At 42.6% G+C, this 72089-nt stretch overlaps 1 protein-coding gene across 1 annotated transcript; it reads left to right on the forward strand.

Annotated features, from left to right (window-relative positions):
- Nucleotides 1-20194: 20194 nt before the first annotated feature.
- LOC124606123 (cysteine sulfinic acid decarboxylase) lies at nucleotides 20195-58422 on the forward strand. Its single transcript, XM_047138086.1, has 8 exons — nucleotides 20195-20265; nucleotides 41052-41411; nucleotides 53677-53911; nucleotides 54894-55113; nucleotides 55379-55526; nucleotides 56013-56241; nucleotides 56367-56561; nucleotides 57859-58422. Exons 1-8 carry the CDS (start codon nucleotides 20195-20197, stop codon nucleotides 58030-58032), a joined length of 1632 nt encoding a protein of 543 aa, XP_046994042.1. The 3' UTR covers nucleotides 58033-58422.
- The last annotated feature ends 13667 nt before the right edge of the window (nucleotides 58423-72089 follow it).

The following is a 72089-nucleotide window of genomic DNA, read 5'->3' on the forward strand; positions in this document are numbered from 1 at the left end:
GTGCTTCTCCTGAGGAGGTAATCGGATTCCTAACGCAAATGTACTGTATGCGCCTGGCTTCAAAGTAATACAGTTCAGGACATGTTGCAACTTAAGATGGCGGCTGATTTCCATGCTAATCTTCTCGATGTACCGAAACGAAGCGACCGCGGCTATGCATATTGCTTCAGAGTGGATTTCAGGGTGTGGTTCCTGAGCGTATGCCTCTCGGTTTCGTGACCTCGATGGTGACACTGGGAAGTTGCTACCGCGGAAAAAAGTAGTTCCATACTGCCAACTTGATCTGGTAGGCGGCAATGGCCGCTCCTCCTTCAGGCATCGACGTGGGTGAACCCCTGGCGCGTAAATTGGACATTGTGCGGTGGTGCCAGACCACCACCCCGGCGAAAAACAGCGTGTCCCTCCCCTGAAGCGTGTGTGCAAAGCGAGGTTCAACTCAACGGTTCATGTCTTCCTTCTCAACGGGCTCGCCATCTTTGAACTATTTTATTACATTGATTTCCAGAAATTTAAAAATTATGCGGATCTTCTTATCCCGTAATCTTTGTCTTTGGCAACCGGTCCAGAACCGCTGAGAAACTACTGTTAAGGATGAAATTTCCCTATCAAATTTATCAGCTCATCATTTATGCATGAAATCAACCTGTGATTTCAGTTGTTTGGATAGTCGTCTATTTATACTCCGACTCTGTACTTGGATTTTAAATTAATTAAACATTTCATTTCCCTTGCTACTCGTATATAAGGCTGTAATAAATGGCCGTTGGGGCCTCTAAACGTGAGTTTGTGTGCGTTCTAGAAAAGTCTACATTTGCATCTACCTCTACATGACTACTCTCCAATTCGCACTTAAGTGCCTGGCAGGGGGTTCACTGAACAACTTCCACGCTATATCTCTACCTTTCCATTCCCGAAGAGCAGGCGGCAGAAAAGAACTCTTAAATCTCTGTGAGCTCTAATCTCTCTTGTTTTGTTACGATGAAGATGTTTCCCTATGTAGGTGGGTGTCAGCAAAATACACTACTGGCAATTAAAATTGCTACATCACGAAGATGTGCTACAGACGCGAAATTTAACCGACAGGAAGAAGATGCTGTGATATGCAAATGATTAGCTTTTCACAGCATTAACACAAGGTTGGCGCCGGTGGCGAAACCTACAACGTGCTGACATGGGGAAAGTTTCCAACCGATTTCTCATACACAATCAGCAATTGACCGGCGTTGGCGACATCGCGGTGAACGCACATTGGAAGCGTGTATTCGTCATCACCATAATGGCGTATCACCCGGCGTGATGGTATGGGGTGCCATTGGTTACAAGCCTCGGTCACCGCTTGTTAGCATTGACGGCACTTTGAACAGTGGACGTTACATTTCACATGTGTTACGACCCGTGGCTCTACCCTTCATTCGATCCCTGCGAAACCCCACATTTCAGCAGTATAATGCACAACCGCATGTTGCGGGTCCTTTGCGGGCCTTTCTGGATACAGAAAATGTTCGACTGCTGCCCTGGCCAGCACATTCTCCAGATCTCTCACCAACTGAAAACGTCTGGTCAATGGTGGCCGAGCAACTGGCTCGTCACAATACGCCAGTCACTACTCTTGATGAACTGTGGTATCGTGTTGAAGCTGCATGGGCAGCTGTACCTGTACACTCCATCCAAGCTCTGTTTGACTCAATGCCCAGGCGTATCAAGGCCGTTATTACAGCCAGAGGTGGTTGTTCTGGGTATTGATTTCTCAGGATCTATGCACCGAAATTGCGTGAAAATGTAATCACATGTCAGTTCTAGTATAATATATTTGTCCAATGAATACCCGTTTATCATCTGCATTTCTACTTGGCGTAGCAATTTTAATGGTCAGTAGTGTATTTTAACATTCGGAGGAGAAATTTGAAGACTGAAAGTTCGTGAAAATATTTTGCCACAACGAAAAACGCCTTTATTTTAATGACTCGCGTATCATATCGTTAACGCTCTCCCATCTATTTTGCGACAGTCCCCTTGAACTTTTTCGAATTCCTCCGTGAAACCTATATGATAGGGGTCTCTCTCCACAGCAATACTCTAGCAGAGTAGCGTAGTGCAGGCAGTCTCTTTAGTCAATCCGCTGCATCGTGTAAGCGCCCTGCCAATAAAACATAGTCTTTGGTTCGGCTTCCCCGCATCATTATCTGTGTGATCTTCCAAATTTAAGCTGGCCGTAATTGTTATACCTAGTTCTTTACTTGAACTGACAGCCTTTAGATTTGTATGATATATCGTCTACTCGAAATTTAACAGATACCTTTCAATATTCAGAAAGTCTCCATTTACAACCATTTACACGCTCCCTGCCATCGATATTTCTAAACGCTCTCCATCCTTCACAGACAGTGTTCATGGGGCAGTGATCGACGGTTCGTACTGATCTAACCGCGTAAAGATATGGATATACCAAGCATATAGTGCAATAGTCGAAAGCCAGACGACGAAATTGAAGCTCAGCAAGGATATACAGATGTTGTACAGACAGGCGATTGTGCATGCATATCGTGACAGCGTCCAGCGATGGATGTAGCACATCACGAATGCTGCCGCTACGAAATCTCCAGACTACGCATCTCCCTCGATGGAAGCGAGACTATCACTCTGAAGTCACGGGGAGACACATGGCTCCGTCATGCTTCAAAGCCTGACGAACTATGGAATCTACGCACATGCCACAAAGCTATTTCGGATCAACGTAAAACAAGACTTTGTGAATGAGATTCCTTTACTTCCTCAGAATACTAATGTTGAATACTTGGCAGCATAAAAGGAACAATACTACAGCTTCAGTGTACCAGATAAATTTTATATGCCTTTCTAAGTAGGCCTACACACCGCAACCTCTTCGGCACCGAAGGTTCTAAGCAACGGACAGCAGGGTTGCTCAGAGGCTAGCCCTGATCACGTCTTCTAATTCCGTTTACCGAAAAAACTGTGTGTATTTGATATGAAGCATATGTGACCATGTGACCTTGATGGCAATGGATAGAAGAGACGCAGAAGTCCTCATCTGCTCTAATTTTCTGAGTGCAGTGCGAGGAAAATAGGAAAGGAGATCAGCGTTTCATTCCTCACTGATGGAGAGGTCATTAAACACGAACAAAAGGCTGGGATACGAAGTAAACGCGTTCTATCCAATTTAAAGGAAACCCATGTCAGCATGGCTGCACAGTGATTTAAATTCCAGTGGAATGTGAGTCCACTGCACTCGCCACTGCAGTGGGTCGCTCATTAACCAATTCAAGACATCCACGAAATGTCTCCTATAGAGAAACCTTCGCAGTCCATGTAGAACAGCCTACATCACTTACAACATCTACCTAAGTTCTATTTTGCTGGGTGCCAGGGAATGTAGTCATCGGGGGCACGCGGTGGCAATAAAAGAATTGAATGCAACGGCCAACGAGGCCTTACAATGTAATCGCAAATTGTAAAGCTTTCCTACCAACCCATCATGGTGCAGAGCCATGGATCAATGGCAGAAGATGTGGTTCCACATTGGACAATGCCCTATTTTGAATTGATTCCTCCTCCACTGATAGGAACCGCTAGTGTATGAACTGTGTGTCACATATTTGAAGAGCGCTCTCAGTTAACAATAAATGACAGCGCAGTCCATGATTTGTACAAATACAGTGACTTGACCTCTATTATAAGCGATGATGGTCAGAAAGTCATTCTCTAAATTATTTGGGACAGAATAATTAGACCCTCATGCTATGTTACAACAGCCAAGATACCAGGTAGTTATAATTAAAGTGCAGAAAAAAAAGAAATATAAAGGTGCTTTATTTATACGCTTTTCTTAGAGCTCGACCAGCTTCTGAACATGTAATTCCATTCTCAGGTGAACGCAAGCCAATGTTTACCGTAACCAAAAGAGCACGTCAAACGGCCAATCACAAATCAGCTTGAGTTTCCGATTTCTCTTTTGGCTGCAGAAACATACTATGGTGTACACTTGAAAAAGTAATTGTAGTTTTCGGAACTCGTTGTGCTCTAAGAAATTAAGAAATAAAGCAGTCTTCGAAAAGAAAGAAAATTCTAAATATTCAGAAACTTATTAACGAATTCTGTTACCTTACTGCGTGTTATGAATATTTTATTTTATTACGCTATTATTTACTAGGAAGATGAAAACTTTTGTGAGTGGACGCTAATGAGCATACTTTAGTGCCCCCTCTACCCAAAAAAAAAAAAAAAAAAAAAAAAAAAACAGATGTAAAATTCACACATACACAAGATAGTGCCACATCAGACGTCCTCACACTCTATCAACAACGGCTAGACTAATATCTGAAAACATTTTTAGATGTGAGGCTGTTCTCAAATGGGACAGCTGTATCCAAAAGGTCACATGTTTGAAAACTGTTGCGGCTCACAGATAATCCGCTTATAATACAAAGACTGGCAACCAAATCTCAGCGTAAACATATGCAACGATCCTAGATGCTACGTGCTCTTTGATCAGGCCCTGGAATCAGTTACAACAGTCTACAGTAGCAGAGAGTATGTACAAGCCGATTTAAGGTAGAATGAAAATGCGAATCTCGACGTGCCGAAGGGAGAGGACAGACAGAAGGTCAAACCGATGTAGTCCATTCACGAAGAACGTAACACAAAACGTTAGTTCGACCATTCTTAAGCATTCGTCTTCGCCTGTCTCGGACCCTTATCGAGATGGATCAGCAGAAGAGGTAGTGACTGAATGATTTGTCACCAGTTTGTTTATTGTAAAATTACTCTACAAACTCCAATGGGAGACGCCTGTACCAAGGCACCATACTTTGCGACTTACTCTCAAAATTTCAACACCTCTCTTTCCTATAAACGAAACATATTATTTAATTCCAACCCTCATCCCCGTAATGATTGCGACAGTAAAATTAGATAAATTGGATATGTACAGACGGATACCGAAATCATTAGTTCTGTAAAAATCAAAGTTGTATGGCATGAATGGCTGGGAGACTGCGAAGGACAGATTCAGTTGCCTAACTGGGAAGGTTCTCCCTATCCTTTGCGCCCGCTGGCACCTACAGGTATCCTTCGCAAAGTATTAGGGTCGTGTGGGTAAGTGTATTTGTTCAGTGCAGGTGACTTCATGTGCGTCTGTGTGTCGACAAGTGGACATCCCGTCATTTACAACGTATAAAAGCACAAACGTCCGTTACACACGGTATGATAGCTCACGGAGCGCAAATGCAGATGTTGAAACATAGTGTTTCTTTCTCCCGCGTCTTCTGTGTGAAAGGGTCGCTGTGATATACTGTTGATATACATAAACTAATGACTAGAGCGATAACGCTGTTCACGTCTCAATGCTTTTGTGATAGCAGAACGGGATCATCAGTGGGAGAAGAGGCACTGAATGTGTGATGTGACACGTGAAAACCGCATGTCCTGACACTGTTATCATCTGCTCCGCCTCGTTAACAGTGTTTCCAGGATTACGTGGCTCTCCCACCAAGTTAGGTCAGCCAGGTGCCGTTACAACCAAGTTTCGGGACTTACCCCATTGTAATGAGCTCTCGTCAGACACGGAAGACTCACCCGTTTGTTATTATACCGAGGACCATCTGTGGCTTTGCTTAAGAACTGTTCTGACATTCACCCAGAATTACTTCAGAGAGCTATTGAAAATTCATGTGTGGGTCGTCCTATGCTCACTCCCCGTACTAGTCTGCGTATATTCATTTTGCTGACGCGATCGACGCGTTTTGGACCACACTTCGTAAAAATATCATTTTTACCTTTCTGAATTTCATTCACAGTCAGTAAAATATGTTCAAAATGTTCAAATGTGCGTGAAATCTTATAGGACTTAACTGCTAAGGTCATCAGTCCCTAAGCTTAAACACTACTTAACCTAAATTATCCTAAGGACAAACAGACACATCCATGCCCGAGGGAGGACTCGAACCTCCGCCGGGACCAGCCGCACAGTCCATGACTGCAGCGCCCCAGACCGCTTCGCTAATCCCGTGCGGCTGACAGTAAAATAACTAGATAACAATACCTAGCAGTAGCTGCGATTGGACTGAGTGCTTTTTGTGTGGACGGGCAAGACAGGAATCAACAGATACACAACCAATCACAGGTGTTACTTATTGGAAGCGCCTGTTCGTGCTGTTTATAAACGGCATATTAACTGGAATTATCTATGGAAAAAATATACGAAGCAAACTGCGAAAAGTGTGTAGTTAGATCTTGACGCGCTTTCAGTTCAGAAAAATACTGAGGGAAGAATACTTCAGATTTGTCAAAATTAGATTTCAGTCACAAACTTATGAATACTGCCTAACCTACCACATACCGTTTCCGGCAGTAGCATTTCGCGAGAAGACTGCAATGTCTCTAGTCGTCTCTCACATACCATACCGGCTAAAATTTTTGATCACAAATACAGAATTTCGTCATTGAATGTATTCGATGTTTCCAGCCTGGGGGAACTTCTTCGGGATTAGGAACGGTGGAACAGCTTTTGTCAAAGAGTCACACTACTTTCGGATATTTTATTTCCTTCGAAGATTCCCTAGAGATTATCAGAACATGTCCTAGAAGGTGAATTTTCCCCTACTGATTATTTTAATAACTAAGCCTATTTCTATGACTTCTCACAGAATTACATCAGATTTGTTAATGTGGTTAAGTCCGGTGCCATATCCTAGATGATTTAGCCGAATGTTGTTACGTCCTTACTCCCTTTTGTGGCCTTCATCTAGTAAGGTGTGCCGTCACTTATTTCACTAATAGTCTGAGAAGTCTTAGGATTTTCGCCTGCGTTGCTTTACCGTAAATAATAACGTTTTCAACGAGCAATCTGAGAAGGCCGCTCGCCACGTTTGACAAATCTTTCACGAGGAAGGGGACTTGGTCCATTAGTCAGTGATTTGTTGAAGTTGCTTCGCTCCTGAAGAAGACAGGCCGTGAACAATAACATTACAACAAATCTTTAATTCTTTTACGTGTATATGAAGATGGTCCATATGCTCGTACTTTGCTTTGCAGAATCGAAAAATTTTGAAAATCTCGATACAGAACATTTGCCTTCTTGGTAAGGGGAGACTTCAGTTTGCCAGCTACAGCATGGGAGAGTCACGCGATTAAAACTGATATAAGATCGCTTTGAACGTTTTACCCGAAACTTACGTATTTGGTGCGTCGACAGAGTAATCTGAGTTTCTTTCTAGAGGCGCTTCTAAATTCTAGCTAATCTTTATGTTGAAGTCATTGTGTCCCAGAGAAATTTATTGGACTAAATGACTGTTACAAATCTAGCATCTTTCCGCAGCAAGGTAGCTGGATTATATTTGAAATCGGCTGCACTCTTATCTATGCCAGTATCCGACCTCGTGTAAACATTAGATCATGTGGTTGCTTACATTTGCTCAGACACTGCCAGAATCTCCGACTGGCTGCAGTTGCTCTACCAGAAGAGGGGAAGAAAGGTAACGTGAAATGTTTCAAAAAACTAATAACTGTATCCTATTACAATGCCACAAAATTTTAGTGCCTCGTCAAAAATATTAATCAACCCCACATTAGTTTTGATAGTGTTGATGATTTTCCTTATTCCATATAAGGATGAGCGAGAAATTGCATTCTCGTTACACAGGGTGAATTAAAAGCCATAAGGTAAACCAGAACTTCATCGACAAATTTTCAAAGTTGGTAGTACGGATCAAAACAAGAAACAGCTTAGATATAGTGAAATAAATATCTTCTACTACAAGTTCTTTTCTTTCCTTATTTTGAGAGGCGGTAGTATGGACCAAAAAAAGAAGACAATGTCTAATAAACATCGCTTCTAAAATGCATACCTTGCGATCCAAAAGCACTTGCTCATCTTCGCTGCTGTGAAACACATCTCATGTACTGAGCAAGTGCTCATAGCTCTTAAGCTATGCACTTTATAGCCTAAGTTTAATAAACGTTTTTTCTTTTTTGGCCCATACTACCACCTCTCAAAATACGGAACGCAACAAGTTTGTAGTAGAAGAGATCTGTTTTACGATACTGAAGTTGAAGTGTTCATAGCTCGTGAGATACGCATTTCAGAAGCCATGTTTACAGACATTTTTTTTCTTGTTTTGGTCCATACTGCCACCTCTGGAACTCTGTCGGTGGAGTTTTGGTTCATCCTATGTTGTCCTATCGAGCATGACTTTTGAATCACCCTGTCTCTATCGCTCCTGCAAAGTAGTGTTTTGATTTCTCCTCCGAACTATTTAACGCCGTTTATCTCACCTAAATTCAACTAGCAGTCATCATAAAAGTCTTACATGAACGGTCTTTTTTGATGTATTCGTTTTGATGCTGTGTCAGTTTTTGATATTAATTATGATACACCTTGCAGCACATCAAGAAGACTGGGACAGACCGAACCTCTGGTCTCATGCTTGCAGAAAACATCGAATTTGTATGCTCTGCCTTCTTGCAAAAAGATTACTTTTGTGTGTTTTTTTATTTTTTTATTTATTTTTTTTATTTTTAGACTGCCGGAGTGGCCGTGCGGTTCTAGGCGCTACAGTCTGGAACCGAGCGACCGCCGCGGTCGCAGGTTCGAATCCTGCCTCGGGCATGGATGTGTGTGATGTCCTTAGGTCAGTTAGGTTTAATTAGATCTAAGTTCTAGGCGACTGATGACCTCAGAAGTTAAGTCGCATAGTGCTCAGGGCCATTTGAACCATTTGTGTTTTTTTACGCATTAAAAAATGATATTCTTGCAAGAAGGTATTCCCTGTCAATTCATTAGTTTTATATCTGCCATAGTTATTCTACGTCACAAGAAAGGAGGGACAAAACACAAATAGACCTGTCAACCTGCTCTACACAATATATGAGACATTCACTACAATCACTAATCGCGTAGGTAATGTTGTAGCGCCTAGTCACACAAAGGAACTGGTTGGCGTTAGAAGTGCGTATAGAACATTTGGCCATTTTCAAGTCGTAATGGAGCCATGATCACGGATTATGATTTTGAGTGGGATCCATACATTCTGAAAAAGCACCGTCTCAGCGAAATCTGTACCAACTGCCCCACAGAAGCAAAGCGCTGACTAAAACTACGCGAGTATAATGAGGAATATACGTGTCACGCTGCAGCTAGCTCCCTTCACACTCCTCCGAGTTAGTTGTTGCAGTGGCGAGACACTGGGCCCCATCTCGGGATGACGGTGGTGTACCCCCGTGCAGCTATCCAGATTCAGGTTTTACGTGGTTCCCCCAAAGCGCTTAAGGCAAACGCGGGACTTGTTTCTTTACACGCCAGCGCCAGTTAGCTTACAGTCGTCATGAAGGCTACAGTCGCGAAGTATTCGGGCGCCAGGGCAGGCCAGCAGGTCGCCATCGCCCTATAAAGTAAGGAAACGGCTCAGCGTGTGTCCCAGCTGTACTCAAAATACACATTCGCACTGCCCCCAGTTTTATATTATTATTATATTAAAGGCGCTATTTTCTTAATATTGTTTCAACTATACCCTCCTCCCCCCACCTCCCTACCACCACCAGCATCTCCTCATGCCCTGCAATCTCCTACTAGGTCACATTTCGTTTGTTATAGTGAGAAACAAAATGGCGGTTGCAGGTGACTTTCAGCTGTGTGCACATCATATTTCCTAATAAGGTTAATAATAAGTGTCCGGCAATATTATTTGCTGCTAGTCGTACTGCTAATGTACCCCCGTCGACGTTCTCTGTTCATTAGGTCAATGAAAATACGATTGGTAAGTAACGAATAGGATGCGTATCTAATCCGAAACACAACATGTACACTACTGGCCATTAAAATTGCTACACTAAGAAGAAATACAGATGATAAACGGGTATTCATTGGACAAATATATTATACTAGAACTGACATGTGATTACATTTTCACGCAATTTCGGTGCATAGATCCTGAGTAATCAGTACCCAGAACAACCACCTCTGGCTGTAACAACGGCCTTAATACGCCTGGGCATTGAGTCAAACAGAGCTTGGATGGCGTGTACAGGTACAGCTGCCCATGCAGCTTCAACACGATACCACAGTTCATCAAGAGTAGTGACTAGCGTATTGTGACGAGCCAGTTGCTCGGCCACCATTGACCAGACGTTTTCAGTTGGTGAGAGATCTGGAGAACGAGCTGGCCAGGGCAGCAGTCGAACATTTCCTCTCTACAGAACGGCCCGTACAGGACCTGCAACATGCAGACGTGCATTATCCTGCTGGGATCGAATGAAGGGCAGAGCCACGGGTCGTAACACATCTGAAATTTAACGTCCGCTGTTCATAGTGCCGTCAATGCGAACAAGAGGTGACCGAGACGTGTAACCAATGGCACCCCATACCATCACGCCGGGTGATACACCAGTATGGCGCCAACAAATACACGCTTCCAATGTGCGTTCACCGCGATGTCACCAAACACGGATGCGACCATCATGATGTTGTAAACAGAACCTGGATTCATCCGAAAAAATGACGTTTTGCCATTCGTGCACCCAGGTTCGTCCTCGAGTATACCATCGCAGGCGCTCCTGTCTGTGATGCAGCGTCAAGGGTAACCGCAGCCATGGTCTCCGAGCTGATAATCCATGCTGCTGCAAACGTCGTCGAACTGTTCGTGCAGATGGTTGTTGTTTCGCAAACGTCCTCATCTGTTGACTCAGGGATCGAGACGTGGCTGCACGATCCGTTACAGCAATGCGGATAAGATGCCTGTCATCTCGACTGCTAGTGATACGAGGCCGTTGGGATCCAGCACGGCGTTCCGTATTACCCTCCTGGACCCACTGATTCCATATTTTGCTAACAGTCATTGGATCTCGACCAACGCGAGCAGCAATTTCGCGATACGATAAATCGCAATCGCGATAGGCTACAATCCGACCTTTATCAAAGTCGGAAACGTGATGGTACGCATTTCTCCTTCTTACACGAGGCATTACAACAACGTTTCACCAGGCAACGCTGGTCAACTGATATTTGTATATGAGAAATCGGTTGGAAACTTCCCTCATGTCAGCACGTTTTTGGTGTCGCCACCGGCGCCAACCTTGTGTGAATGCTCTGAAAAGCTAATCATTTGCATATCACCGCATCTTCTTCCTGTCGGTTAAATTGCGCGTCTGTAGCACGTCATCTTCGTGGTGTAGCAATTTTAATGGCCAGTAGTGTACAAACAATTAGAAGGCAGGTACATGCAAGTTAAGGGTATTGAGTAACTACACCAACAAGCCTTCGTCTTACATTTTAAGGATTCATTAGTATTCTTAAAAAATGTTAAGCATGCAATCCTGTATTGTTCGTGTGTTTTGTTCACATTTGACCCTTTAATGCGCTATTTTTTGTATTAAAGAATTTTATAAATGAGCTTATGAGTCATATATGTTAGGAAGAGTGGTCAGCGTGGGCAGAATGCTGTGCAAAGGGGCCCGGGTTCGATTCCCGGCTGGGTCGGAGATTTTCTCGGCTCAGGGACTGGGTGTTGTGTTGTCTTCATCATCATATCATTTGGTATTTATGATTAACAGAACAGAAGAGAACAGTTATACCAGTACACCAATTATGTTCGTAATATGATGCAAGGAAATACTTACTTGATGAGTGAAAATTTACGTAGGTTTCTGTTTGCTTTTTCTATGTATGTCCCGACTTTTGGGCTTTTGCCTCGCCGATTTTTTCAACCACTAGAGCCTGAGTCCCTACTTTCAATAAAATGGATCTGGAAACAATTTTCCTTCCTCAGTCCGAGCTTGCACTCTGTCTTTAATTAAATCTTTGCCGACGGAAATGTGAGCACTCACCTCCCTTTCTTCGTTAGACTTCATCAGTGTAGTTATATGCGTATGGCTGTAGTCAGTCACATAACAACATCATTAATTAAAATGCCCGACCGGCGGCTACGTGGTAGTCCGCACGATAGCTCAGCGTGTTCGGTGAGAGGGTTGACCGCCTTCTGTAATAAACAGCTGAGTTCATGGAACGACGATGAACTTGAACAAGCGTCTTGGGACGTCAGCTACGAACGGACATCACGAACAAAATGAGATAAAAAACAGTGGTTATCGTGGTAGAATACCGTGCAAAGGAACCCGGGCTCGATTCCCGGCTGGATCGGAGATTTTTCTCGGCTCGAGGACTGGGTATTGTGTTGTCTTCATCATCATATTATCACCATCGACACACAAGTCACCGAAGTGCCGTGCACTAAAAAGACTTGCACCAGACGACTGGTCTGCCCGACAAGAGGCCCTAGCCCCACGACACTTTTTTTATTGATTAAAATGATTTTACTGCTTACACTAGGTGTTCGAACGTCCGTCTATAAACTGGAGCCTTATTAGAATAAGTGTAACATAAAACACATCTACTGCATATGCTATACAAATAAAATAAAACATCTTCCAGCTTAACTCATTACAGCAGTCTGCTGTTTCTGATGCCTGACCGTGTTCAGCAGCAGCTAGCTAGATGCAGCTGATGCTGTGAATTGATTACAACGATACTGAAGCCACGTTTTATAGAAATACCTGTAAATGCCGCCAGAAAAGATTTAAACCACCACAGATGGTGAGGAACCAGCACCTGGAGTTGTGCGGTCGCGTTGTTCCTCTTCTTGCCATACGATGATGCAACACTACACCCACTTTTTGGAATTACTCTAGCTGTTTCCACACACTTAGATACTACGTCTCGCATTTAACACAAAAACTTCTCGTTTCCGCATGTTCACACTCTCGGGCGACGTTGTTTTCGACTTGGTCCAAAGATACGTGCAGATCTAAGCTATACTTTTCAAATATTTTGATTATAAATGTTAACGGTCCTTATCGCAATATAAAGTGATAACAAGTAGATGAGACTATTTTTCAGTTTATTAACAACCATCCTCAGATCTATGGAAACAAACAGAAAAAAATGCCCATCAGTTTATCTAAAACTCTTCTAACAATTTCTTAAAAAATGCGTAAATTTTAATAGAAACATTAAAACATTACAAATAGTGGTAAAACCACCTTAGTTACACTACAGTTGGTACCTAAATAGTGTGTTAGCAACCACAACCTTTTCACCAAGCATAACTTGTGAAGATGCAAAGGCTGGCCAAAGCGTGACTGCCAGCGTGTAAAACCAGTAGGAGGCTACCTTCCCCGCACGCCCGCTCGCAGTGTCCGTGGTTTGCCAATAACAATTAACAGGTGAAACACTGGCGGCACATTGAGACGTTTAACCCGCACGGTGTGGAGGTTATAGTTCAGGCCTAAAGTGCTTCTGTGACGTTTTGAGGGTGTTTTTAGTACCGTGACTTGGGCCCGCTCCCCAGATTCATGTGAACATGAACCAGGATGGTTATTTCAACATTCTCCAAGTGTTGCCCTTCTCCGTCTTGGTGAAGAGTATGCTTTGAAGATGAAAGCAGCCATGCTCACAGGACTGCACGAATATGTTTCCAATTGGACGAACACTTAGGCCCCTCTCATATTTCTAATAGCTCTCTAAATTAATTAATCTTAATGCCATAGAAAAGTCTGTGGCTGTCTGGAACAGAAGGTGAAACGTGGCAGTTAACATCCCCGCAGTTTGGTAGTTCTAGTTTACAGTAATAAGTTATGGTTACAAAATATTGACGCAAATTATTTCGAGGAGAACGAAAAAACTGGTACAGCTGGCTTCGGGGTTCTGCAGAAATTATGGAACAAGCGAAGCAGTACGGACCCTAAATCTTATTTTAGGAAATAGGTTAAGGAAACGGAAATTGTAAAATGTGAACTTTCACGGCCGCAAATGTCTCAATAAAATGTTCCGGGCTATTATGCCGTGGTCGAATGGATTTCATATTTAAATCTAACTTTTAGTCCCCATCTGTAGATCGTAGCTTCTTCGAGTGTCCGATTCACACCCTGCGCTCGGATATTCAAACATGTGACGTCACGCCACTGCGCGGAAACACGCGGTGACGGAATTTTGCCGCAGTCAGTAGCGAGCCAGTGCATGACTCGAAAACCCAAAGAAGCTACAATCCCTTGAAAACATCCTCGGCAGATACGGACGAAACGGTGGATTTATATGCGAAATACATTCGACCACAGCATAATAGCCCAAAAGGAAAGGCAAACCTAGGTTTATAGCATTTGTAGATTTATAGAAAGTTTTCCACAGTGTTGACTGGAACAGATTAATATTGTAAAAGTAGCAGACATTAAATACAGAGACCGAAGAGTTACTTATAACCTGTACAGAAACCAGGCTGCAGTTTTAAGAGCTGGAGGACTTGAAAGAGAAGCAGGGGTTAATAATGGTTTGAGACAGTGTTATAGCCTATCCGCCACGACATTCAGTCTGTACACCGAGCAAGCAGTAAAGGAAACCAAGAAAAAACTTGGGAAGGGAGAAGGAATAAAAACTTTGATATTTGCTGATAACACTGGAATTCTGAGACTTTGAAAGACCTGTAAGAGCAGCTGAATGCGGCAAATGTCTCGAAATGAGGTCATAACACGAACAGCTACAAAAGGAAAACACGGGTAATACAATGTAGTCGAGTGAAATCAGGTGATTGTGATAAATTAAGAAATGAGACACTTTGAAAGAATTAAGAAATTAATCAAGAAATGAGACCGTTTGAGCAGCAAAATAATCGACGGTGGCTGAAGTAGAGAGGATATAAAATACTGACTGGCAAAAGCAGGCAAACTGCTTCTGAAAAAGGGAAATATGTTAACATCACATATGCACTGAAGTAACAAAAAGTCATGGATACACATATACAGATGGCGGTAGTATAAAAGGGCAGTACACTGGCGGAGCTATGATTTGTACTCAGCTGCTTCAAGTGAAAAGGTTTCCGATGTGACTATGGCCGCACGACGGGAATTAACAGACTTTGAACGCGGAATGCTAGTTAGAGCTAGACGCATAGGATATTCCATTTCTGAAATCGTTAGGTAATTCAGTATTCCGAGATCCACGGCGTCAGGAGTGTGCTGAGAAACCAAATTTCAAGCATTACCTGTCACCACGGACAATGCAGTGGCCGACAGCCTTCACTTAATGACCGAAGGGAGCGGCGTTTACGTAGAGTTGTCAGCGCTAACAGACAAGCAAGACTGCGTGAAATAAAGACAGAAATCAATATGAGATGTATGACGAATGTATCCGTTAGAACATTACTGTGAAATTTGGAGTTAATGGGCTATGCCAGCAGAGGACTGACGGCAGTGCGTTTGCTAACAGCACAACATCGTCCACAGCGCCTCTCCTGGGATCGTGCCCGAATAGGTTGGACGCTAGACGACTGGGAAACCGTGGCCTGGTCAGATATGTCCCGATTTCATTTGGTAAGAATTGATGGTAGGGTTCGAGTGTGGTGCAGATCCCACAAAGCCATAGACCCATGTTGTGAAGGAGGCACTGTGAAAGCTAGTGATGGCTCCATTTTTGTGTAATGGACTGGGTCCTCTGGTCCAACTGAACCGATCATTGACAGGAAATGGTTATGTTCGACTACTTGGAGACCATTTGCAGCCATTCGTGGACTTCATGTTCCCAAACAACGATGTAACTTTTACGGATTAGTGTGCAATGTCAACCTGGCCATAATTATTCGCGATTGGTTTGAAGAAAATTCTGCACAGTTTGAGCGAATGATTTTGCCACCCAAATCGCCCAGCATGAAGCCCATCGAACATTTATGGAACATAATCGGGAGGTCAGTTCGTGCACAAAATCCTGCACCGGCGACACTTCCGCAATGATGGACGGCTTTAGAGGTACCGTGGCTCGGTATCTCTGCAGGGGACTTCCAACCATCTGTTGAGTCCATGCCACGTCGAGTTGCTGCACTACTCCGGGAAAAAGGAAGACCGACACGATATCAGGAGGTATCCCAAGTCTTTTGTGACCTCAGTGTGAATTTAAATGTTCGGAAGTCATTTCTGAAAGTATTTGTCTGTAGTGTAGCCTGGTACGGAAGTGAAACGTGGACGATAAACAGTTCAGCCAAGAAAAGAAAAGGAGCTATTGAAATTTGGTGCTACAGAAGACTGATGAAGATTAGATGTGTAGATCGCGTAACTAACTTGTTGGGGAAGAAAATGTATGCCACATGTTGACTGCAAGAAGAGAGCGATTGTTAGGACGCATTCTGGGACATCAAGGAATTGTTAATTTGGTAATGGGAGATAGTGTAGGGGATAAAACCTGTGGAGGGAGACTAACACTTTAGTACAGTAGGCAGGTTCAAATGGATGTTGGCTGCAGCAGTTATGTAGAGATGAAGAGGCTTGCACAGGGTAGAGTTGCGTGGAGATGCGTCAAACCAGTCTTCTGACTGAAGACCACAACAACTACGCGAGATCTACTCATCAGTAGATTCAGGTTGATATGGCATAACAAAGGTCGTAGCGAAGGGGTGGCGAGAGTACGTCCCCGCCATGGGAACAGACGTAGACGGGGCGCAAGAACTGACCGGAAAATGAAGGAAAGGCTTTAAAAATTAATCGGCAGAGGTACTGAGTTCTGTGTGTGTGTATGAATTCCTAAGGGACCAAACTGCTGAGGTCGTCGGTAGACTTACACACTACTTAAACTAACTTATGCTAAGAACAACACACACATCCATGCCCGAGGGAGGACTCGAACCTCCGGTGGGAGGGGCCGCGCAATCCGTGTCACGACGCCTCAAATCACGCGGCCACTCCGAGACGCTCGTGAGTTCTCTCACCTCTCGTGTTCCTATCTTCTGCAAGAAGAAGCTTTTCCCCGGAGTGCGACTGTAAACGCACGCTCTTCTGACATTGTAGTGTTTGAACTAGGGTGCTTCAAAGTATCTGATAGAATACTAAATGAATTGGAAAACATATTTCACACATATCACGCCATTTCATCTGACTTTTATTTTTGATCAGGGAAAGCCTTAAATGTATCCTACATTGAAAAAATCCACACCTCTTTTTTGGTGCGAAATATTGCAGAAATGTTTACACGGAGTCCCAAGTTAGCCGATTTCAAGTACCAGGTGAATGAGCTGAGGAATAGCACTGACAGGAGTACTCATCTGGAATATTTTGATTTTTTTTTTTCAAAGTAACGGCTAAGATGTGTTGACCCAAACGTCGAAATAGCCTTGATGATATTTATGGCCATGTAAATTACTGCAACATTTTGTGTGTCAGGTCGAGTTTGGGAGATAGCAATCTGTTAAATTCATCTCCATAGAATACTACACAGTTGGTAAACTTCAATTCAGTGGTATGATAAATGAGTTTACTTCACTCAAAGCAAGGATATGCGAAATAAAAGTATAACGAAACAAACCACAGACGTTGGAAAGGAATATTTTCTCAACTCTTCATTATAGCCTCTTTTCTTTTATTTCTAATTCACAATTTATGCACAATTAATAATTTGTGAGGAGCAAATAGAACATGTCCTTATCAAACATCACACTAATGTATAGCAGTTAATAAAAACACAGGATCATGTGGGAATAATTTTTTGTATTATTCGTTAGAATTTATTAATTGCTATTTTAGCAGATTAACGTGTTGGATTAGAATTCATTCAAGTAGATTTTTCCTGCACATAGTATTGATGCCTTAGAATTTGTTTGTATTCATTTTCGATTTTCTTCTATGTCAGAGCGATGGATTTAAACCTTTTAAGTTAAAAAGACATACACTTTGGTTTAATTTCAGTTCTTTTAGGAAATCTATACAATTTGTAATTTGTTGTGTGCGATATTTTTCACGAATGTAGTTCAACTAAGTAATATTTTTTAGTAATGCTTCATTACTATGAAACCTACTTACAGTATTATAAAATTTGCTAAATCTTCGTAGCAAAAACTGCAGAAAATTAGTTTTACGGGAAGGAGAGAGAGAGAACGTGGGCGTAGCTTTAACGTTTCCGCCAGAGTCAAAGATCACCTCGATACGGTTCTGGGATTGACCGAAAATCTTTTGGACTCTCTTCGTCGCCGAATTGTGACCATTATCAAGGTTGCTGCTGGTGCTACGGGGTATTAGCATGATGTCTCCGGGGGGGGGGGGGGGGGGGGGGGGTACCAATTTATCGACCGATCGACCAATTTCGTGGCAACCTACACACGTCGCGACTGCATTAAGCGATAACAGCACCGCCGAGTTGTGATTTGTTTATCTTAAGTTCATTGTCTGTATGTTCTACGAGGTCCCACTTAGTTTCACACAGAAACAAAAACGTGGTTTACCTTGGCTGTTTTGGAGGTAACAATGCCAAAGCAAGACGAGAGAAATCTGTGGGCATAGAAGTAGCTAATTCTAGAAATAAAATTGACCCACATTCTGTAACTTAAGGAAATGGAAGCCGATGATTTTCATAATTGTCGAAGAATGGTGGAATCATACATTTCGGAGCTGCTGAACATCATCAAACCATTCTTAACGAAAAAGAATATAGTCATGAGAGAGGCTGTGAGCTGCGAGGAGCGGCTGTTAGTTACATTACGGTTTGTAGCCAGTGGCAAAAGTTAAGAAGACCTTGAATTCAGTGTTGTGATTCCTGAAATCTGCAACGTGATTAACGGTTGACTGAAGAAATACATCATTGGAAAGCAAAATAAATAAAACAAAAAACGTTCTTCTAAAATTTATTGATTTATTAATGTGTGAAGCATAAAAGATGCCCCTGTAATTTTAAGCAACTCATTTCAGAGGAGAAGAAGAAAGACTGCAAATGGTGGTAGCTGACATCATCTAATAAATACAACAAGAGATATAAAAGAAGTGAAGCGATTAACAACTGTGAGAACTGTAAAAAGACTTTTTAAAAATTATAAGTACGAAGCAAGTAAATTTTAACATTAAACGTCCATTGGCTGTCTACATTTCGGTTTTTAACTTTTATAGAGCTTCCGATACATATCGGAAATGAAATCGAAGATCTAATCTGTCTGCATTTCGGTATTTAGATTTAATTTCCGATAAGTGTCGGAAATGAAACAAAAATACAGAATGTCAATAAACTTCTAGTCATTGTATATATATTTGTTTGAGTGGTGACTGTTCTGTCGGACAAGTCCGACAAAACAGACACCACACACACACACACACACACACACACACACACACACACACACACACATCTTTAAGAGCGCAACAGGTGCTTGACGTTTGTTTCAGTGCGGATGCGCTATTACCGTCCGAACTGCTACGGAAATCAATAATTCGCGAGTAATGGGTTAATGGACGAGGGACGTAGCATTGCAACGTGCGATACGTTGGAAATTTTAGTCGGTCAGACACCGTATCCGAATGACCGAAATGATTGAGGCAGCCGGTCGTGAGTTAGCGGTAAGTCCTGATTCGAGTATCAGTCCGGTACGAATTTTCAAGTTTCACCATTGCGTTACCACAATGCCCCGTGCGGCTGGAAGTCACGCTATCCCTCTCATCTGTTCCCTTGTTTCTCAATTCTCTATTTCATATAAAACTTTTACTCTCTTTATGTGGCAAATAAAGTGCTTCATTTCTTGCTTCTTTATTGCTATACTTTTCGCACGACGTGTCCCACAAACATCTCCAGTCTTCGAATTTCTTCAGAAACTCTGTCGAGGTTTGGTTCGCCTCGCACTCTGTAGTACAGCATTTAATCCAGCTCGCAGCGATAAAAGACGGACTTTTGGCGGGAGATTGGCACGACGGCGTTGCGCATGGCACAATTTATAGGGTGAAAGGGGTGGGACGGTGGGGACGGGAGTCGGCTGTCGTCTGGTCCTATCGGCCCGACGTCCCAACATAGTTCGTCGGTCGGTCGGTCGGTCGGTCAGAACCCCCACACACGTCTAAAATGTCGGTCTGTCGGTTGGTACGTGTGTAGGGTGATTTAGTTGAAGACGGTAGTGCGTGGTAAGTCCAGAAGAGGGCTTTATCCAGCAGCGGTTGTAAGATGGCTTCTTTGGTGACTTTCCCCGACAGCACTTGCCCCAAACGTGGCGGGTAGATCCCAGGGGAGATGTCAGTGCGTACGAATCGGTTTCCGCCTAGGGAAAGAGGCGGGCAGGTCGTTTGCGATGACGGCGCGGGTGACGCGCGCAGACTGCGTGACGGTGGGGGCCGTGGCGTTATAAGCGCGCGTCGGCCGACTCTCGCGTCAGTCGGCAGCGTCCAGCCTCCAGCAGCAGACATGCCGGGCAGCGCGGACCGCGACCTGCCCCTCTCCACGGTGCCAGCCGTCATACAGCCAGCCAGCGCCAAGTACGTCCGCCGCCTCGCACACCCGCTCTCCTTCGACGTGCATAGCGGGGGTCAGCCGCAACCGCCGAGCCTAATTCGTTTGCACTCAACGAAATGCGCATTCTCAATTTAAATTTCATGTCGAGCGACAAGTGTCTTGCCGAACGAGAAAAAAATTCCAATCGGGCCACGTCCGCGTCATCGCAGTAATGTTCAGTGTGACGGTTTTCCGGGTTAATTGCTATACTTCCGAAAGCGAAATCTTGGTTGTGCTGAAACACTGATCTCTAGCATAGTGTGTGGTATATGTTAAGCCGGAAGATGATTATTTGCTAGCGAATATTCGTTTTATAAATTCGATCCCCTTTTCCTTCCAACAGTGTATAATAAACGCTAAAGCTTCGTTGCACCTCTTTACACGAAAAGCATCTTCAGCGGAATTTTTTCTAGTATAATGTTTCTAGAAGTGATAGAGGGATTCGAACAGTTAATATGTAAAAGAACACGGTATTATTCGCTCTGAGCCCCCCCCCCCCCCACACACACACACACACACACTGTAGATGCGCCTGGAATGTAGATTATAAGAAAAAGCCGTCTGAATTATTTGTTTACTTGCTGCACTAAATAGCCGTACCAGCAAACTTAATTGGTCGTGAGTTGGCGCTGTCATCAACTATGAACGCACACAAAGTTTCTGCTAATGGTGATATGCAGTGTATAATTAGAGGTCCCTGTTCGTCGCTCCTAATGTTTGCCCCATATTTAATGCACTTAATTATGCCACGTGAACCTTGTTTTGATTGTTTCATCCGTTTCTGATTTTGGCAATGTCTTATCCAACGTTCGCTTCATATTTTACATTTATCTTTGTGAACAAAAAAACACTGAGGTCTAATCTGAGATGCTACGATAGATATCAGAAGTTCCGTCAATTATTTTGGTCCAAATACATCGCGCATAAACTACGAAAAATGCAGCGAGCGTCCACTACCTGTCTTAGGGGAGGTCATTAGCCTTCCTGCTGATTTGATATGGCTCTCCTGTGCCAGCTTTTTTTTTTTTTTTTTTTTTTTTTTTTTTTTTCATCTCAGCGTAGCAGTTGCAAACTAAGTCTTCTATTACTTGCTGGATGCAGTCCATTCTCAGGTGAGGTACGGTAGCTTATATAAAACAATGACCACCACTGCAGGGGTTAATTCGTACCTCATGTATCATCTCGGTATCGCTCATTGCAAGTGACGTAGTGCATGGCACTTTTTCCTTCGCGTAAATAACAAATCGTCAGTAGTTTCCTTACATACGTATAGAAGCATACTGTAAATACGTAGGAAACTTTCATTTTTTCCTTTGTGCTCATCTGGCTGTTCCAAAAATACAGCAGAAAGTACGCTTTGAGGTTTATCGTACTTATATATGCTTTGTGTCAAACTTGACTAGCAAACAATTACTTCCAGTGTTTTGTAATCTCTATTACAGTGAATACTATCACCATATTCTTTAGATTTTAAAGAAGTATAATATCGTCAGTGATCTCATTTTAGACTTTTCTGCTTACATTCGAAAATGCCTGCACCCTCACACATTTGTCAGGCATTCCTGCCTTTACCACTGATATTTTGGGGCAATTTATGCTTACACTAGCTAATTCCAAATGAAAGAAGCCACTATACATTTTACCAATATTGCACGTCAGTTTTCATTAACAGGAGCCTAGTACGCAGAGAAACAAATGAACTTAAAAAAATTTTCATTGTAAATCAACGTGCAGAATTTAGAGCAAAGAATTGACTGTATACTTTTAGACCGAAACTGATACGTGGTCGAACGAAGACTGTAACTGACGCGTGTACCTCCCTGGTCTAGTTTCACAGTACATGTCACACTACACACACGTGTATACGGCAAAAATAAGTATTTGTGGTTATCGCATCGTTCTAAAACATTTGTTTCCTCTCTGAAACAGATATTTTGTGCTAGCTGTTGCCTGAACCTTAGGGCTGTAGCCATATGAAAAGTTCGTTCTGTTATATGAACCGATAGGGTTGCTGATGTAATGTCGCATTTGTGTTGTTGCCAGACGTGAAAGCACGTAGAGGCGGGCGCCTATAATAAAACATCCCAACGATATGACGTAAGTTTTCAGTAAGTTATTCATGATAATTCTTAAAATAAAAGCTGTTTGTTCAAAAAAACTGGGTATTGATGAATGCACCTCATTAAATAGAAAATGTCGCACTGAAATAAAATTCAGTAAAACCGAATTCTCGTCTGTGCCAACAGCTTTGCTGTAGTTATAAAAGTAGTTATCATCCGCTGCATCCGTCAATTATTGCAAATTTTGAAAGCTATTAACAGAAAGTTGTCTCCTTTTTTTTTTTTTCAGAGAATGATTTTAGCTAGCAGTTTTTTCGTTACTTCTCTTTAGATGCCCGCTGCTATACGTAATCAATATGTCGAAACGTTTCAGGGGTTCCCATCCTAGCACTCATGCAACGGATTTCTCTCCAGTTAAACAATCACGTTTTATAGACTGTAGTCTAACTATGGTAAGACTAGAAAACAATTTTGCTGTAGATAAAGTAGGGGTAGTGTATTCTTTTAAGGGACACTAAGTTCATGTCGTTCGCATAAATATATCGCAATGATGGAGAAAAGAGTCAGTTCCTTTTTTTCTTCATGACAGTGAAATGACTTCAGGCAACGCGAGAACAGACCTCATTCGGAAATATTCACATTACGCACGTTGTGGCTAGTATGTACTGTACCTTCATAAGTGTACATAACGTCAGACATTTAAGACATACGATACTAACGTTCTCATTTCTAGTTGTCTGCAGATATGTGAAATTAAAATTGTAAGTTCTTGTTTTAGTGATATTTGTTAATAAAATGCCATTTATGTCGATCTAGTCATATTTCTAATGGAACAAGGCATATACAATGCAAAAGATTATTGTAACTGCGATTTTCGTCATTAACGGGTTTTAAGGTGTTTACTCTGTGCTATGACACTATGTTGCCAATAGATTTTGCAATAGCCTTAAAATTTCAGACCCTCCTTAAATTAGTTACTAGTTTACACCTAGTTTCACGACCTTGGATTCTGTATGAAATTTAGTTGGAGTGATTAATAAAAAAATTCATTTTCTAAAACCTTAAATTACGTTCTCTTGTCAGATTGAAAACTAATTCCCTAGTCTGAACGTTCAAGAAGACTAGTGCAGTGTCCTGTACTCACTGAGCACACTAATGAAGTAGGAGCACAGTTAGATACGTTCTGCCGCGACCCTGAAGGGACTGCCGTTCGTTTTGGAAGAAGCAATGCGGATTGCTGAAATATTTGAACTTGGCTGTTTCCTAACGTCTGTCTTGTTCATTGATCCACCGGAAAGTTACCCGGGTTTCTAAGCACTATCTGAACATACGCGCGTATAGTTCTTAGCGTCGCCGCATTTCGCACCAAGTGAAGGATACGCTGTGAGCTAACGTCCCGTGTGGTGCAAAACGTAAGAAGCAGTGAAAGCGAGGGGTAGGCTCTGCTCCTGCTCTTGGTTGCCACACTGTTTGTGGCAGTAAGCCTTTCCCGCTGTTCACAAACAGTGCTGCAATTTTGTGCTGTCCTCGACGATTAAGGTCGGCCGGAACTTGGCCGTGTTAATACCTGCACCATGCAGAGGCTGCGCAATAATCTACACAAATCATTGAAGTGCGTGGCAGAGGGTAGGTTCCGTTGTACCAATTATTAGGGTTTTTCACCTTTCCGTTCACGTAAGGATCAGGGGAAAGAGTTGTTTAACTGCCTCTGTTCGTGCTGTAATTAATCACTAGGGGTGATACGTAGGGGCTCTAGTATATTCCCATAGTCGTCACATAAAGTCGGTCCTTGAAACTTCGCAAGCAGGCTTCATCGGGGTAATTTACGTCCATTTTTAAAGAATCTGCTAGTTCAGTTTCTACAGGTTCTGTGACCCTCTCCTAGGTATCAAACATGTGATCATTTGTGCTGCCCTTCTGTTTTCGTTCAGTATCCTCCCTTAGTCCTTAGCGGGACTGATGACCTCACCGTTTGGTCCCATTGCCCGTCTCAATCTATATTAGTCCTATTTGTTACGGCTCCCACACACTCGAACAATATTCTAGGATGGGTTGCTGGAGTAATTTGTAATAAGTCTTCTTCGTAGACTTGTTGAATTCCCCAGTATTCTACCAATAAACCAGTCTAACATCTGCTTTACCCACGATCTGAACTACTTGATCATTCCACTACACAACTCTACAGTGTTACACTTGTTTGTATGATCTGACCGATTCCATTTGACTCTTTGGGACTATGTTCATTAACTATTAAGTTTCTTCCGTTTCGTGAGTACAGTTTTACATCTCTGAACATTTAAAACAAATTGCCAGCCTTGGCATCACTTTGAAACGTTATCAAGCTCTGATTAAATATTTATGCAGCTTCTTTCAGACAGTATTTCGTTGGAGGTAACTGCGTCCTCAGCAAAGAGAGTTAATTAATATTCACTGCAAGATCGTAAATGTACACAAGAACAACAGTAAGGGTATAACGTATGAACTCGGAATATGATTTTACAGCGAATGTCAAGTATACTGGATAGTAGTTTTGTGGATAACTTCTACCACTTTTCTAAGTGGCTTTCTTCAAACTACTGCGTACGGTTCTTGGTCAAAGAATCAGACAAATTGTAGTTACGAGGGGCTAACTCAGCCGGAAATTTAGTACAGAATCTGAGGGTTCCCTCGGGCACTGGAGTTTTGTTCAGTTTTAACGATCTCAGCTGTTTCTCACCACTAACGCTTCTTTCACTCAGCCTTCAGTTTTGTCATTCTAGTCCTGACGACGCTGTAAATAGCGTCGGTAGAAACGCGTCGACTGTATTTCTCACATCCGTCCTAGTACTTCATAATTTGTGGGTTTTACCAATTGGTTAGTGTCCCACATCGAAACTAGACTTAACGCTTAACTGTAGCCTACCTCATGGTTTAGGTTAGTTTGAAAAATGACGATTTGAATTAGCGAAGTAAGGGCGACAGGCTGGTATGGAGCGTAACACATTACGCAATGCGATTTTCGTGTCAAATGACTAAAACCTGAAACGTAAATTCAGAAAAGTACTATTACAAAACGGGCAGATCTGTATATAAATGCATATTATCTAGAGGGCGTACAACACTAGCAGCTCATGGGGAAGGGGAAAAATGTAACTTTCCACCCGGTTAAGAGATTTTAGCTTATGAGAAAGTTTTAATAATATTAAAGTAGTGTTTTCTGAGGGTTATTTTTAACGATAAGGGGTAGAGGATTTTATTGCTATAAGAGACGAGGCAGCTAGGACAGGCTTCTCAGTATACCCGAAACTAGTAAGTATATGGAGGTGCTGTTTTCGTTAAGTTACAGCGGACAATGCGAGGGACTTCCAGACGTACACTAATAATTTTAGCGTTTATTGCTAATTGACACAGCTTTCCTAGAAAAATTGAACTATATACTTGGTAAGGTTTTGTACAGTACGTCCTGAGAGTACTCTTACTTCGACAACGTTAGGGTGCCGTGAACAACTGTTCCTCCGTCAGAAGGTCCTGCAAACGTATAGCCTACTGTGTGAAATGTAATCAAATACGGATCTCAAATAAGCTTCGTATTTGACTCTCCAGTATCGTCGGGCATCTTCAAATTACTGCCGCAATGTGTGTTATGAACTGTACGTAATTGTGCTACTTATTCCATCAATAAAACAGGGAACAATGATACGATTTTTGGAAGCCCGCAGCACATGTTGACAGATTGCTTATCCACTTCTACCTGTACATTTTCGACTGGCCAAAAGCGTATATTGTGAACATTGATTTGTTCATGGCTTGAAAAAAGCTCAGCCTGTAAACAAAACGTTGCACAGAAGAGCGCCATCATCTTAGTTTCCGTATCCGTTATTCGGATAATAATTTGAGTAATTACCATGAAACTGTTGGTGGAGCGAAAAGTGGAAAAGATAAAATTTTTTGGAACGTACTACTAGGACACTGCTTCGGCTCATCCAATTCGCCCATCCATGCCACCTCGTAGTGGCACATGGACTGCGTTGAGTTGCTAAAATTTTAACTGCATTTCTCATGAGTTCCTGATTTTTCGGTGGTGTATTTTATTCTTCACACTTCAAATTCTTGAAATTTTTAGTTATGGTTGCAGAAATGGGTCTTGAGGGTCTGGCACGAACATGACCTCTTTCAGCGTATAACCGCCCCGCTGCTCTAACATTTAAATGGATTTTCCCATAAATGAAAACTACTCACTTCTCCGACAGTGGTATACTTAGCAAAAGTTACAGCTTCACGAGCAAGATGCACGGTCCCTAAAACAGTAGACAGATGGGATTAAAGTGCGCGGGACAGTAGTTTTCGGTGCTGTTATCTTGTTACTGTTCGATCAGGTTTGTTTAGAGGTTAGACTATCATAAAATGGGATGTTTTGAAAGAATGTAGAGCCTAGGAAAGCTTACAGCTCCACAATTCATAGCGAATTAAGGTCCACAATATCTACACGGCTCTAAGACAATTGACTCCAGTTGGATTCGAACGCACGTCCTTCATGTTTGTAAACCGCCAGCCTCGACCACTGAAACAGAATTGAATTGCTAATCGTTGTAATTCTACCCTTGTGTTCTTATTTCAACCGTTTCTACGTTTTCGAATAATTTTCAAAAAATGATCCGATGAGGTAAACTAAAATGAATCTCGACATATACAGGGTGTTGCAAAAAGGTACGGCCAAACTTTCAGGAAACATTCCTCACACACAAAGAAAAGATGTTATGTGGATATGTGTCCGGAAACGCTTGATTTTCATGTTAGAGCTCATTTTAGTTTCGTCAGTATGTACTGTACTTCCTCGATTCACCGCCATGATTTCATACGGGATACTCTACCTGTGCTGCTAGAACAAGTGCCTTTACGACACATGTGGTTCATGCACGATGGAGCTCCTGCACATTTCAGTCGAAGTGTTCGTACGCTTTTCAACAGATTCGGTGACCGATGGATTGGTAGAGGCGGACCAATTCCATGGCCTCCGCGCTCTCCTGACCTCAACCCTCTTGACTTTCATTTATGGGGGCATTTGAAAGCTCTCGTCTACGCAACCCCGGTACCAAGTGTAGACTCTCTTCGTGCTCGTTTTGTGGACGGCTGTGATACAATACGCCATTCTCCAGGGCTGCATCAGCGCATCAGGGATTCCATGCGACAGAGGGTGGATGCATGTATCCTCGCTAACGGAGGACATTTTGAACGTTTCCTGTAACACTGTTTGAAGTCACGCTGGTACGTTCTGTTGCTGTGTGTTTCCATTCCATGATTAATGTGATCTTGAAGAGAAGTAATAAAATGAGCTCTAACATGGAAAGTAAGCGTTTCCGGACACATGTCCACATATCATATTTTCTTTCTTTGTGTGTGAGGAATGTTTCCTGAAAGTATGGCCGTTCCTTTTTGTAACACCCTGTACTGTCCACTATTGTTCTCTTTGACGATGTCAACACCAAACTGAAGCTCCACAGACAGCTAGAGTTGTGAACACTGGCTCTTTTGAACTCGGGCGTGCGGATATCTGTTCTTAGACTCTTAAGTTATTAGGACTGGGCAATCTCTTTGCTTCTCATTGTACGTGGTTTCATTACGCAAGTGTCATTCGGCAGCTATAAATACAACGTAGGAGGAAGTGTACTTGCAAATAAAGTAAGGCAGCAAAGTGATGAGCTTATCTCTGCATTTTTTGAGCCGTGTTTTGAAACTGAATTGTTTTCCCCGTTAAGTCCTGTTTCACCTGGTCCTGTGAACGTTTTTCAGTGGGTCCCAACACTTTTCTTCAAATTTTGAAAAAATTTCGACGGTCACTAACAAGTATATTAGGTCTTCTGACGAAATCAAGCCGTTGGACACAGGCCTTACTGGGCTTAATGTGTTCACCGACAACATCCTCATTTGTTCATTGTACAAACCTACTTGAAGACTCTAATAGGACGGAGTGGAGCTTGTCTGGGTAACAAACAATTGAGGCAAACGATGCTAGTTTTTTAGAAAAACGTCCGAACAGTCTAAAACGGTTTATATCGCAACTAAAGAACACTGCTACAGTACGAGAAGAAAGGAAGTCCCTCTAATACTGAATTCCTGCTCGGTGAAAGTGGATCCCATTTTACTCAGAGGCTGACAATTTTCTGCCGACGGAAACTTTTGGTCCTACGGCCAAAATACCGAATACTGCTTGCAAATGTTGGTAGGTGTGAGCAACATCAAAAAGTGCTTGAGGTAACAACCGTATGCTATATGCATAAGAACTGATTTTTCTTAGTCATTTAACTCAATTATCCACTGTATTGTATGGCGGAGGGTGCATGCTGTGGTAGTCCTTCCTTCTATTCCATTTGTAAATGGTGCACGAAAGGAAATGCTAATACATCGTCAGTATGAAACAGAACGTCCTTAATTCTAAGATTGTACGTGTGGCATAGTAGTGACTCACAGAAGATGAATTCTGAGTTTGCCATAGTGGTGACATTCACATCTGGAGCTAACAGTATCTCACAGGCTTTATTTTAATGAATAAGTCTAGGAAATTGATTCTTCGGATATTGTTGTTTCCTATTTAAAGGTGCAGACAGCTGAGGCATGCAAAACAGTTAGGCAGGTTTTTGTAGCAATGTTGCGAATGATTCACACGACCACAAACCTAACTGTAGAAAAAGCATTATTTTGAGACTAACTATATAGTCATTATACAAAAAGAGATCTGATAGTTTATTTGTGAACATTACTTCTCCAGAAGTTGATAAGCTTCCGTCGTCACAACTTTCTAGGGAAACTAACACTTCGTATTACAAGCGAAGTCTGAGAGGTACAACTTTTACGGTGATAAATGGTGTCCGAGTATCATAGTTACTTCCTCGAAACATCCACGATGTCGCTTAAGCATGACATTTGTCGGCTGAAGTTAGTGTTGTGCATAGTAGGATGCACAGATATTAACAAATATATTAAAGTATTCTGTAACATTCTTTTTACTGAGCGAGAAGTTTGGAAAGGTCAGTGGCTATCCGAAAGTCAGGGAATGCTGATGAGCTCCATCTTGTAACCGTATAACACTGAATTTACAAGCATTGTTTTCGTAACTATTACTATTCCAAGATTAAAGTCTTAGAAACACGTCATACGAATATGATGATCCATTATTAAATAAAATGTAGTGATATTGTTGCTCATAGCCTGTGACTAGTTTGAAGACTACCTTCACTTTCCTTTAGTTACAAGGCATGACCCGTTTTACCAACCACTTTTTATAAAAAGAAACTGCGCATCTGCGCACTGGAAAGTAATCGCAACATAATGCAACGGTTCTCCATATTGATTGCTACATCCAATGCCCTCATTTCAGGAATTCATATTCCCACACATAACTGAACCGATACCCATATGAAGAAATTAAAAACCGTTGCTCCTGAAGTCCTTACACTTCACAAATCACTGACCGCTGAAATAAGCAAATTTGGGAGGGCGAAGACTGACGTCCTGTTTCAGAATATATTGAGCTTACAGAGCTAGACTAGAATTGTCACACTTCTGATTGCTATCATTTGAGCAAAGTGTTCAGTGTTCTGATTATTTCGAATAGTAGTCTAACCTTTTTGCTGTTTGTATTAAGTTATAATGTAATGTAATATAAGACTTTTTGGGTCACCGAGCGAGGTGGCGCAGTGGTTAAACACTGGACTCGCATTCGGGAGGACGACTGTTCAATCTCGCGTCCGGCCATCCTGTTTTAGGTTTTCCGTGATTTCCCTAAATCGCTCCAGGCAAATGCCGGGATGGTTCCTTTGAAAGGGCACGGCCGACTTCCTTCCCTAATCCGATGAGACCGATGACCTCGCTGTCTGGTCTCCTTCCCCAAAACAACCCAACCCACTTTTTGGGTCAGTTTCATTTTGGCTACCACACTATAGTTCCTCTTAGAATTTGTCTCCCTAAACTTCAGGCGTGTTCTACAAAGGTTCGTTTCAGACCATTGCTTTATTCTCACCCACTCAGTGGTTCGGCATCATTGCGTCTGACTCCGGTCATTTCTCTACCTTAAGTGTTGGATATGGACAGAAATAACTCACAAAAGGTTTTAAAAGTTGCAAAATCCAATCGTTTAACTGCATACATAATAGTGCGCAACGTCACCAGAACTAAAAGGGGTGGCTTTTGTTTCACCCAGCTTCTGTACGCACCTTCCTGGTGGCTCTATTCCGGAAAAGTCGCCCAAAACTGAAATCTTTCTCATACATGTGACCTTTTGAGACAGTGGACAACTAGTAAAGATGTAATCAAATGGTAGTGAACAAACCATTTGTCGTATCAGTTTGGAAAAATTAAACTGAAATTAAGATTCGGTTGAAGCTGTTTATTACGTGGTCAAATGATGGCATCACACTCGTCTAACGGGGAAAAGCGAAAAGGCTGTATGCGGCTAATACTATGCTACGCAGAAGCCCGCCATATGCCTGCGCATGGGAAATTACCCAAAATCTCGCACGCTCTCGTGAGGATTCATAGGTCAGAATTGATCAGAACTTTATCGAACAGAAGACTGCAATGACGGACTCAAATGGTGACATCTGCTTCTGCTGTGCTCTCCCCGTCAATGAGACGGGAAAAGAAACTAATAGCATCTTCTTCGGTGAACTGCTGCGATTTGCAGTCCCAGTTTTGCCCATATCTGGATTGGTAAACTATATTTTCGTTACGGAAAAACTTTGTGCTCCACCATTAGCAAATATTTTTGGTCCGAAAAACCATGCTCATGTCACCTTAACACATGAAAGTGGTGGTACCACTTTCTTCCCCAAACGCTTTTTGGATATTAAAAGCTATTTCTTGCTGATTATCGTAACTTTGCAGTAAATCAGTGTCACACTAATGGCGTTTTAAACAATTCCCGAAATTCACCATTCGATGGTATAATTGTTAAATACGTTATTTACTCTCTAAATTGTGAAATTAGTAGATAGCTTTCCGCTTGTCACCAGATTACTAGATATCACTATCACAGGTCCCTTGATGTAAAGGCGTGGTGTTCTAGATACATTGTACCAGCGTTTCGTCAGCAGCCTCGCCCGCGTACGTAAGTTTTAAACAGTCACATGCATATAGTCAATTTACTTGAGATTAATCCATGAATTCCTGAGTTACTTACTCTTCTCACTCCTTTCCACACCAACCCTCGGCCATAGGAGCGCTGAGATCGCCTAGCATCACAGGAAAGTCATTTTTCCACCAGGCTTTGTAGAAATTGCTTCAGGCATCCTCCTTCCAACCCCCACTCCCGACGCCACACCTGAGGGTGAAACGTCATCTCTCACCAATGAGCCTAGCTAGTGGTGTAGTGCCTAAAGTTTTTTTGTACAAAAATAATGTACATACAACATTTGGTAGAAATTGCTTCAGAGGTTTGAGCTAATGTATGTATTTTAACTCCCCCGCTCGTCCTTCTTTCCAGACAGTGATGTGTACGTAATTTGGCTTAAATCTAGCAAGTAATTTGAGAAATGAGGAACGTCCGTAAGTATATTTTTATAGAATATGGCGAGATGTCATGAAAATAGGACACAACCCGCCCCCGACATAGATTCTGAGCGCGCTGCTGTGTCCAATATCCATAACTGTTAATTTAGATGCCGTAGGTCAGGTTAAAAAAATAGACTGCATCTTGGTTCTAACACTCCAGTGTTCACACAGTGGAAAGCTGAATGACTGAAAGAAAAACCTTTGAGTCTGTAGTATGTGTTCCTACATCGCAACAGTTTTGCGAAACTGGTGTTCGAACCAGATAAGAATATAATTTGCACAATCAAGAATCCTTCGCTCTGGTACACAACTCACCTACAAAGTCTTCTGCGGCATCATCCTCGTAAGAAAAATTGTCGGAGTAGTTTCATTGTTGAATTAACATTTCGTGGAATGTGCAGTCTTAAAAGGAACACCTAGAGTGCGAGGTCGCAAAAGACCAATGATGTTTTCGGCATTCGACGCCCCTCATTGTCCACCATGAAATTACAATATTGGCTGCTAATGGCACTGGAGGTGTGAAATGGTGAGCACAGCGGGAGGCTACGGAATGTTATTAAACTGCTCAGTTGATGAGTAACTCAGAACGGTGTCACAGTGCTAGTGGTATTGATAGAGTAATGGCAACGATAAACAGCACAAACATTGCATTTATATCTAAAACAGTTGCCGAAGTTATTTCCTCAGAAAGCAACCCAATGAAGTTCGCAGATGAGAAAGAATTGCCAGATGAAATATTAGCATTTCTGCAACATGCCAGTGGAATGTGTGGTGTCGTGTACGCTAGAATATGCCGACAATGTACGTGAGTATAATCACGATCCGTGCTTGAGTGTGACACTGAGCCGTGTAGTCCATCCTTGCCGAAAAGGGAGCCACAAATCCCGCCTTCAGCGAAAGGTAGTAAGACTTTTTTTGTCAAAGCAGACGCTACTACCCATAATCACATAAAAGGAAAATCATACACAGCATGGTAAAGAAACTTATGGACACATTCGAATAAGCCCGCAGCAATATGGCTGTAGGGCTTAAAAAAACTACGGATATTAAAGGGAGGACACTTGTTAAAAAAAACTGGTGTTTAGCGCCTTTCAAGGAAGCTCGATACAATTTACAGTGCATGACAGTAACCTATGTTATGCACATCAAACTGCGCACAACACAGATCAGTGATTTCAAAGGAAGCAGTGGATGGATGCAGAACTTCAAAGAGTGCTCCAGAACTGGAAGTAGTAAGGTACGAAATTTCAAAGCGTCAACTTGATGACGCATAGCAAATAGTGGAATCGGCCCGAAAATTTCTAGATATAAACTTATCCCATCGTTCAGTAAGGAATTTGTTTTCCGCTCCGTCCAATAGGGATTTGAAGAGTTGACAGACATGAAAGGAACCATGGAAATGAGGTACTAGGAGAGTTGTATCAAGATCAACTAACGTAAATGCTTTAACGCAATTCTACATAATTGTGCTGACTGTTAATCTGCATGGTAAATTGGCTAGAAAGTTATTTGTGCTGTGAGAAGTTGCTCTGCCCCCCCCCCCCCACCACACACACACACACACACACACACACACACACACACACACACACACACACACACACACACACACACACACACACACACACACACACACACACGAGTGCGTTATCTTGCAGGGGCGTTAAGGAATATTTGCGTCACAGCGAGCAACAATGGTAAAATGGACGTAAGAGAACTGCAGCTATGGTATTAGCACTGCTGTTGGTCAATAGCTAGCGAAAGTAACTTGCTTTTGCTTGATTCTTGGTTCACAAATAGTCATGCCATCTTAGAGCAAATTATCCCCCTGAAGTGTGATATTGCAATTCATACCATCTGGAAGCACTGGACAAACTCTGCCTCTGGATATGTTTTTCCGTGCCTATAAATCATACTATGGCACTATCTGTAGCTACGCCTTAGCTAGTTTCACAAAAAGCTGCACGACCGACTATTTCGTATTCGGTTGCGCACCATTGCATTCAGCCATTTCTAATAACCCCGTTACACCAATATCATTATATGCATTCCTGGAGTGGATACCTAGCTGAACGTCTTGCTCAGTTTGCAACGCCCAAGCCGTTCGCCTTCGGTCTTGATGGTGCGAACTGCTATCACTGTGGCACGCCATTTCTCATTCGGTGTTAGTGGTGCAAGTTTATGGTTTCTTTTGAACATTTCTATGAATGTCGATAATTTCCATTTTTTGCAATGTAATACATCACATAGGTTGATCTCAGCACCTCCCGGTCACTCATTTTGTCGCTCTCCTGATGCACATGGTGAGCAACTAACACCTAATATATTACCTGTTAATAATTAACTTTCGAATGAGCTTCACTAAAAATTGAACCGACGACCTCGCACTCTGAGTTCCTTTTTAATCAGGATTAACTTAAAACGAACCTTTACTCCTGACTGAAAACTAGTAATTCAGAAAATACTTTGGGGAGAATGTAAAACACACACATTAGAGTAACTTGCTGCTGGCACACAGGACAATATGTCCTTTCAGGTGAAGTTCAGGAAGGCCATCTGTCTGTATCCAAACTGAGCCTATTTTGGTCATGCGTGACAAAACTGTAAGAGGAAAATACTGACACCGCAATTTGGTATAGATGATGGAGAGAATTCAGGATGCAGTAACGCTGGTTACGCCTACAATTAGTCAGATCATTAAGACGGTGTCTACAGACTCGTTTCCTTGTCTGCTCGTAATTGTTTCCTATCTGCCTGCTTTGCGCGCTAGATTTCATTGCTTTCTGTTTTCGACTTCAGGGTTTTATTTACTTCTCCCCGTCCCGTTTGTCCAACTAGGGATGTCACATCCTACGTAAAATTCTCGCCGCGTCAATTTACCATTGACGAGGCCCTTTCCTCAAAGCAAAAGGACTTCTCACAAACCAGCTAAATGCGTCGTGATCTTGCATCTGATGTGCGCGTATGTATTAGGTTGGTACAAAAGTTCGTAACGTTTTTTTTTCATAAGTTAAACAAGATAGACACAACACTTCAGTCATCAACAATATATCATCCATTATTTACAACATTCTGCCAAAGCTGGGGTAACATCCACATTCAGAGACTGTAGAAATCTCGTCGCTTTCAGGCGAAAAACTCAAGCCATGTTCCGAGCGCGCTTTCACCCTGCAAGGAAGTTCATTGAAGGTGGTTAGACAGATCATAAAAAGTGAAAATCTGAAGGTGCCAAGATCAGGTGAATAGTGTGCGGAATGACTTCCCAACCCAACTGTTGTATGGCGTTTCTTGTCAGTCTGAGAATGTGGGCAGGCTTTGTGGAGAAGCGTAACTTCACGCAGTCTTCCTGGTTGTTGTGCTCAGACTGCGTCTGCAAGTCGCCTCAGTAGTTAACAAACATCAGCAGTGATGGTTACACCTCGGGAAGCAAGTCGTATTACACATCACCGCCGCTGTTCCACCAGACGCACAATTACTTTTTGTGGATGCGCACAGGGCGTTGTATGGGGAGTTACTGCTTTCAGCTTCTAACAATACCAACACTTGCAAAGTAGGTTAGAAATAAGATTAATAATGTATGCTCACGCAGCATATGTTCGCTTTATCGGGCAACAGCAAAGTTATTGACTGTGTATGGTATCGTCAGAATGGAAATAATGAAGTCACTGTAAAAGTCATTATTTGTGGCACTTATCTTGAATGGATTACCAAGTAGATTTCGTCGAAGTTGTTATGGCTCATCTTGTTGATTCTAGGGTGATTCCACTTTGACTGCTAGAAGGTCCAGGTAGTCTAGCAATATTTGAAGACCTAACAAATGCGTTTTTCAGGAAATTCTTAATGATCAAACAATCCCAGATCAGAACAGTGGTATGGTAGAAACAATTTTTGACTTGGTGTTCACGATCCACATTTTTATTAAACTTCTTGTAAATTAACATACTTCTTAATTATCACATCAAGAAAAGTTTTTTATCAATCTTTAACCAAACACAAGACTTGACTGTTCTCTTACAAAGCGGAATAACAACTTAACGTCTGCAAAGTGAAATAAAGACTGCTCTGTGCGCATTCGCGCCAAAACGGTTAAAAGTCAGTCGAAGATTATGACGGTCCTACAGAAATGAATACACACAAGAACCATATCACTAATATATCGATACATCGGAGTACCTACACATTAATAAAACCAAATGTGAATATTGTCACAAAAATGTCTTACTTCGCAGAAAAGTAGTACGATATTACTGGTATCGAGAACTGGGGTTGGAGTGCCATAATGGTCACGTAAATAACCATTACAAGCTCAACCCTGCCTTTTCCTTCAGTTAGCATAAAGAATGGTCGGTGTTAGTCAACTGATGTCTAGTGAGCAGAGTTTAATTTTGGCATAGAGGATGCGGTGGTACACATACGCTCGATTTTTAATGTTCCCCACTGAATGCAAATGTCGTACGCTGGTGTAATCAGTTCAAAAAAATTGCCAGTTCTCGAGTACACAGACATGGAGCATTGTGAAGTAATGCGTTTAAAAACTAATACCGCGAAGGTCTTCCTGAACGTAGTCACTAATGTCAAAACGACCCTCCTTAATCCGACAAAACAATTTTCTCTCCATGCTCTGTCCAGTGGCATTATCTCCATACACGGCGCAATGACTCTGGCTGCCTCCGCTGTCAACCCTCGTGAAAAATAGAAAAACGTCGGAAACGTTTGGACTTCTCCACTTCGCACACCATTTTCTAGCGTCCATGCTCCACTCACTATCTCCGAATGACCATATGTAAACACAAATGAAAAATGAGTCGCTATACAACCACACAGTAACCGAAATACCAACTTGCAAAACAAAAGCGCTATGAACTCATGCCCCAACGTAATACATATATTCTGTAAACTATGGCAGTCGTAGCGGGCTTAGCACGAGGTGCGGCTGGGGCATGGTAACCGTAATAATCTGATTCTGCTCTTCGACATTTTGGTTCGTGAGTGATGCATCGGCAGACAGCTATAGAAAATATTGACAAACGAAAGTTTTTTTGCGCCCTAAAGCACAACAAAACAATTGACAAACGAAGCCAGAAATATAGATTAGGATCATAATGCCTTTGTCATCCCAGCTGAGTTGTAAAATTTCGCCACAATTAGAAATACTACTCATGCTCATAAATTAAGGATAATGCTGATACACGGTGAAACAACGCTCTGGTGGGCGGTTTGCGGCTTTAAATCACCTCGGGGTACGACCGTGCGGTCCATCTGGCCTGCGCTCGTCGCACGGTGCCGCTGTCAGCAGTCCACATACGCACAGGTATGTTGGTGCATGTCAGAGTACGTGCAGCGAGTAAGTGTGCAGACGGTTTCAGACGTGCTAATGGTGACTGTGTTGAAAATGGCTCAATGAACACATACTGATGACGTTGTGAGGGGCACAATACCAGCGCGACTGGAGGCTGGTCAAACACAGCAGGTCGTAGCACGGGCCCTCCGTGTGGCACAAAGTGTGATCTCAAGATTATGGCAACGATTCCAGCAGACAGGAAACGTGTGCAGGCGCTACAGTACGGGACGTCCACAGTGTAAAACACCACAAGAAGACCGATATCTGTCAGTGCCCGCAGACGGCCACGGAGTACTGTAGGTAGCCTTGCTTGGGACCTTACCGCAGCCACTTGAACAGTTGACTCCGGATACACAGTCTACAGACGACTGAACAGACATGCTTTATTCGTCCGGAGACGGTATCCGTTTGGCCACCGGTGCCTTCCCTACTAGCCCTGTTGATAGTCTCCTGGTTGAAACTGGGATCCCCCCCCCCCCCTTTCTGTTCGGCGGTCCCAGCTTCTGGTGTCTTATGCCCTTACTATCCGTTCTTCTCCCGCTCATCCTTCCTATTCTATCCTATTCCCAGACCATGGACGTCGCCCGCCTGACTCCCGCCCTCGGGCGGGTTTACCGGTTGGGCTGCGCCTTGCGTCTCTTAACCGTGATTTTCGGCTTCCTTCTTTGTCCTGTCTTCCTCGCTCCCTCCCCTCCACCCCTCCTTGGTTAGTTCCTCGGCCTCGAATTCGGATGGATCTCCGCCGCGGTCCGAAAGATTCCATCCCCCCGGTGGTGTTCCGTTCCTTTTTCCGCCAAATTTTATGGGAGTTTCGGGATGCTGTTGTTTTTTACACTGATGGCTCTAAATCTGCTGATCATGTTGGGTATGCCTTCACGTCCTTTGTTGGAACGGAAAATAATCTACTGCCACCCTCATGTGGGGTGTTTACTGCGGAATTGATGGCAATTTCCCGGGCCCTTACCTTTATTAAACAATCCCAACACAACCGCGTTTTGTTATGTACGGACTCGATGAGTGGCCTTCTTGCTATTGACCGGTGTTTTTCGCGCCATCCCTTGGTCTCTGCCATCCATGACCATCTCGCTGATCTTCACCGTGCTGCTTGTTCCATTGACTTCCTATGGGTCCCGGGCCATGTGGGTATCCCGGGTAATGAGCTCGCTGATCGTTTGGCTGGGGGAGCAGTTACTTACCCCCCGTTTTCTGTAACCCCTCCTGCAGCGGATTTACGGCTTCACATCAAATCTCACTTTGCACAGTCATGGGCCAATTCTTGGGAGGCTACTCCACTGTCTAATAAACTTCGTGCCATTAAGGTGAATCCAGGCCCATGGCGTTCTTCCTTTAGCCTCTCCCGCAAGGACTCGACCACACTGTGTCGTCTCCGCATTGGCCATACCAGGCTGACCCATGGTTTCCCTTTGCGTGATGAGCCACCCCCGCTATGTGGTTGTGGAGCCTTCCAGTCAGTGGCCCACATTTTGGTTGAATGCCCCCTTCTTTTGGCTCTGCGTGCTAAGTACAGACTCCCCCACACTTTACCTTTGATGTTGGCTGACGATTCCCGGATGGTCTCTCTGGTTCTAGGTTTCCTCCGGGAGAGTGGTTTTTATTCTCAGTTTTAAAGTTTTTAATCTCCCTCTGGTGTTGGGGCAGGGCGGTGAGTGTTTGGGTGTCTCCCACTGTAGGCAGTGTTCAGAGATTCCCGATTCACCTCCCTGACCGGAATCCTCTTTTCTTTCCCTTTTACTCTGTTTTTACCCCTTCTTTTTAAGGCTTGGTTAGTTTTTCTATTCTCATACGTACTTTCTGCATTATAGCAGTTGTACCTTTTAAGTCACAGGTGGTCTTGCCTATGCTGCTTCAGCATAGTGTTGGGTTCGTTCTCTTGCAAACTTCCCTCATTTGTTTTTACTGATGACAACGTGACTGCCCTTTTACGTTTCCCCTTTATCCGTTTTATTTTTCTGACTATACTGAGATGTCCCGTTAGCAGAATGGAGTCTATTTGAAACAAGGGACTGGTGACCTTGCTGTTTGGTCCCTTTAACCTCAAACAACCAACCAACCGTCCGGAGACCTGCAAGGTGCATTCCACTGACCCCTGGTCACAGGAGAGCTCATAAGGCCTGATGTCCAGAACACAGTGTATGGTCATTGAACCAGTGGTCCCAGGTTATGTTCACGGACTAGTACAGGTATAGTCTGAACAATGATTCTCGCTGAGTCTTCATCTGGCGTGAACCAGGAACCAGATAACAACCCATTGTCCTCGAAAGGGACCTGTATGGAGGTCGTGGTTTTTATGGTGTGAGGTGTGATTATGATTGGTGCACGTACACACCTGCATGTCTTTGACAGAGGAACTGTAACAGGTCAGGTGTATCAGGACGTCTTTTTGCACCAGTATGTCAGCCTTTTCAGCGGTGCAGTGGGTCCCACCTTCCTCCAGGATGAATGGTAAGGCACGGTCCCACCGAGCTGCCATCGTGTAGGAGTACCTTGAAACAGACGATATCAGGCGAATGGAGTGGCCTACCTGTTCTCCAGATCTAAATCCCATCGAGCACGTCTGTGATGCTCTCGGTCGACGTATCGCTGCACATCTTCAAACCCTTACGACACTTTAGGAGCTCAGACAGGCACTGGTGCAAGAATGGGAGGCTATGCCCCAGCAGTGCTCGACCACCTGATCCAGAGTATGCCAACCCGTTGTGCGGCCTGCGTACGTGTGCATGGTGATCATATCCCATATTAATGTCGGGGTACAAGCGCAGGAAACAGTGGCGTTTTGTAGCATATGTGTTTCGGAACGGTTTTCTCAGCTTATCACTAAAACTGCGAACAGATCTGTGCCTACGCTGTTAGCGCCAGTTTTGTGTAGTTTTGCGTATCTGCTCGACGAGCCTTTTTGAAAACTGAAACTGTGCTCTTTCCAATCATTTGGAACCATCCGTTCCTCTAGAGACTTGTGGTACACGGCTGTTAGAAGGGGGGCAAGTTCTTTCGCGTAATCTGTGTAGAATCGAATTGGTATCCCGTCAGGTCCAGTGGACTTTCCTCTATTGAGTGATTTCAGTTGCTTTTCTATTCCTTGGACACTTATCTCGATGTCGTTCGTGCGAGAATTTAGAGAAGGAACTGCAGTGTGCGGTCTGACTCAGTGAAACAGCTTTGGAAAAAGGCGTTTAGTATTTCAGCTTTACATGTGTCATCCTGTTTCAATGCCATTATCATCCCAGAGTGTCTGGACATGCTGTTTCGATCCACTTGCTGATTTAATGTAAGACCAGAACTTCCTAGGATTTTCTGTCAAGTCGGTACATAGAATTTTACTTTCGAATTGACTGAACGCTCCACGCATAGCCCTCCTTACGCTAACTTTGACATCGTTTATCTTCTGTTTGACTGAGAGGTTTTGGCTGCGTTTAAACTTGCAATGAAGCTCTTTGCTTTCGCAGTAGTTTCCTAACTTTGTTGTTGAACCACGGTGGGTTTTTCCCGTCCTTCAGTTTTACTCGGCACGTACCTGTCTAAAACGCATTTTACGATTGCCTTGAGCTTTTTCCATAAACACTCAAACTTGTCAGTGTCGGAACAGAAATTTTCGTTTTTATTTGTTAGGTAGTCTGAAATCTGCCTCCTATTACTCTTTCTAAACAGATAAACCTTTATCCCTTTTTTATATTCGTATTTACTTCCACATTGAGGGATGCTGCAACGGCGTTATGATCACTGATTCCCTGTTCTGCGCTTAGTCGAAAAGTATTATGTATTATCGTTACACTGGTATGTTTAGAGTTCATCTTGGAAAGTTAATGAGGTGTTGGGTGTGGAACAGGGCGATGCCGGCGACGTCGGTGCCTGCGGCGGCTCCGGTAGCAGAGCGCGAGTCGCTGGCGGCGGCGGCCGAGGCGGAGGCGGGCTCCCGGTGGTGGGCGAGCGCGCCGGACCGCCGTCGCCACGGGCGCTGGCTGCGGGAGGCCGCCGAGCTGCTGCTAGAGGGCGCCGTGCTGGGAGGCACGCGGCGCGCCAGCCCCGTCTCCACGTGGCGAGAGCCCCGCCAGCTGCGGGAGGCGCTGCCGCTGCAGCTCGCCGACGAGCCGCTGTCGCACGACCAGCTGCTGCAGCTCGTGCGCGACGTCATCCGCTACAGCGTCAAGACCGGACACCCCTACTTCGTCAACCAGCTCTACTCCGGGTAAGTCTCTCCACTAATTCGAAAGAACCACGTATTATACTAGTCTACAATATGTTTAGTTGACTTATAACTGTATCTAGCGAGGGCGTTCAATGACTAAGGCAACACATGCCCTTTTTCTTCTGAAAGCAGGTTGCATTTATTCAGGGATCCAGTACACCATTTTATTCCCCTCTGCCGGCCGGAGTGGCCGAGCGGTTCTAGGCGCTACCGTCTGGAGCCGCGCGACCGCTACGGTCGCAGGTTCGAATCCTGCCTCGGGCATGGCTCTGTGTGGTGTCCTTAGGTTAGTTAGGTTTAAGTAGTTCTAAGTTCTAGGCGACTGATAACCTCAGAAGTTAAGTCCCGTAGTGCTCAGAGCCATTTTATTCCCCTGTCTTCTGGCTACAAAACTATATTTTTCGGTGATGCAACGACCTTACACCACCTTATTAGCAGGGCCTGTATGCCCACATGGTACCACTGTACTGATACATATAATTTTAATTAATATTAAAACTTCCTGGCAGATTAAAACTGTGTGCCGGACCGAGACTCTAACTCGGGACCTTCGCCTTTTGCGGGCAAGTGCTCTACCAACTGAGCTACCCAAACACGATTCCTGCCCCGTCCTCACAGCTTTACTTCTGCCAGTATCTCGTCTCCTACATTCCAAACCTTACAGAAGCTCTCCTGCGAACCCTGCAGAACTAGCACTCCTGAGAGAACACTCCGCTGCAGAGTGAAAATCTCATTCTGGAAACATCCCCCAAGCTGTGGCTGGGCCATGTCTCCGCAATATCCTTTTTCAGGAGTGCTAGTTCTGCAGGGTTCGCAGGAGAGCTTCTGTAAGTTTGGAAGGTAGGAGACGAGATACTGGCAGAAGTAAAGCTGTGAGGACGGGGCAGGAGTCGTGTTTGGGTAGCTCAGTTGGTAGAGCACTTGCCCGCGAAAGGCAATGGTCCCGAGTTCGAGTCTCGGTCCGGTACAGTTTTAATCTGCCAGGAAGTTTCATGTCGGCGCACACTCCGCTGCAGAGTGAAAATCTCATTCTGTTAATTAATATTGTTTATACTGGTTGCTGGTGAGGAGGAAAGTTATTAGTATTTTATTAATGATCTCATTCATAAGCAGCCATATCACAGTCGCTCAAGAAAGTTATAACTAAGCTTTACTTGTTTAATCAGAATCAGACAATGACTCTCCTTGCCCGCAGTCTCGATGATTCGAAGCGATCTGCAATCCTGTGTAAATGAAATGTCTTGATTTTCTTGCGTTGCGTAGTCGGTCGGGAAACCTCAGATCAAGCGGAAAGTTTGCTTTAATTATGCGATGAAATAATGGAGCTCTTGGATCTAATAATTGCAGGTACTCTTCCAATTCATCGGAAGTTCCCTTCTGATTACCAACGAAAAGACGCCTCCGTGCAAATTTCCAATTAGAGAATACATATATAATGAAATTCCTTACACACCTTTGATGTAAATGCCCAGTATATATTTTCTTGAGTAGCGTACAATATATTTTCAATCTTTCTTCCAGTAATCTCGATAGCAAAATTACAATTATTCAACGCGGCTATTCGGCACGGAGAAGATCCTAGAATTCCTCTCAACACACCAGAGAGAATATTACAAAGAGTAATTATGCGCTCATGGAATAGTACTGTACTACTTTGCGCATAGATTCTGCGAGTATATAGATGGTAAAGTAGGAAACGTAATTCACTCATAATATTGTGCAAGGATAATTAGTAGAATATAAGATAGATATTACAGACTTCGGCGCCAACGTCTTCCTGCGTCAATAATCTCTCAATCGTCTACTTACTGCTTCCCGTGGAGTGTATCCTTCATTGGGCCAAACGGGGAACTCCAAAGGTGCGAGATCCGGGCTGTGCGGTGAATTAGAGAACAGTAAAATGACGTTTTGTGAGCTTCTCTCGGGTGCATAGACTTGCGTAAAGACTTGTCAAGGAGAAAAAGTTGATTTGTACTTTCTGGTGACGAACAAGCCGAAGTAGTTTCTTTAATAGCACAATATACTTTAGTTGATCGTTGCACTGAGAGGGAAGACATCACACAATCCCAGGGAACAGTCCCCTTGATTTCACTAGCTGAGGGTACAGCTTTCAACTTTTTCTTCAGAGGAGGGATGTTGTGGCACAACTCAGTGAATTTCTATTACGTTTTCAGTTAGAACTGATGAACCCATGTTTCATCGCCTGTGACAATGTTCGACAAAAAATTGTCAAGATGAGCCTTGTAACGCACTAGCAATTCCGCACAATAGCCCTCCGTTGCTCTTTATGGTCCTCCTTCCTCTAAAGCGCCGACGAGCACAGGAGGCACGCGCACATCCAGCTACCTTAGAGTACCCCAGTTGCTGAAAGAGTGTGTTATTACTACAAACACGACTGCACTAGTGCAGCGATGTGATCGTGATCGATCAATCAATCACCTCTAATGGATGTCTACACATTCGAACATTGCACGAGTCACAGCTGTGTGCAATCGGCCGGTACATGGGAGACCGGGCAGGATTGCGTGACGTCGTTTTGAAGATGAGACCCCCTCGCCCGATGACTCTGTGCTTTTGTTCACTGCTTGGTATCCGTATGCATTCCGCGAGCGCATATGAATATCAGCGATGCTCCGGTTTTCCTCCAAAAGAAGCTAAATGATAGCTCTCTGCCTGGATCGCAGCTCTGTTACAGATGCCATTTTGAAGTCCACGTATCGCGCCACCACCTATCAAAATTTCATGAAACTGTAGGGACTAAAACGGGGATATTCAGCACTGACCCACAACCAATTCCACATTTTTAAACCGAAACTTGCCGAGAAAAATGTTGGATTACTTATTGAACGTCCCTCGTACTATGCTTCACTCTTTACTTGCTGATGTTTCCTCTCTGATTAAATTCTACAGCAAAGTTGCATTCGTAACACACGTAAAAACATTCAAATACCAAACGACACACGAGGAATTTTCATACTTTTAAGCAGTTCTAATAAAATTGATACGCTACAAGTTACTGACTCAAAGTAACGAGTTAAAAGTATTTTCGCCTGCGAGAATGCTCTAAATCATTCACTAAATGAGTCTCCAAACTGTGTTCGTATTTTTGGCTCTTGATTTGTACTCGTGACACTCTTTTTTTCACTTTCGCCGTCCACGTTTCTTGGTGCCCATAAATACAAGCAAATAAGTATCTGTTAATGCTCCATGTATAAAGTCAAGCAACTAAAATGTGTACAGTCCAACTGGCGTTCGGCTGACGTAAACAGATTACATACAGCGCTGACGTAACATGTCCCATGGATCAATGTCACCACAGACTTTGGCATTCACACCCGCTGACCTTGGCAGCTCAAAACCATATTCACCTTTCAACGTAACCTAGACCTTGAGCTAAGTACAGATCAGCCAGTCATGGAGAAATCGACGAATTTGTCAAACGTTAGTTGCACCATACTCACTTCAGTAAAGGCAAGCTGCATGCCCTCGGGAAAAATTACGGCTGTAGTTTCCCCTTGCTTTCAGCCGTTCGCAGCACCAGCACAGCAAGGCCGTTTTGGTTAGTGTTAAAAGGCCAGATCAATCATCCAGACTGTTGCCCCTGCAACTACTGAAAAGGCTGCTGCCCCCCTCTTCAGAACCACACGTTTGTCTGGCCTCTCAACAGATACCCCTCCGTTGTGGTTGCACCTACGGTACGGCTATCTGTGTCGCTGACGCACGCAAGCCTCCCCACCAACGGCAGGGTCAATGGTTCATGGAAGTGTCAGGAAGTCGTTTCTGAAAGTACTTGTATGGAGTGTAGCCATGTATGGAAGTGAAACATGGACGATTAACCGTTTGGACAAGAAGAGAATAGAAAATTTAGAAATGTGGTGCTACAGAACAATGCTGACGATTAGATGGGTAGATCACATAACTAATGAGGTATTGAATAGTATTGGGGAGAAGAGAAATTTGTGGCACAACTTGACTAGAAGAAAAGATCGGTTGGTAGGACATGTTTTAGAGACATCAAGGATCACCAATTTAGTACTGGAGGGCAGCGTGGAGGGTAAAAATCAGAGGGAGACCAAGAGATGAGTACACTAAACAGATTCAGAAGGATGTAGGTTGCAGTAGTTTACTGGGAGATGAAGCAGCTTGCACAGGATAGAGTAGCATGGAGAGCTGCATCAAACCAGTCTCAGGACTGAAGACCGCAACAACTACTCACTTCAGCGACTCATAGCATGAAGTCAGACTTCTGCAATCTGTCTGCTAATTTTGCCTTTCTTGACGTGCGGTATCGCTGACATACGGCCTACACTAAAATAATTGATGTCTCTTGCGAGACGAACTTGATTAAATCAATCAGCTTCTTCAAAAAGTAGAAACTAATTGGAACATCATATGAAAGAATGTACAGGTACGAGTAATGTTTTAAATTTACTCTCAATCACCGGTTTTTTCACTCGTACATAATTCTACGGCAGCGATTCATCATTTAAACGGAAAACACAGTGAACAATTACACTTTAACAGAAGCATCCAGTAACTTCTTCAGTAGTGAACATCTTAGTTACAAAATATAAATTGTTACTGCTCGCACCTGCTCTAGAAGGCATATTTTCCACTATTCTGAAGCACGACCGCCGAAGCCTCCTGCCAATGCGATTCCAATGTGCTTTGCCCACGATCTGTTTGTGCCACGCCACTCCTGTGGGTATCGCGCCTTCCATTTCCCTTGTGACCTTAGCATATGCAGCCTAAGAAGTGCTGTCGCAGTAACCTTCTAATACACTGAGGTAATAAATCCTGGGATAGTGATGTGGACATATGTACATGGCGGTAGTATAGCGTACTCAAGGTATAAAAGGGAAGTGCACTGGCGGAACTGTCATCTGCACCCACGTCATTCATGTGAAAAGATGTTCGACGTGCTTATGGGCGCACGATGGGAGTTAACATATCGAACGTGGAATGGTACGAGGGGGAACCAAAAGAAACAGGACTCAGAGGGCGCTGCCATTCGTAGACGTAGTGCAGGGTTCTCACGCTAGATGGTGTTAGTAGACACCTTCATGAAACAGCTGCGGAGACGGCGTCAGTGTAGAGCTGAATGTGCAAGTGTATTGTTTCCCTGACTGTTGACTGGTTGCCTCTGCGAAGTCGTAATGGCAACTTTAAAAGAACAGAGTGTGTGTGAAATTGTTTCCTGCTTAAAAATACTGCAATGAAGACACACCAAATGCTTCAGGAAGCTTTCCAGGACGACGCTGAGCCACACACAGGTTTTAGAGTGGTTTGGGCGCTTTAACCGTGGTGAGATGTGTGTTAAAGACCAAGCCCGTTCTGGACGCCCTTCAACATCGCGAAATGAGAACACTGAAAAGGTCCGCCAAAAGATCGAGGATCGTCGCCAAACGATCGACCAAATTTCAGCAGACAGGAATCAGTTGGAGCTCGTGCCAGCGGATTTTGAGTGAGGATTTGCACATGACACGTGTTGCTGCTCAATTTGTTCCGCGCCTTCTCTCACAAGAGCAAAAAAAAAAAACCATCTGCATGAATGTCAGGATTTGAAAACAGATCGCACGTGATCCAAACTCCTTGAACAGTCATTACAGGGGATGAGAGTTGGTGTTTCAGGTATGACCCAGAAACCAAGCAAGCGTCAAGCCAGTGGAAGACTCCCAACTCTCCCAGACCAAAAAAAGTAAGGCAAGTGACGTCAAATGTGAAGACGATGATCATTGTCTTTTTTGATGTTCGTGGAATTGTGCATCGGGAATTGGTACCCCCCTGGCCAGACTGTTACCCAGCACTTTTACTTGGATGTTTTAAGGCATCAGCGAGAGGATGTGAGGAGGAAATGTTCGGAACTTTGGCGATCAGGTGACTGGTTTCTGCATCACGACAACGCCGCCAGCACACACGGCCTTAAGAGTGACCCACAAGTTGGCATCTCAGAGGTGGTCTGTTGTTCCCCACGCTCCGTATTCGCCGGAATTAGCCCCGTGCGACTTTTCCAATTTCCACGAATGAAAAAAACGCTAGAAGGGGAGCGTTATGACGAAGTGGAGGCGGTAAAAACAGCTTCGCAAAGGGCACTAGACAATATCAAACTTGAAGAGTTCTAAACATGCTTCTAACAGTGAGAAAAGAGACTTGACAAGTGCATCGCATGTAATGAAGAGTATTTTGAAGGTGACTGAAGTAATTTTGTAAAATGGTTCATGAATAAATTTTTTTGACAACAATCCGGTTTCTTTTGGGTCCCCCCTCGTAGTTAGAGCTAGACGCATGGGAAATTTTATTTCGAAAATAGTTAGGTAATTTAATATTCAGAGAGCCACAGTGACAAGTGTCGAGAATACCAAATTTCAGGCATTACCTCTCACCACGGACAATGCAGAGGCCGACGGCCTTCACTTAACGACCGAGAAAAGTGGCGTTCGTGTAGAGTTATCAGTAGTAGCAAACAGGCAACACTTCGTGAAATAACTACAGAAATCAACGTGGGACGTACGACGAACTTATCCGTTTGGACAATGCGGCGACATGTAGCGTCAATTGGCTATGGCATCAACCGGCGCGAGTGCCTTTTATATTAGCACGTCGTCGTCTGCAGCGCCTCTCCTGGGCTCGTGACCTTATCGGTTGGACCCTAGGCGACTGGAAAACAGTGCCCTTGTCACAAGAGCCCAGATATCAATTGACAAAAGCTGATGGTATGGTTAGTCTGTCACAGACGTCATGAAGCCATGGATCAAAGTTGTCAACTGGTCAGCTGGTGGTGGCTCCGTAATGGTGTGCAATGTGTTCAAATGGAATCAACTGGGCCCTCTGGCTCAACAGGACTGATTGACTAAAAATGGTCATATTCAGCCAAATAGAGGCCATTTGCAGCCATTCATGGACTTAATGTTCCCAAATGATGTCACTGGGACTCAACTGTTCCTGATTGTTTTGAAGAATAGTCTGGACAATTCGTGAGAATGATTCACTCACACAGATTGCCCAATATGACTCCCATTGAACATTTATGGGACATAATCGAAAGGTCACTTATTAAACAAAATTCTGCTCTGGCAACACTTTCGCAGTTATGGTTGGCTGTAGAGGCAGCATGGCTCAGTATTTCTTCAGGAGACTTAAAACTTGAGTCAATGCCATGTCGAGTTGCTCCACTATGCTGGGAAAAGGCCCCACACGATATTAGAAGGTATTCCATGACCTTAGTCACTCCAGTGTAGAATTTGGGCTGCCGCCACAGCTCAAAGTACTTACATAGCCCACAACTGAACTTTATTGCGTGCCAAACATAAAGATTTTCTGTTGTGCAAAACTATTAGTTTTCTCTTTACTCCGTTTTAGTGGTAGGTGGTGTTTTGGAAACAATGTTCTCGCCACTTGTTCAAATTTGTCTGCCAGGAGATGAGATAAGCATTACTACAACCATTTGGGCCCTATTGTCATAACAAGAGTATTATGTTGCAGTCTATACAGTGTGTCTGTGGGGGCGGCAGGTAATAAGCAAACGGTCATTTTTAGTTACGTCGCTATGAAAGGACTCCTAAATTGTGTGTGCCTTCCACCAACCTTCGCCGTCTAAAAAAGCCTGAAATTTATTTTTTGTCATCCAGAGAGCGATGAACATACTGACCATAATTTCCAGTCTGCAATCAAAGTTACTCTGTGCTAACCGAAAGAAAATCTCGTTCTTGCTGTTTTATGACAGGATCGCAAACTAAGACAAAGTTTAATTTTAACTGGTGAATAGTCCGTAGAAGTTCATACGCATGAAATGTCTTCGTTTTGTAACTAATACCCCTATCAGAAATAGCACTATTGACAGTTAACAGGCGACCTCTTTGAGAAACTCGGATAGTCTATCGCCCTAACTTCTAATCGCTAAAATAAAATTGCTCGCACGGAAAGTGGAAAACAATCTCGCCGCTTGCCATGCGGTTTTGTCAACTTACGGGCGGCAAACAAACGGTTACTTCCGTCAAACCAAAGCGATCCGGGACAGTGTACAGACTTCGCGAGGTCAATTCCAACTTCTACCGAAAACTCGTTAGTCTGGCACCACATGAACCGCAACGTATGCGGGCGTTTGATTGACACGGACAGTTTGATATCTCGGTGCAAAGTGTCTTAACACTGCATCTACATTTACACTACTGGCCATTAAAACTGCTACACCAAGAAGAAATGCAGATGATAAACGGGTATTCATTGGACAAATATATTATACTAGAACTGACATATTACATTTTCACGCAATTTGGGTGCATAGATCCTGGGAAATCAGTACTCAGAACAACCACCTCTGGCCGTAATAACGGCCTTCATACGCCTGAGCGTTGAGTCAAAAAGAGCTTGGATGGCGTGTACAGGTACAGCTTCAACACGATACCACAGTTCATCAAGAGTAGTGACTGGCGTATTATGACGAGTCAGTTGCTCGGCCACCATTGACCAGAAGCTTTCAATTGGTGAGAGATCTGGAGAATGTGTTGGCCAGGGCAGCAGTCTAACATTTTCTGTATCCAGAAAGGCCCGTGCAGGACCTGCAACATGCGGTCGTGCATTATCCTGCTGAAATGTAGGATTTCACAGGGATCGAATGAAGGGTAGAGCCTTAAGTGACGTCACAACCTGGATTCATCCGAAAAAATGACGTTTTGCCATTCGTGCACCCAGGTTCATTGAGTACACGATCGCAGGCGCTCCTGTCTGTGATGCAGCGTCAAGGGTAACCGCAGCCATGGTCTCCGAGCTGATAGTCCATGCTACTACAAACGTCATTGAACAGTTCGTGCTAATGGTTGTTGTTTCGCAAACGTCCCCATCTGTTGACTCAGGGATCGAGATGTGACTGCACGATCCGTTACAGCCATGCGGATAAGATGCCTGTCATCTCGACTGCTAGTGATACGAGGCCGTTGGGATCAAGCACGGCGTTCCGTAATACCTTCCTGAACCCACCGATTCCATATTCTTCTAACAGTCATTGGATCTCGACCAACGCGAGCAGCGAAATCGCGATACGATAAACCGCAATCGCGATAGGCTACAATCCGATCTGTATCAAAGTCGGAAACGTGATGGTACGCATTTCTCCTCCTTACACGAGGTATCACAACAACGTTTCACCAGGCAACGCCGGTCAACTGCTGTTTGTGTATGAGAAATCAGTTGGAAACTTTCCTCATGTCATCATATTGTAGGTGTCGCCACCGGCGCCAACCTTGTGTGAATGCTCTGAAAAGCTAATCATTTGCATATCACAGCATCTTCTTCCTGTTGGTTAAATTTCGCGTCCGTAGCACGTCATCTCCGTGGTGTAGCAATTTTAATGGCCAGTAGTGTATATAGGAGTGCAGTGGACCGCAAAACGGTACATAAACGACTCTGTGTACTAGTAGCAATATTTAAATGGCCCCCATTGTTGTCCATATATTGTCTGTCAATTCAGAATTTAAAATTTTGATTTTTATAAATACTCAAGTTTGCTTTAGTTACTGCAAAATATTAGCTCGTCTGCATTTAAGCTTAGCCGGCTAGAATTATTAGAACGAATCAAACAGAACATGACCTCTGACGTGCCTCTTCAAGAATCCTTCTGACCATTTACAATAATTTTGAAACTTGGTACAGCTGTATTTCATGAATGAATGTGGTAGTGCTGTAATTGTAACTTTCTATTACAAATGCAAATGATAAGGACGGTACCCTTCCACATTCAAGTTTTTATAAAAAACTTGAAAACTCACAATTAGCTTATTGGTGTAACGTATTTAATGCTTAAACATAAAACTGAGGCTGAATATGAATTTTCAGCTTCAGAGTCAAACACTGAGCGGTTTCAATTTTGCGTAAAACGCAAGATTTTAACCAAAGTATTACCTACTCTGATATGGTTGAAAGGGTTAACTTTTATTTGACACACATTAGCACATTCTGACCAATTTTTAGCTTTCTAGTTATACAGGGTGTTACAAAAAGGTTCGGCCAAACTTTTAGGAAACATTCCTCACACACAAATAAAGAAAATATGTTGAGTGGACATGGGTCCGGAAACGCTTAATTTCCATGTTAGAGCTCATTTTAGTTTAGTCAGTATGTACTGCTCTTCCTCGATTCACCGCCAGTTGGCCCAATTGAAGGAAGGTAATGTTGACTTGGGTGCTTGTGTTGACATGCGACTCATTGCTCTACAGTACTAGCATCAAGCACATCAGCACGTAGCATCAACAGGTTAGTGCTCATCACGAACGTGGTTTTGCAGTCAGTGCAATGTTTACAAATGCGTAATTGGCAGATGCCCATTTGATGGATAGATTAGCACGGGGCAATAGCCGTGGCGCGGTACGTTTGTATCGAGACAGATTTCCAGAACAAAGGTGTCCCGACAGGAAGACGTTCGAAGCAATTTATCGGCGTCTTAGGGAGCACGGAACATTCCAGCCTATGACCCGCGACTGGGGAAGACCTAGAACGACGAGGACACCCGCAATGGACGAGGCAATTCTTCGTGCAGTTGACGATAACCCTAACGTCAGCGTCAGAGAAGTTGCTGCTGTAAAAGATAACATTGACCACGTCACTGTATGGAGAGTGCTACGGGAGAACCAGTTGTTTCCGTACCATGTACAGCGTGTGCAGGCACTATCAGCAGCTGATTGGCCTCCACGGGTACACTTCTGCGAATCATTCATCCAACAATGTGTCAATCCTCATTTCAGTGCAAATGATCTCTTTACGGATGAGGCTTCATTCCAACGTGATCAAATTGTAAATTTTCACAATCAACATGTGTGGGCTGACGAGAATCCGCACGCAATTGTGCAATCACGTCAACAGATTTTCTGTGAACGTTTGGGCAGGCATTGTTGGTGATGTCTTGATTGGGCCCCATGTTCTTCCACCTACGCTCAATGTAGCAAGTTATCATGATTTCATACGGGATACTCTACCGGTGCTGCTAGAACATGTGCCTCTACTAGTACAACATGTGGTTCATGCACGATGGAGCTCCTGCACATTTCAGTCGAAGTGTTCGTACGCTTCTCAGCAACAGATTCTGTGACCGATGGATTGGTAGAGGTGGACCAATTCCATGGCCTCCACGCTCTCCTGACCTCAACCCTCTTGACTTTCATTTATGTGGGCATTTGAAAGCTCTTGTCTACGCAATACCGGTACCAAATGTAGACTCTTCGTGCTCGTATTGTGGACGGCTGTGATACAATACGCCATTCTCCAGGGCTGCATCAGGGATTCGATGCGATGGAGGGTGGATGCTAACGGAGGACATTTTGAACATTTCCTGTAACAAAGTGTTTGAAGTCTCGCTGGTACGTTCTGTTGCTGTGTGTTTCCATTCCATGATTAATGTGGTTTGAAGAGAAGTAATAAAATGAGCTCTAACATGGAAAGTAAGCGTTTCCGGACACACGTCCACATAACATATTTTCTTTCTTTGTGTTAGGGATGGTTCCTGAAAGTTTGGCCGTACCTTTTTGTAACACCCTGTATTATTCAGCGCCACTTTTTTCTTAAGATCGTACATTTTGCCTAACATTCATTTGGTCATTCTGAGAGTTTACTATGTTAACATTCTTAGGCATAAAATGACTGTCTGGAAAAGTTATTTTAATTTTTGACTCTTTAATTATGGTCCAGTCCTTTGTGTGAACTGTGGTAAGCCCCGGCATACTCGCCCGCCTTCGTACTTCCAACAGTGTCACAGTGCTTGTTTAGTCTCGTGCTACATATCGTTAAAGCTCGGTAACAGGAGACCACAGTTGGAGGTTGTTAATTTTATTAATATGCTTTCTTATCTGATCTCTAAAGATCTTTAGACATAGGTAACGCTACGTTGAAACTACAATTGTAATCTGCAAGCAACTGTCCAGAAGCATCTCATTCAGCAGCAAAATATAATTTTGTCACATATATCAAATATCCAGCCAGGAGAGGAAATTTTATATAAATTGCCACTGGCTGGTTGGTACATAATTCAGGTTTGGAAAGGTTATAATTATTTGGGAGGAAAGTGAAATTGCACCTTGCTAAAGACTGACAAATTTCTGTTACAATGGTCCATTACTACCTACAGGTAAGGTTAATTCTGTGTAGAGATCTTCTTATGACTCTTTGTTAAACATCATAGTGTATGCAGAAATGGTTGAAAGCTAGGCTATGTAATCATGCACTGTACTATTGGAAAATAGAACTGAATGCTTTCACTGATGACTTACTGTTGTTTCAGTGTGGATCCCTATGGTCTGGTGGGGCAGTGGTTGAGTGATGCACTCAATCCCAGTGTCTACACATATGAGGTAGCACCAGTGTTTACACTGATGGAGGAAACTGTCCTGCAGCAGATGCGGCAAATAGTTGGATTTCCAGGAGGCCGTGGTGATGGCATTTTCTGCCCAGGAGGATCTGTGGCCAATGGATATGCAATAAGCTGTGCACGCTACCATGCAGCGCCACATATAAAGGTAATACAAAAGATGTTTCCTGAGATGGTATAAGCAGCACTTTTCTACTTTGGATTTAGTTCTTGGTCATCTAATCTTCATTGTCTTTACTCAGTACCATTACTTCCCTCTTTCCATTTTCTCACCCCATTTGAATACACATTCACTTTTACCACTTTCTACCTTGATTTTCCACAAAATCATTTAAATATGTTTCAGTAAACTAAAAGCTGAAAGAACAGAGGTAACTTGGGTAACTTAACCTTCAAATGAAACATACAGTATGTAACCATATTTGTAACAGTCTCTTGAAATCTCAAAATACACCTCCACAGCAGATCTCAAAATTACACATCTAATACCCACATTACAGAAGATTCCTTGAAAACTTAAGTTGATATTGCACTATTTTGCTGCCTCTGAAGTTCATATACTTCACCTTTTTGTAGAACAAAAGTCCTTAATAGTGATGCACCAGATAACCTGCAAGTTTTTCCAATTTGAATCATCAGTTTCTAAGTTACGTGCTCCTTCCTCTTTGGCAATCATTACTTCCATACATACAAACAGTAATGTCCTAAGAAGCTGTGCTATACCAAAATTCAACTCGAAGGTAGACATCTTTGAACTGGATCTTATTTTATTTGAAAACTTCACTAAATTCGAATTGCTGGTTCATAATGGCAGCTTGTGACTTGTTTTTGAATGCTAGAGTATCTATCTGTTTAAAAACAGATCTAATGAAACATGGGGATTTTTCACTCATCTGTTCAGTTTGTAATTTGGCAAAATTATATTTTAAGATTGTGAAGTAAATGACACTTGAAGGTCACAACCCATGTCCTGACCTATCTATTCTAGTGCCTTCCATATTACTTTTGATACCTATTTTTTTCTGACACTCCTTCATTTTGTGCTCTGTGAAGTATTCTCAGTGTAAACTGTTGTAGACTCACAAATTATATGCTGTTTAATAATCTGTAAATTTTTCCCCCACTTTCAGAAAAAAGGTCTTCATGGTCTTCCACGGATGGTCCTATTTACATCACAGGATGCTCACTATTCTGTGAAGAAAATGGCTTCTTTCCTTGGTCTTGGTTCTGACAATGTGTATCTCATAGAATGTGATGCTAGAGGAAAAATGGATGTGAAACACCTAGAACAGGAAATCCAAAGAGCACTGAATGAAGGAGCACTGCCTTTTATGGTTTCAGCAACAGCTGGTATGTACACAACAAAAAATCCTGTTATTCATGAGTTTCCCATTTTCAAACGTATAGCTGAAATTGCTATAAATCTGAAATACCCTACAATAGTCTATAATTTCACATTTAAGGCAGTGATAAAATGATTGTAGAGCTGCATCAAACCAGTCTTTGGACTGCATACCACATTATTTGTCCATACATATTACATAATATGTATCATACAGTGTACATTTACTTCCTATAATTAAATTGCTTCATTGCAAATAATACCTATTTCCAGGTACAACAGTTCTTGGTGCATTTGATCCAATCCCAGAGATAGCTGACCTGTGTAAAAAGTACAATTTGTGGCTTCATGTTGATGCAGCATGGGGTGGTGGAGCTCTCATGTCTAAGAAGCACCGTCACTTGCTAAAGGGAATAGAATTGTAAGTTGAGGGGAAACTTACTATGAATCATACTTCAGTCTTTAATGATTTACAATATAAATGTTCCTTATAACTCATATTTTCTGTTTTGTGCTTTTGCTAACAATAAGGTTCTATGATCTTGAGTTATGAGTATTAAATAATGAAACATATTTGGAACTGAGACTGGAAAAGCTGAGTTGTTAGTAAACCTGATGGACTGAGATGTCACAAACCTCATATTTATACTCATAGCTACACAGTCTAAAATTTGTGACCACATTTATTAAAATAATTCCCAGAAAACAGTTTTGGAAACTATAGTTTCATGTGCTTCAGATTCTCAGCTCTTAATTTTTTACATTTTATGGAACAGCTACAAAGTGGTTCTATTGCATAAAATATTTGCTCCTTCATTGAAATTCTCAACAGTAATGAAGGGTTGCAGCTCACTTTGAAATTTACTTTAGTTTCTATGTATCAGTATATTTATAAACATTCTTTCAGAGCTGATTCTGTGACATGGAATCCACACAAACTGCTAACAGCACCACAGCAGTGCTCAACATTCTTGTTGAGACATGAAAATATTTTAGCTGACTGCCACTCAGAAAGTGCTCAGTATCTATTTCAAAAGGATAAATTTTATGACACTAAATATGACACTGGAGATAAGCATGTGCAGTGTGGCAGGAGAGCAGATGTCATAAAATTCTGGATGATGTGGAAAGCAAAGGTAGAATATTTATGTGCATTAATTTCATTTAAATTCAAGGAATTTCTTCTAAAAGTGTTTCCTGTATTAATATACCTTGAATTCTGATAATAAACATGAAATGTAAGTGAATATTTTCCATGCAGGGCACTAATGGTTTGGAAAAACATATTGACACAGTGTTTGATAATGCTGAATATTTCACAAGACAAATTAAACAGAGAGAAGACTTCAGAATGGTTTTAAATGAACCAGAGTGCACAAATATATGTTTCTGGTACATTCCACCATCTCTCCATGGCAAAGAAAATGAAGCAGATTTTAAAGACAAATTACACAAGGTAAGTTCTTCCACTGCAAACTACACTCTTGTAAATAATTTGTTCAGTTCAGCGCGCGCGCGTGTGCGCGCGCGCGTGTGCGCGCACACACACACACACACACACACACACACACACACACACACACACACACACACACACACACACACACACACACACACACACACAAATACTTAGTTACTTAATGCCTCTAAACTGAAATTAGTTCATAAGTCTTCAAAAAGATATCTTTTCATCAATCTTACTCTCCCATGTTAACCAATTACTATCTTCTGATTATCAGATGGTTTGTTTTCCAAAGAGTTGATGAGCCTATATGCCTGGGAAATGAGTTCTTTTTATTCCTACACTCTCTCTAAAGGAATAATGGATTTCATTCCTGCAGGAGCTTGTGGAAACAAATATTTTACACCACAGATTGTCCACTGTTCAAAATTGTTACCTTGCTTGAAAAATTGTAAATTACTCCCCTTTGCCATCCTTTGTTGCATTTAGCTGTTGCCACTGCTCCTTTCCCTTCAATTTTTCTTGTTTCTGGCTCTTATCAACTCTAATTTTATTCTTTCCCCCCTGCCACTGGGAAGACATATGCATGTGTACATAATAGGACACTAGACTGTAGCCACCCACCTACTGAACTTCCTTTCACCTCTATAATACTGGTGATTCTACTAAAGCTCATTACCTTGTTAGCCTTATCACTTTCACTATTATAGATCTTTCACTGAGAAAGCATAACTTGTGTTACTGCCTTAGTCTTTTGTCTGGTCAGCATGGGTGAATGATTTGGGGAAGGGGGAGATGTGGGTGAGGTATCTTGCCATAGATGAGCTGTGAGAAGTACTCATCTGCTCTGATCTGCATACTGGCCTGTTCTACATAATTTCTCTCTCCACATTGCTCCTCATAGCTGACATCAATATTGCTTTCAATGCCTAGATTTTACCTGTTTCTTACTGTGAAAATTTCGTTACATTTCTGGCTGACATCACTGACTCAAGAGGGACTACCTATTGAATGAGGGACTGATAATCTTGCTGCTCAGTCCCTTAACTCTTCCACCCCTATCCAGCTCTTAAGTTACACCACTCTAGAAATAAACTGAAATGCGCAACATATGCCAATTACATCTAACTTGTATGTCTGGACAGGTTATGATGTATATTGAAATAGTATTTACAAAATCTTGCTTTAGGTGTCCTGCATCACTATGAATTATTTGCTAATTCGATATAAAATAAACAGAAATAAACAGAATTAATGTTTCATGTTACATACCTTTTTAATTTGATTTCAGGTGGCTCCCAAAATTAAGGAAAGAATGATGAAGGAAGGTACAATGATGATTACATATCAACCACTGAATGATCATCCAAACTTCTTCCGTTTAGTCCTCCAGAATTCTGCCTTAACTCACACTGATATGGATTACTTTGTGGAAGAAATTGAGAGACTTGGAAAAGACTTGTGAAACTTTCCTGCTGTCATACATTTGTTTGTGAAATGACTGTGATGACACATGATATGCATGCCTGATGAGTGTTTGTATCAAATGCATGGTATACAGTCTGCAAAGACTAAATTGCGTCCTAGAGGTCTTACCTCACAATGTATAAACATTTTAACATTATTTATTTATGGAGACTGACAAATGTTAAGAACTGTAGGATGAACATTAAAAGTAATTTTAGTGAAACAGTTTCTTCTTTTAAGTATAACTGATAACCAACAAGCATCTCATCTACTAAATAGTTTAAAATAAAATTTTAATGAGATCTTGACCTATCTCACCTAGTCTTTAATACAGTGTCTGCCTCCACAGCTGAGTAGTAACTTCATCACTAACTTGCAGACACAATATGAACATATTTGAAACATAGGCATAAACAATTAAAATAACACAAAATTGAAACCTTTTACAAACTGTCAAAATATTCTGCTGTCAAAATATTCTGCTGTCAAAATATTCTACTGTCCACATGACTGTTACTACACAAATACATTAACCAGAACTCGTATGGTAATTAATCCTAACAGATTCTTAAAACAATTTATTAAAACACTAAAACAGTTTATTACTGTTCGTGTAAGAGCCCTCTTAGGAATGTGTCAAGCTAACAGCCCAAAAGAATTAAAACTTCCTGTCCACCTCTTAGTTCTGCTAGACAAATTTATCATATCTAGATCGCATACCCTATATCTTATAGAGAACGATGTTCATATACTTAGTGTTGTATAGTTGCAGCAAACAGATTACATCTCTTCTGTGTGTTTATAGAACACTAGTAGTAAGTCAGAGTTCCTAGTTTATTAGCAACAAATCTAATTTTCATAACAGCAACATCATATGGAAAATCTGTAATTTGCTTGTTGGTCACTGCAACTGAAAAGTCTTGCCTAAGTTTCCCTCAATGCCTGTAGAAATATTCCTGAGATGGACATATCCTACTCAAATCTATTTGCAGACACTATATGCTACTGCAAAATAACACTATCTCATAAACTGTTTATACGCTTGATTAAATTTAAAGCATGCTATTAGGAAGTTATTAATTTGCCAGTTGGCCATCTATGAACCACAAATACAAATCAGAATACGGAATTGGGTTATAGGTAGGATAAAATTGAACATTGATATCCAAGTACAAAATACACCTTATTTCCAACTTTTTTACAGATTAGTGGTAGAACATGGAGGATACTGAAATTAGCAAAGTGTGTTTTTGGCCTGTCATTTACAGCAAGTTTTTAGGTGAAGTGCTTCAAAATGTTGCACACTTTAATAAGGTAAATCCACTTGCTCCAATAAAATTCCAGCGAGTGTGTTTTCTGTGAGATTCTGAAAAATCTATAAAATCTGTTTTCATAAGGTCAGTGACGTAGCAATCTCTACCTTTTCTGATTTTTGCCTTCCTTGATGAGCAGTATTGCTGATATAGGGCCTACATTACAATAATTGACGCTCTTGTGAGACAAACCAGCTTGAATCAATCAGCTTTTCTGTAAAGTTTAAACAAATTCGGAGCATTAAAGGGAGAAACTTACAGGTACGAGTAATACAGGGTGTACATTAAGTCCAGGAACACTTGTCACACTTGTACAAACTTGGACACAAGACCAACCCATTGTACAGGTATCATACATGTCATTTTGAAGAGAAACCCTGAAAGTTTTTAATGTATACTGCCACAGCGTAGTTTGGTAGTATGCCGATAGCCAGCGCTAGTCGTAAACATAAAGCTACCGAATCGATGGGTCAGCCGCGCTGCAGAAGGGGACAGCTATTCCATGAAATGGCCTCCCTGATCATCAGATCTGAGTCTTAAATGTTTCCCCACAGAAAAAAAGATCTGGTGTATGTGCCGCCTCTACCACGTCATGTAGCAGAGCTCTGGGAGAGAATATGGAAAGCGACTTCCACAGTCGATGATGCCATGCTGGGACAGGTAGGGCAAGTTTCCGATTAATGAATTGACGTCTGCCGGGTCACTCATGGTTTGCATATCGAATATATAAAAAACATTTGAATTTTTATTTAAAATGCAATATGTATGCTATCTGTGCAATGTTTAGTTATTGCACAATAAATGTGTTCCCGAACTTTATGTGCACCCTGTATTTTAAATTCATTCTTAATTTCCGAGTTTTCACACGTACTTATCCCTCTTCCATTAAGTGGACCAAGATCCATTCCCCAATTTCCGGCCGACTATATCTACCGTCGTAGTGGACCCTATTGCTATCTCAAGCACCTTGGGCCGCTATTTTGCGGAGATTTATAGCTCCAGCCTCTATCACCTTGCCTTCCTCCATTGGAAACGAGTGGAGGCGGCTCGGGCGATACTCTTCTCTCAGAAGTGTGCTACAACGCTGCTTTTATTGACGGAGCTATATGCCCTCGCTTCATCCTTATTCTCTGATCCGTGGGTAGACGATGTTCATTCAGATGCTTGTGGGCCTTCATATGTAAAATTGCATCTGGGCAGAGGTTACCCTCCCCAGAGGCTCGCGTGAAGCCAGTCACATCCATACCTAGGCCCAGTAAGGACAAACGCCTTACTTCTAGCTACTACCCAATTTCTCTCATCAGCTGTGTTTATAAGGTGATGGAATGATGATTCATGCCAGGCTGGTATGGTGGGTCAAATCTCGCACTTTACTAACCACCGCACAACGTGGATTTCGAGCTATCTGTTCTGCAGTTGACCACCTCGTTACATTGTCCACCAATGTCATGAATGATTTTCTGCGAAAATACCAAACTGAGGTCATGGTTTATTTGGAGAAAAACCTAAGACACCTGCTGGAGGACTGGTATCATCCATACTATCTACATGTGGGGCTTCAGAGGCCGCCTGCCTAATTGTCTTGAGTTTTTAAAACTCGAGTTGTCGAGATACACGTGGGTTCTGTCTTGTTGGACACCTTTATCCAGGAAAACGGGGTGCTTCAGGGTGCCGTGCTGAGTGTCGTCCTCTTTGCTATCAACATTAAACCTATTATGGCGTGTCTCCCACTGGGCACCTCCGGCTTTTTGCGATTTTGCGAGCTATTGCAGTTCTCCCCGAACTTCTCCTTGAGCGATGTCTCGATCGTCGTCGTTCGTGGAGCAACAGCAATGGCTTTAGCTTTCACTTACAAAATCGTCTGTAAAAATTTCTGGTGGCGCAATAGGTTTCTTCCATTGTCTTTACATCTTGGACTTGCTGCTCCTTCCGTTCGCTGCAATTACGAAATTCCTGGGGTCATGCTCGACAGGAAACTCCCTTCGTCCTCCCACGTGTCTTACTTGCACGTCCATCGTACCTGGTCCCTCAGTGTCTGCTTGTCTTACAGTGCAGTCATCTTCCATTTGCACCATCTTACGCCATCTCAATACAATCCACCATAATGACATCTGTTTGACCACTGGCGCCTTTTACACTAGCCCAGTCGGGAGTCTGTATGCAGAAGCTGCCAAACTATTGCTGTCACTCTCTATCAGCAGATACGCGTTTGTCTGCCATGCCCTGCTACCCCTCCTATGCCTCCTTCGATGGCTTTTTTCACCACCAGTATGGGGAGCGTCCCTCTCGTTACCTCCTGGAATTCTCTTTTGGCTATCGCTCCAGCAGCTTAACTTTACGCTACCTGCCACTTTCCTGACGGGTGTGAACCCTTCATTACCTAGACTTCGTGCGACGGCCTGTGTTAATCTTCGACTCCATTAGCTTCCTAAGGACACTACTCCAGACTCGCTTTATCGCTGTAAGTTTCTCTACCTTGACACGAAACTTCGCGATAGTATCTTTGTATACACTGAATGCTCTGGGACTGACCTTGGTGTCGGGCGTGCACCGATGATATTCGTTATCGGTTTTCGGAACACTGCTCCATTTTTACAGCGGAGCTCTTTGTCCTGTCAGGCCACGTTGTACATCTGGCGACACACTTTTCAATGGACCTTTGCTCAGATTCTGCGCCCTTAAGTCTTTGCATGCTGTACACAGGCCAACCTTTAGTGAAAAGTGTCCAAGAAGGCTCCACTTAGTCGCTCTTGGAGACACTGTGATGTGAATGTGGGTCCCTGGTCCCGTCGGTTTGACGGGAAACGAGGCTGCTGACGCTGCTGCCAAAGCTGTAGTCTCTCTGCCCGCTAGTTCTCCCATTCCTTCCGATGACCTGTGTTGCCTCTTCAGCAGGTGATATCACTCTGGCGTCACCACTGGTGCTTCCTTCATGGGAACAAGCTCTGAGGAATTAAACCTCTCTCTACGGCTTGGTTGACCACCTCGGCCCTCTCGCCGCGAGATGATCATTTCAGCTAGGTTGTGTATTGGGCGCAGTCGTTTCAGCCATTCGCCATTTAAGTGGTTATCCCCCACCACTTTGTGCTGATTATCAACCTTTGACGGTTCGCCATTTCCTGACGAAATGCCCTTTCTTATCCACTTACGTTCTAATTTGTTTGCCGTCTGAGTTATCGGCCGTTTTAGCGAACGACGCGCGGGCTGTCGACCGCCTTTACTTTTATCCGTCGTAACAATATGATGGACACAGTCTTTAGTTCAGGACTTCGGTTCTCTCTATGGCGTATTTTACTCATATTGCTTAAAGAGGAATTCCCTGTTACTAGCTGTCCTTCTGTCAATTGGGCTTAACGTGTAGTCTCTTTTAACTCCTTTCTCGTCTTAGTGCTCTATTGTTCTGACATGGGCGCGTATGACCTTATTTGTATAATAATAAAATGATCATTAAATAATTATGGTGCAAAATAAGTATTAAATTGCATTGGAATACAGCGAATCAACCACATCCATGTATTCTCGTGGTCACGATCTGCTGCGCACTGCTACAATAACTTGTTGATACTCGTATTATCATAGTGATGGCCCAATACTTTGCTGCACTTGCGCGTGCTGAACAGGCTGAACATTCACAAGCGTTTACCTCAGATTACGACTGGGGGAAACAAGCTTGTTACAGCTAAGGCAGAGTATAAGTTAATGTATAAAATTGTAGCCAGAGTGTCAGAAAGTGTTAAACACAGAGTACGATACTAAGATATTTAGACTGGAAATTGTGTAATCCTCTAGCAGAAGCTCAATATGAACTGTTGGTTTGCATTTCTGTTGTTTAAGTGGAATCTGCAGATTTGTCTTGACCGCATTTGGCTAGTCTCAGAGCTTTGTAACATGTTGAGACTAAGTCTCTAGAAAATGTTTCCTCCTTCCTCGCGTGTGATGGTTTGTATGGCTATGGTACAGTCATAGGTACTGCAAAACTTTCTTGCAGTGGTATTTCAAAAGTCTTGATGCGCAGGTTGACGAGCAAGGGTGTTGGAACGGATCATTGGGAGGCCCATTTTTTATGGTGAAAGACTATTTTTGTCCAATGCTAACCTTGAAATAACGGTTAACGTATTTCCCACAAGTATCGTCAGTCTTTCTAGGGATATGCTTTTTCAGCTTCAGTAATGGTCCATTTAGCCACACAGTATCATATGCTGCTGAAAGACTACCGACGTCTTCAGCTTCCTCGAGAATCCAGTGTCAGTATAGACGTTAGCAGCAGCTGCGCTGGCTTCTGAACCCAGCCTGGTATGTTAGTTATTTATTGTTCTTTGAATTCTGCCAAGGATAAATCGTTCCAGTAAGTTGAAGCACACGCTCAAACAGCCCAAGAAAACAAACTGCAACTAATGCTCTTCTCGGAACCAATCATAGATGACGAAGAATTTTGGACAAAGTATCAACATTTTACAGAAATTTTCATTTTACCCCCAGGTTGGGACCACTGCCATAATTTTCCCGAATCGGTAAGGCCCCTCACTGTCATTGAGCTTTTGCATAACTTACCATGAAACAAAATAACTTTCAATATGGCATTGTACTCGTAACTGTCTTCCCAATATGGGTGCATAAAAAAATTCCATAAACTTTTCTAAATTCCTAGATAACATTTCATAAACCAAAAAGTTTATCAGTAATTACAGTCCATTTTGAGTAGCAAAATTTAACCTAGTAGTTTTTCAAGTGACTATGTAGTTTCTGAAATAATTTGTTCATATGCCACTCAAACTCAGTAGTGTCCAGTCGCAGTCAAGCGAAAAACCGTGTAACACCTATCTCGAATATGTTTCCTGTATACGATCACCCAACAGCTTTGCGCAACTTTTTTACGAAAATGTGTAACGTCATCCGTGAAAACTCAAATGTCCATGTCTAAAAACTTAAGTGACTTCAGTTATTCAAATTAATCGATATTTTGTCTGAATTGTTGGACTGTCATTGCCATCTGAACGAGCTGTTAAGACTTTGATTGACTAAACTAAGTGAAATGCTACAGTGTACTTTTGTCGTGGATGAAGCATGCCAACTGATGTATCGTGTGAATATGGACACTGTTTTGTGCAACACTTAAATATGTTGTTAGTGACTTGTTAGGACCACCAATTATTATATAGTGCTTCATTAATTTGAGCTTTAATAACTTTACAATCTAAGAGTATTTCTACCAGTGGACTTAGTTACTTGTGAGCACTAATAACTTAAGCGCTGGATTTAGTTATTTGTGAGCACCAACACGACTTAAGCGCTAAATAATTCTACGAAACTCCAAAATTGGAATTCATCCAAACAATACAAACGCTGAGCTAATAAATGTTTGAAAAGGTGCAAACTAAATTATGGTGTTGTACACATATCTTGAGGAAATATCACCAAATACTCAATAAGATTTTAAATTTAAAGACAAGACTGATGTACTATTGAGGAGCTGACGAAGAGTACAGAAATTCAGGTTGCTAGCTGGTTGTTTAACACTCAGCGTGTCATTTCTTTATTCCGTTAAATAACGCTGTAGACAGTGTCGCTCCGCACAAGGAAAAATGCATGTCTCGCCATAAGGATGTAACAAGATTATCACTACTGGGAGATTTCAATAATGTGGCCTCACTTCGATATTTTCCGAACACTTTGAAATGCTAATGACAGTGACGGAAACAGTACTCCTCAAACAGAAGGTAAAGTATCTGATGGCTATGAACTTTCACCAGAAAAGGAATCTAATACAGCTAGTATTTTAACAATTTCTGGGAGAACGTCTTGAACGTATATCATGCATATCCACGTAAAATTGCGAGCTATAGGTCGTTATCGAAGACAGCTACAGAAAACACGTCGAACATGCATGTGATATTTGGTTATGTGGTGAAAAGAAAGACGTAATGAACATTAATTTCGAGAAAACAAGGCACGCCAAGAACTCGAGATAAAATTCATTTGAAATAGCAAATGAGGGGAAAATGTGTCCATTACTGGCACCGGAACTTTTTCGCAATGCAAAAGCAGGAGACTTACGACACACAAAGCTTAAATATTCTGAAACATTTACAGCACATTTCAAGAAAAAATGTGCAGTATACATGTCAGTGCATTCATGACAGCCATAGGTTAAAGAAAGACCAAGATAGTCTCCAGTCGCTGGCACGTTTCGTCGAAGTAAATAAAAACTGTTTCCCGATACTCACACATCATCTGGAACATTGATAGAAATACACTACTGGCCATTAAAATTACTACACAACGAAGATGACGTGCTACAGACGCGAAATTTAACCGACAGGAAGATGATGCTGTGATATGCAAATTATTGGGTTTTCAGTGTGTACACACAAGGTTGGCGCCGGTGGCGACACCTACAACGTGCTGACATGAGTAGAGTTTCCAACTTCTCATACACAAACAGCAGCTGACCGGCATTGCCTCGTGAAAAGTTGTGATACCTCTGGTAAGGAGGAGAAATGCGTACAATCACGTTCCCGACTTTGCGGTTTATAGTATCGAGACATTGCTGCTCGCGTTGGTCGAGATCCAATGACTGTTAGCAGAATATGGAATCGGTGGGTTCAGGAAGGTAATACGGAACGCCGTGCTGGATCCCAACGGCCTCGTATCACTAGCAGTCGAGATGACAGGCATCTTATCCGCATGGCTGTAACGGATCGTGCAGCCACGTCTCGATCCCTGAGTCAACAGATGGAAACGTTTGCAAGACGACAACCATCTTCACGAACAGTTCGACGACGTTTGCAGCAGCATGGACTATAAGCTCGGAGACCATGGCTGCGGTTACCCTTGACGCTGCATCACAGACAGGAGCGCCTGCGATGGTGTACTCGAGGACGAACCTGGGTGCACGAATGGCAAAACGTCATTTTTTCGGATGAATCCAGGTTCTGTTTACAGCATCATGATGGTTGCATCCGTGTTTTGCGACATCGCGGTGAACGCACATTGGAAGCATGTATTCGTCATCGCCATACTGGCGTATCACTCGGCGTGATGGTATGGGATGCCATTGGTTGCACGTCTCGGTCATCTCTTGTTCGCACTGACGGCACTATGAACAGTGGACGTTACGTTTCAGATGTGTTACGACCAGTGGCTCTACTCTTCATTCGATCCCTGCGAAACCCTACGTTTCAGCAGGATAATGCACGACCGCGTGTTGCAGGTCCTGTACAAGCGTTTGTGGATACAGAAAATGTTCGACCGCTGCCCTGGCCAGCACATTCTCCAGATCTCTCACCAACTGAAAACGTCTGGTCAATGGTGGCCGAGCAACTGGCTCGTCACAATACACCAGTCACTACTCTTGATGAGCTGTGGTATCGTGTTGGAGCTGCATGGGCAGCTGTACCTGTACACGCCATCCAAGTTCTGTTTGACTCAATGCCCACGCGTATCAAGGCCGTTATTACGGCCAGAGGTGGTTGTTGTGGGTACTGGTTTCTCAGGATCTATTCACTTAAATTGCGTGAAAATGTAATCACATGTCAGTTCTAGTATATTTGTCCAATGGATACCCGTTTATCATCTGCATTTCATCTTGGTGTAGCAATTTTCATGGCCAGTAGTGTAGTTTCAATTATGAACTAATTTCTGGTGCGAAACCATCTAAAAAAAGGGGAAGAAAAATCAACAATTGCATTGGTCCAGTTTGCTCACCATACGTAACTCAATAGATGTTGGACTTTCAATGCGTGTACACCAAACCAAAAGATATCAGGGAGATAACTTTCGCCCCATAGTTAAAAAGCCTGTTGGAGACAATCTCCCGCCAAATATACGTTTGGAGGTTAGCACAAGTAGGAAAATGTCAAGACCATTTAAAATCCTTTCCCATAAACGTTGTTAATGACAATGTCGCGAATAAAGAGAATGTATACAATTTCGTAATTCTCGAAGTTCACACAAGGACACAATAGTAAATTCATTTGTTAAAAAATATTGATTGCGTCATCATTCGGTCAAATACAACCAAATATGTACAGCCTTTATATGTATATTTTTCAGCAATATAAAATGTATGCGAGAAAGATAAGACTCTAAGGATTCTATGCTGTGATTTTGACACACAGAAAGAGAATATTCATAATGAAAATGAATTCTATTATGAATAATCACGTCTGCTCCAGTGTATCAGCCATGTTTCAGTATTCCTGGGAAGCGGCTGGGTACAACTCACATGTTGCTGAATTTAAGCATGTAAGAGTAATGCAAGCGGAGTTTCATTTTGCAGCTCAAGAATGCGGGGACTGTCCGGATATTACTTTCGCCGTATGTGACTACTGTGATTGTGCATAGTGTTTCGCGCGTTTTGTTGAGGAATTTCCTGCCTATTTTTAAAGTGCGATAGTGGAAAAACTAAGAAGTTGCAATTTTTTTTTTAATATCCTACTCAGTGGTACGTAAAGCTTCTACATAAATTGGAACACGGAATTCCCGTTTGAGCCGAGACACTTCCCTTGTTGCCGGCCGGTGTGGCCGTGCGGTTCTAGACGCTTCAGTCTGGAACCGCGTGACCCCTACGGTCGCAGGTTCGAATCCTGCCTCGGGCATGGATGTGTGTGATGTCCTTAGGTTAGTTAGGTTTAATTAGTTCTAAGTTCTAGGCGACTGATGACCTCAGAAGTTAAGTCGCATAGTGCTCAGAGCCATTTTGAACTTCCCTTGTTAGTGGCCTTAGTCAAGTCAATGACTGCCAACCTCTCTGTTAGCACGTCGCTTTTGATTATGTAATCGGGTGACACTGCGCGGATTACAAACACATTAGCTTGGAAGCAGCGTATTCTATCATTAAGCCTTGTGGACCCTTGTTGTTCTCATCTTTGCTTTGTGAGATACGGTCTACACAGCCTCCATCCTTCGATGCCAGACGCCGCCTGGGACACTAGACATCATTTGTCCTTAGCAGTTTCGATACTATTCTCGTTCATTATTTTTGTCCACGTCTTTATCCATATACGGTACTTATGGCTTCAAAATATTAATATGAATTACCTGTAGGAGAATGGAACTACCAGCAGAAGCGCACCTGCAAATGATCAATATTTAGATTTGAAGAAACATTGCCATTCTTCACTCTCTCATTTACGGCATCTGTAAATTTAGAAATTGTTGACTTGAACACATTCGAATTACGTTACCGCCAATTCATTAAGGGGAGCGAGAGGTTACCTGTAGCTTGAATAGGAAATAGGGAGCAGGTATAACAATCGAAACACGTGAAAGTAGGTGAAGGGACTGAGACAGTCTATACTGAATGATGATCTGTGCATTAAGCGAACTATGAAGTAAATTTAGAAAGGGAATTTTAGGGAGAAGAAATTAAAACTTAGGTTCGAAGATGGCGAAACCTGTCGGGCAGCAAAGGACTTCGAAGAGCAGTTGAGCGGAATAGTCGATAATCTTGAAGAGACTAGAGGATGAACGGCAACAAATGTAGAACGACGGTAACTGAATGTAGTCGAAATAAATCAGACGATAAAGAGGGAACACGATCAAGAAACGACACTAAAAGTAGTAGAAGAGTTTTCGTGTTTGAGCAGCAAAATAACTTAGGATTGCAGAAGTAGAGGGGATGTAAAACGCAGACACCACCGAAAGCTTTTCTAAAACGGAAATTTAAAATGTACAATAAATTTAAATGTTAGGAAACTTTTATTGAATGTATGTATCTGGAGTATAAACTTGTACGGAAGTAAAATGTTGACAATAAACAGTTCAGACAGGAAGAAAAGTCTGTGAAACGTTCCACTACAGTATAATACTGAAGATCAGATGAGTAAATTGCATAACTAATTAGGGATGCTACTGAATCAAAATGGGGTGGGACTAACTGTATTGATTAAAAGAAGGTACTGACTGATGCACACATCCTGATGCCTCAAGGAATCAAGTTAAATAGCTGTACACTACGGTAGTTAAGGAGTTTGTGCTGTGAATTTCTTGAATCACACAAGCATTTTTATCAGTCATACTTGTATACGTATATTATTTCTCAGGTCAACACTCCTTTTACTCAACACATACTAATCATACACAGATGAGTGAGGTATAGCAAGAAAGATTTTTCTAACTGGTTTCTGACATTGCATACCGATTTTGCACTAAAACCTACTATTCGTGGAAAATTTTAACATAAACTCTTACCTATTGAAGGCAAAAGCGCATCGTGGGTGCCCAGCTTCATACCTATATTTTACGAAGCTAACTTCTTAATCACGAATAAGACTCCCTTTTCATATTGTCTTATTACAAATACCATTCTATCTGTTTTAAAGTGCTTATGAACAGGATACTTTCTATACAGCATTGTCATAGATAATAACTGTGACCACTCGGAAAGTTCATTGTCTCTGCCTGTCGTACACTTAACTGTTCTACACGAATATGCTTTCCGAAACGACTAACATCTTTGTCACTATTGCCTTGAACTGTAATTTATCTATTGCTGCTTCGGTCTAACGTGGCGACATAAAGTATGAAGTGCAATTAAGATATCAAAATACAGTTAGAGGTTTCTGTGACCTTCGTGATACACCAAACAAGAAGCGAAAACTACGTTCTAACCTACACATTTCGCATTTTATTTCCTTCTTTGTAATTTATATTTCTCATTAAACATCTCTTAAATGACAAATAAATGTAAATATTATGGTCGAAAATTAGAAATTAAAGCAACACCAGTACGTCACAATTTAAGTGTTTCGCACGGGTGCTCTGATATTCTATTATCAGCCTTAGATCGACATACTCTGCAAGCCACCGTATGGTGTATGGCGAAGGGCAGATGTGTCATTATGTCACATCCTTCCCAATTCCATTCACGAATGGAGCGAGAGGGAAAAAAACGAGTGTGTCTATACCTCTGTACGAGTCCTTGTCTTTGCGGTCCTTACGCGAAATGTACGTTGGCGGCAGTAGAATCGTTTTGCAGTCGGATGCCAATGCCTGTTCCCTAAATTTTCTCAATAGCTTTTCGCGAAAGAGACGTTGACTTTACACCAGGGATTCCCGATTGAGTTCACGAAGCATCTAAACTCGCGTGTGATTGAATCTACCACTAACAAATATAGTAGGACTCCTCTGAATTTCTTCAGCGTCTTCCTTTTATCCGACCTGTTGGCGATCCAAAACATTGGAGCAGTTCTCAAGAATGGGCCAATCGAGAGTTCCATACGTTGCCTTCTTTGTAGATGAGCTATGCTTTCCTAAAACTTTACCAATAGACCGCGCTCGACCACTCGTCTTTTCTATTACTGTGCTTAGGTGCTCGTTCCATTTCATATCGTCTTGAACGTTACACCTAGATATTTAATCGAAGTGACAGTGTCAAGGTGCACACCAATAACACTGTATTCGGTCATTACAGAATTGTTTTTCCTACTCATCTGTATTAATTAAATACTTTTGCTACATTTAGAACAAACTGCTATTCATCACACCAATTATAAATTCTGTTTAAATCATCCCTTATTCTTCTACAGTCACTGAACGACTATACCTTCTCGTAGACCACTGCAGCACCACCAGCAGTCAGTCTCAGATTGCTACTCAACCTGCTCGTCAGATCATTTATGTATACAGAGAACAAGAGTATTCTGATCACACTTCTCTTAGGCAGCGTTGATAGTACCCTTGTTTCTTAACACTGGCTGTCGAGGACAATATACCGGATTCTATTACTTACAAAGTCTTCGAGCTACACGCATATCTGAGAACCTGCTCCATATGCTCGTCGTACAGTCTGCAGTGGTGAACCGCTTGAAGTGCTTTCCGGAAATCCAGAAATGTGGAATCGGCCTGTTGCCCTTCTTCCGTTGTTCGCAGGATATCATGTGAGGAAAAGACAATCTGAGTTTCGCACGAGCCGTGCTTTCTAATTCCATGCTGACATGTGGACAGAAGCTTTCGTCTCAACAGAATTATGTTCAGACCTGGAATATGTTCAAGAATTTTTCAGCATATCGATGTTAAGGATATGTGTAATTTTGCAGGTCCATTGTTTTACCCCACCTACATACAGCAGTCATCTGTTGTATGTGTTGCGCCGCTGAAGGTGCAATCAGGACACACACCAGGTGAGATATAGAGGAGGAGGAGATTAGTGTTTAACGTCCCATCGACAACGAGCTCATTAGAGACGGAGCGCAAGCTCGGGTGAGGGAAGGATGGGGAAGGAAATCGGCCGTGCCCTTTGAAAGGAACCATCCCGGCATTTGCCTGAAGCGATTTAGGGAAATCACGGAAAACCTAAATCAGGATGGCCGGCGACGGGAGGTGAGATATGCTGAATAAGTTTATTAATAAACAAACAAACAAACTTGATCTCCTCCTTGGAGTAAATTTGTACATGGACTGTACGTAGATAAGTTGAGTCAGCACTTGGGCTACAAAATAAGACTATATGGGCAGAAGAATCCAAGAAAATGTCAAAGGTAATTTCTGGATTCACTTCAGAATGAAAAGTTAATAACACGAAGCATTACGACGACCAATACCAAAGTCCACACAAATCCTTGCTGCGGAGGCCATGTCTTGGCGATGCCAGGTGACGGTGCTGGCGGCTACACATGGCGGACTTTGCTGGATGGAGTACGGCGTCGAAAATCCTGGTGATTCCTTAAGCCGTCGACACACAGCTGACGTTGACGTGGCGCTCTAAGAGTTTTGTGACGTCACTTCCTGCTGTTTCTCGCTG

The sequence above is a fragment of the Schistocerca americana genome, chromosome 3 (assembly GCF_021461395.2).
Source record: "Schistocerca americana isolate TAMUIC-IGC-003095 chromosome 3, iqSchAmer2.1, whole genome shotgun sequence".
In the NCBI taxonomy this organism is placed as follows: Eukaryota; Metazoa; Arthropoda; class Insecta; order Orthoptera; family Acrididae; genus Schistocerca; species Schistocerca americana.

Excerpts from the sequence above, each read along its gene's own strand:
- LOC124606123 (XM_047138086.1), top strand. The coding sequence starts at position 20,195 with ATGCCGGGCAGCGCGGACCGCGACCTGCCCCTCTCCACGGTGCCAGCC. Across the intron at positions 55,114-55,378 it reads TATGGTTTCAGCAACAGCTG|GTACAACAGTTCTTGGTGCA; the intron begins GTATGTACACAA and ends ACCTATTTCCAG. Across the intron at positions 56,242-56,366 it reads GGATGATGTGGAAAGCAAAG|GGCACTAATGGTTTGGAAAA; the intron begins GTAGAATATTTA and ends TTTTCCATGCAG.